At 42.5% G+C, this 72,089-nt stretch overlaps 1 long non-coding RNA gene across 1 annotated transcript; it reads left to right on the forward strand.

The window, feature by feature from the left end:
- The first annotated feature begins 16,340 nt into the window (after positions 1 to 16,340).
- On the forward strand, positions 16,341 to 57,181 carry LOC126058322 (uncharacterized). Its single transcript, XR_007513190.1, has 3 exons — positions 16,341 to 16,711; positions 19,942 to 20,272; positions 55,265 to 57,181. It is a non-coding gene; the product is annotated as an uncharacterized LOC126058322 (long non-coding RNA).
- Positions 57,182 to 72,089: the final 14,908 nt, after the last annotated feature.

The raw sequence follows: 72,089 nt of genomic DNA on the forward strand, positions 1-72,089 counted from the left end.
GGTCCATTCCCCCGATGCTCACACTAGAGCACCCCACCCACGTGGAAATCTCTGCAAGTGTTACTGAGTCCCTCACACATCCACAGTGAACAGCTTTCAGATTCTTATAAGAGGGAATTGTGTCCTAGCACCAGCTGCTCCCTGGAAACCCTATGGGGCAGTTCTACTCTGTCGTATAGGGTCTCTGAGTCAGAATTGACTCAGTGGCTACGGGTTTGGTTTTTTCTTTCAGGCGGGTGGTCGGAGTTTGATGTCAGCTCCATAATCATGTTATTAAAAATAATGACAGGGTAGCAGGTGAAAGCAACAAAACAAAACTGAAATGAAATGGCTTTTTTACATTTACTGGCCCCACGGAGTTCCTTCGAGGTGTTTACTTTTCACTAGATTCGGAGAAATCTTTGTGAAAGAGACACAGCTTGAGATAGCTCCAAAATTACATGTTTCCCTCCTTAATGTTAGGTTACATTAAGAGCTGGTTGGCTGGTTTATGATCTGCCTGCTTCACAAAAATAGAAGGCCCATGCAGGCAGGAACTTCTCTGTTGTGTTTGTCAGAGCATCCTGGTACCTGGCACCTAAGAAGTGCTAAAAAATGATTTGAGTGAATGTGGGTGGGTTTTTATAAAAAACACTGTGTTGCTGTCTTTATTTAGTTAAATAGTGAAAACGGATAAGGAAAATGGAGGCAATTACTTGTATAATTTAGAGTTACATAAGATGAGAATAGAACTTGAATAATGAAGAGATAAAAAAATAAGCTGTGTGGATGGAATGTACCCCCTTCCCTTTGCTTTGGAGGGAGACATTTTAAAATTGGATTGTTTTTTCCCTACTGATTTATAGGTTCTATATGTTAATTGAAAAGTTAGTCTTTTAGGAATCACGAATATTTCTATTGAGATACTATTCACCTGCCGTAACACTGCCTTTGAAAATATGCACAATACCGTGGCTTTTAGTATATGGGCAGACTTGGCACAACAGTCACCACTGTCTAGCTTCAGAATATTTTCAGTGCCCCGTAAATAAAGGCCCTTGTTAATAAAGGCGTATTAACAGTCATCCTCATTACTCCTTTCCTCCAAGCCGTAGCAACCACTAATCTACTTCTGTCTGTGTTGGTTTGTCTGTTCTGGACATTTCATGTAAATGGAATCATACACGATGCGGTCATTTGTGTTTGGCTTTTTTCATTTAGCGTAATATTCTCAAGGTTCGTCCATGTTGTGGCCTGTATCAGTACTTGGTGCCTTTTTGTGGCTGAGTAATATTCCAGTCTATGAATATACCACATCCTGTCTATCAGGTCATGACATTTGGGTTCTCTCCACATTTTGGCTGTTATGAATAACACTACTAGGAATCCTCTGTGTAAGTTTGTATGTGAACATGCTTTTGATTCTCCGGGGCACAGACCTAGGAGTGCAATTGCAGTGTTGTATGGTAATTCTCTGTTTAACTTTCTGCAGAATTGCCAAACCATTTTCCAAAACAATTGGATCATTTTACATTTCCACCAGCGGTATTCCAGCTTCTCCACATCGTCGCCGACACTTGTTGTCCATCCTGTTGAGTTTAGCCATCTTACTGCTTTTGAAATAATAGTGCACTTTAGTTTAGATTTGCATTTTCCTGATGACTAATGAGGTTACGCTTCTTTTCCTGTGCTTGTTGACAGTTTCTACATCTGATTTCGAGAAATCTCTATTCAAATCCTTAGCCTGCAAACTTTTTTTCAGCTTTTTGCCTGTATTTTTACTCTCTTCATGTACTTTTTGATATGCCAAAGATCTATAGATCTTAACAGTTTTAGCCTTCATATTTTGGGATTTTTAAAAAGTCTTTCTCTTTTATCAATAAAAAGAAAATAAAAACTTCTAAAATTTTTATGGTTGCATATTTTAATTTTAAATATTCGATCCATCTGGAATTTTGTTTTGTGTAAGGTATGAGAAAAAGGATGAAAACATTTTTACAGGTGGTCTGAGTGATTACCAAATTGCTACAAACACTCCTTTTCCCATGACCCATATCTTAACTGCATTTTCCCGTAGTCCGTACAGAGAAGCCTTTTTTCAAAGGGAGGCCACCATTCCCAGCCATTTCATTTTAAGGTTTGTTTTGCTGCAATTAAATCCCTTGTGTATCTTATCTACACACCTTTTCTATTAAGCTAATACAAATTTTGTGTGAATAGGACCTTGGCGAGTGTAAGATGGGCTTGAATTTCATAACTGGTTCCATGTGGTGCAGCCCAGCAGACAGACAGACAGAAGCAGGGGCTGCAGAGGCGACAGAAGGTATGAGAACGTGAGCCTCTAGAGATTTGCTGTGGAATTTCACATAAAGCTCTAGACTTTTGTGTGTAAACTTATCATCATATATGGGCATCACCTTGGAACAGACAGAGAATAATGCTTTAAAAGTTAGACATTCCTAAGGAAGGTGTTCATTCCTTAGCGGATGCTGAGAAGTGTATGTGTTTTGGTGAAGATATGTACCCATTTCTACTGGGTATGTATCTAGAAGTAGAATTGCTGGGTCCTAGGATACATGTATGTTCACAGCTTTTGTAGATACAGACAAAACATTTTTAAACTGGTTGTACCAAATTACACTTCCACTAGCGGTAGATTAGAGCTCCAGTTACTCCACGTTATACCCAATAGTTGGTATTTTCCATCTTTTCCATTTTAGCCAATCTGGCGTGTAGGGGATAATATCACATTGTGGCTTTTAATTAGAATTTCTCTGATAACCAGTGAAGGTTTGTCACTTTTCATATGTTTCTTGGCCATATAGAAATCTTTTATACAGTGTTCAAGTATTTGCTCATTTTTCTATCAAACTGTCTGCTTTCTTTTTCCTTTTTGGATTGTTCTTTATGTATTCCAGAACCAAGTCAGTAGTAGGATATATGTATTGCAAATAACTTCTGCTACCACATGAATTCACCCTTGTGGCTTGTCGTGAACTTTCAGATTCAAAAAGCCGTCTTTTACAAGAACAAGCAAATGTGTAGACATAAAAGTTTATTAGGGGTTACCAGGGGCAGGAGGGAGGAAATAAAGAGGTGTTCCTGCATATGGAGACTGAGTTCTGGTTAACAGTGGTGGAAAAGTCACATTGATGAAGGGCAGGGTTGCACAGCCAATTAATGGTAATTACTGTCAGTTGTTCAGTCACCAAAGGTTGTGTGGTATGTTTGCAACAACAAAAACAATGAGCAGCTGCTGAGGCAACATAATAGTGCTCAACGGATGAGGCGTATTCTTTTATTATACTTTTCTCTATCTTCTAATTTGTTTTTATAACATGTTTGCATGATGAAAGTGGATAACAGGGTCTATCCCACCATTACATCCTTCTAAGGTTTAAATGAGGGACTACATGCCATCAGCAGAGGCTTAGCCTTAGTTGCCACTCAAGAAATGCTTCCTTTCTCCCACTCTTCTGGCTCACTGTCTTCTGCCCTGGTTTATTTGCTCTTCTCTTTCGAGCTGGAAGCATGTGACCAGAGGCTTCCCGACACCATCATTCTGCTTTCCATACCAATGTTATTGTAGTTCTTGGATTCCTGGGCAGCCTCTCCGCAGGTTTAATTCTTTCACTTCTGTTCATTTATTGTTTAAATATATTCCTTTAATTTTGTCCTGCTTGTAGAAGTATATTCTAGTCATTGAAAATTTGGAGACTAGCCTAACACACATGGGAACACCATAAGTAAGAATAGACTCATGGCAATGGGTTTTACATGTGTGTCGCACATATTTATGTATATGCACATAAATATTATATCCTGCTCCTTTCACTCAATATTAGCCTTTTCCATGATAAAGTTTTGTTTATTTTACAGACAACATCAAATTGTTGTATTATATTCTGCTGTGTGCAAGGAGTATATAATTTTAGCAATTTGACTATACTTGAAATATTAAATGTGCATGTTTCTAGTAATCTTCAACCTATACATAAATCTTTTAACAAAGATCTTTGCTATTGAACCTTTTTATTGAATTGTTATTCAGCATTCTTTAACGCTAAGAGATAGTCTCAGGATCAACTCAGATCATATTTTCTCCCTCTTACACACGAAGGCCCTTAAGGTATTCAGAGATTGTTGTTGTTGTTGTTAGGTGCCATCGAGTCAGTTCTGACTCGTAGTGACCCTAGACACAACAGAACGAAACACTGCCTGATCCTGCGCCATCCTTACAATCATTGTTATGCTTGAGCTCACGGTTGCAGCCACTGTGTCAATCCACCTCATTGAGGGTCACCCTCTTTTCCGCTGACCCTGTACTCTGCCAAGCATGACGTCCGTCTCCAGGGACTGATCCCTCCTGACAACATATCCAAAGTATGTAAGACGCAGCCTCACCATCCTTGCCTCTAAGGAGCATTCTGGCCACACTTTTTCCAGAACAGATTTGTTCGTTCTTTTGGCAGTCCATGGTATATTCAATATTCCTCGCCAACACCACAATTCAAAGGCGTCAACTCTTCTTCCGTCTTCCTTATTCATTGTCCAGCTTTCACATGCATATGATGTGATTGAAAATAGCATGGCTTGGGCCAGGCGCACCTTAGTCTTCAGGGTGAGATCTTTGCTCTTCAACACTTTGAAGAGGTCCTTTGCAGCAGATTTATTTGCCCAATGCAATGTGTCTTTTGATTTCTTGACTGCTGCTTCCATGGCTGTTGATTGTGGATCCAAGTAAAATGAAATCCTTGACAACTTCAGTCTTTTCTCCATTTCTCATGATGTTGCACATTGGTCCAGTTGTGAGGATTTTTGTTGTCTTTATGTTGAGGTGTAATCCATACTGGAGGCTGTGGTCTTTGATCTTCATTAGTAAGTGCTTCAAGTCCTCTTCACTTTCAGCAAACAGGGTTTTGTCATCTGCATAATGAAGGTTGTTAATGAGCCTTCCTCCAATCCTGATGCCCCGTTCTTCATATAGTCCAGATTCTCGTATTATTTGTTCAGTATACAGATTAAATAGGTATGGTGAAAGAATACAACCCTGACGCACACCTTTCCTGACTTTAAACCAATCAGTATCCCCTTGTTCTGTCCGAACAACTGCCTCTTAATCTATGTAAAGGCACCTCATGAGCACAATTAAGTGTTCTGGAATTCCCATTCTTCCCAGTGTTATCCATAGTTTGTTATGATCCACACAGTCGAATGCCTTTGCATAGTCAATAAAACACAGGTAAACATCCTTCTGGTAGTCTCTGCTTTCAGCCAGGATCCATCTGACATCAGCAAGGATATCCCTGGTTCCACGTCCTCTTCTGAAACCGGCCTGAATTTCTGGCACTACCCTGTCGATATACTGCTGCAGCCGTTTTTGAAAGATCTACAGCAAAATTTTGCTTGCGTGTGATATTAATGATATTGTTCTATAATTTCCACATTCATTTGGATCACCTTTCTTGGGAATAGGCATAAATATGGATCTCTTCCAGTCAGTTGGCCAGGAAGCTGTCTTCCATATTTCCTGGCATAGACGAGTGAGCATCTCCAGTGCTGCATCTGTTTGCTGAAACATCTCTATTGATACTCCATCAATTCCTGGAGCCTTGTTTTTCGCCAATGCCTTCAGAGCAGGTTGGACTTCTTCCTTCAGTACCATTGGTTCCTGATCATAGGCCACCTCTTGAAATGGTTGAATATTGACCAATTCTTTTTGGTATAATGATTCTGTGTATTCCTTCCATCTTCTTTTGATGCTTCCTGTGTCGTTTAATATTTTCCCCATGGAATCCTTCACTTTCGCAACGCGAGGCTTGACTTTTTTCTTCAGTTCTTTTAGCTTCAGAAACACCGAGCGTGTTCTTCCCTTTTGGTTTTCCATCTCCAGCTCTTTGCACATGTCATTGTAATACTTTACTTTGTCTTCTTGAGAGGCCCATTGAAATCTTCAGTTCTTCTACTTCATCAATTCTTCCTTTTGCTTTAGCTGCTCGACGTTCGAGAGCAAGTTTCAGAGTCTCCTCTGACATCCATCTTGGTCTTTTCTTTCTTTCCTGTCTTTTCAGTGACCTCTTGCTTTCTTCATGGATGATGTCCTTGATGTCATTTGAAAACTTGTCTGGTCTTCGGTCACTAGTGTTCAATGTGTCAAATTTATTCCTGAGATGGTCTCTAAATTCAGGTGGGATATTTTTGCTCTCATGGACTTGCTCTGATTTTCTTCAATTTCAGCTTGAACTTCAATATGAGCAATCGATGCTCTGTTCCACAGTCGGCCCCTGGCCGTTTTGTGACTGATGATATTGAGCTTTTCCATCGTCTCTTTCCACAGATGTAGTCAATGTGATTTCTGTGTGTTCCATCTGGTGAGGTCCATGTGTATAAAACCGCTTATATTGGTGAAAGAAGGTATTTGCAAAGAAGAAGTCGTTGGTCTTGCAAAATTCTATCATTTGATCTCCGGCATTGTTTCTATCATCAAGGCCCTATTTTCCAACTACTGATCCTTCTTTGGTTCCAACTTTTGCATTCCAATAGCCAGTAATTATCAATGCATCTTGATAGCATGTTCAATCAATTTCGGACTGCAGCAGCTGAAAAAAGTCTTCTATTTGTTCATCTTTGGGCCCTGGTGGTTGGTATGTAAATTTGAATAATAGTCGTATTAACTGGTCTTCCTTGTAGGAGTATGGATATTATCCTATTATTGACAGCGTTGTATTTCACGATAGATCTTGAAATGTTCTTTTTGACGATGAATGCAACATCATTCCTCCTCGAGTTGTCATTCCCAGCATAGAAGACTATATGATTGTCTGATTCAAAATGGCCAATACCAACCCATTTCAGCTCACTAATGCCTAGGATATCGATGTTTGTGCATTCCATTTCATTTTTGATGATTTCCAATTTTCCGAGATTCATACTTCATACATTCCAGGTTCCGATTACTAATGGATGTTTGCAGCTGTTTCTTCTTATTTTGAGAAATGCCATATCAGCAGATGAAGGTCCCAAAAGCTTTACTCCATCCATGTCATTAAGGTTGACTCTACTTTGAAGAGGCAGCTCTTCCCCAGTCATCTTGTGAGTGCCTTCCAACCTGGGGGGGTCATCTTCCAGCCATATATCAGACAGTGTTCCGTTGCTGTTCATAAGGTTTTCACTGGCTAATGCTTTCCAGAAGTAGACTGCCAGGTCCTTCTTCCCAGGCTCTCTTAGTCTGGAAGCTCAGCTGAAACCTGTCCTCCATGGGTAACCCTGCTGGTATCTGAATACCAGTGGCATAGCTTCCAGCATCACAGCAACACACAAGCCCCCACAGTACGACAAACTGACAGACACGTGGGGGTAGCAAACTATGATTTCATTCATCATTTTCATTTTTTCATTCAATCAATATTTAGAGAGATTCCATGTGCCAGGAATAGTCTACATCATGTGGACACAGTGGTGAAAGGTACACATTATCCCTGCCATTGTGAAGGGGACACCCAGTGCGGGTGGGAGGGGGACTGGTAAAATGCAGCCCAGAGAAAGAACAGACCATGCTCCAGGAACCACACTGGACTTCAGAGAGCTTTGTTGGCTGCCGTTCATCTGTCCGGCTTCTAGATGTCAGAGTGCCCTCAGGCTCAGTGCTTAGTCCTCTCTCTCTGTTGTCACCCTCTCTCTAGGATGCCTCAGTGAGTCAGTGGCTGTCTGTCTGTATCTGAGGATGCGATGTTTACACTTCCATCCATTTCAACTCCTACTGGTTCGCGACTGCTATTCAAATGTCGGCCTAATTCTCTGTCCCGAGTTCTTCATCTGTAAAATGTGCCTTATAATGATACATTCCTCACATGGGTATCATGCAGAGCAAGTATCTTAAGAAAGGAGAAGCCCTCACAAGAGTCCTGGCACCAGTAGGTGTTAGCTGTCAATATTATTACCTGACATCTCTACGTAGATGTCTAACAGCTATTCCATGTTATCAACACCATGAAACAATTCTTGGTCCCAACCCCATTCCACCCTTATTGATGAATTTCTCAGGGCTTCAGTGATGGGAATGTGTGTGTTTTTCCACATAATGGACATGGCTAATAAAGGTTGGCCTGGTCCTTCATAATAAGTTGCTCCAAAGTTTATATGGGTGGACTCAGACAAGTGATAGCCAACTAATAGAGACGAAAAATAGAACTCTTAGCTGCTCATATTTGTACTCTCAGCCTAGAATATCTTGTGAGGGTACTATATGGACTGAATTGTGTAACCCCAAAGGTATGTTGAAATCCTAACTACTGTACCTATAAATGTGACCTGATTTGGAAATAGGGGATTTTTAAAATTATTTTAATGAGGCCATACCAGTGTAGGGTGGGTCCTAAACCTAATCCCTTCTGAGTTATAAAAAGAGCAGAATAGGCACAGACACAAACAGGGGAAGAGGGAGACAGACAAAGGGGAAGATAATCTACAAGGCCAGGAACACAAAGGTGGCTGGAAGCTGCTAGAAGCTGAAGTAGACATGAGCCATGCCCTGAATTCCTATTTCTAGCCTCCCGAACTGTGAGAAAATAAATATCTGTTCTTTAAAGCCAACCAATTCTGTTATTTTTTTCTCATGGCAGTACTAGATGACTAACACATACCCATGGTTATACATGAAGCCTGGTGTAAAATAGTGTTCTCCCCTCCTTGTCTAGCCCACCCAAATCCTGCTATTTCCCTATCAGTGTCCTCTGCTTTCACTAAGAGCTACAACAGAGTCGGCTTGATGCTGATGCATAGAAATGCAGTTTATTTTTTAGTTTATATTTACGATTGACTGGCATTAATTTCAATGGTTTGTAAATTTTTCTGTGGAGGCATTTCTGTAATCTATGAATAATAGCAGTTGCAGCTTTTCCTTCTTTTTGTTGTCGTTTTGTTCTAGCTTGGACCTCCAGTGTTAAATATTTAATATAAATAATGATAGAAAGCATCCTTATTTTTTTAATAATTTTTTTCTGCTTTAAGTGAAAGTTTTCAAATCAAGTCAGTCTCTCACACAAAAACCCATATACACCTTGCTACACACTCCCAATTACTCTCCCCCTAATGAGGCAGCCTGCTCTCTCCCTCCACTCTCTCTTTTCGTGTCTGTTTCACCAGCTTCTAACCCCCCTCCACCCTCTCATCTCTCTTCCAAGCAGGAGATGCCAACATAGTGTCAAGTGTCCACCTGACCCAAAAAGCTCACTCCTCACCAGCATCCCTCTCCAACCCATTGTCCAGTCCAATCCATATCTGAAGAGTTGGCTTCGGGAATGGTTCCTGTCCTGGGGCAATGGAAGGTCTGGGGGCCATGACCACCGGGATCCTTCCAGTCTCAGTAAGACCATTAAGTATGGTCTTATGAGAATTTGGGGTCTGCATCCCACTGTTCTCCTGCTCCCTCAGGGTTTCTGTGTTGTGTTCCCTGTCAGGGCAGTCATTGGTTGTAGCCAGGCACCATCTAGTTCGTCTGGTCTCAGGATGATGTAGTCGCTGATTCATGTGGCCCTTTCTGTCTCTTGGGCTCGTAATCACCTCATGTCCTTGGTGTTCTTCATTCTCCTTTGATCCAGGTGGGTTGAGTCCAATGGATGCATCTTAGATGGCTGCTTGCTAATGTTTAAGATGCAAGGGCTTCTCTCGGAGCTGTTTCTGTCCACAACGGGTGTGCAGCTCTGAGATTTGGGCTCATTTAATTTCAGCCTCTGGAATGTTCATACTTTATGTTCTGGTTCCGCCCTGCCCCCATCCACCTTCAACACTTTCCTTTGCAGAGTCCTGAGATAGTGTCCCATGCATTTGTCCAGATACTTGGTTGTCAGATACCAGCATAGCCACCGGGGGCAGTGCTGGTTGTGGTTGGAGGGGGGAGGGACTGTACACTGAAGGAGCTGCAAGACCTGGCTGCCTTGTGTGAGCAGGACGGGGGTGTGCTGAGGAGTGGGTGCTGAAGGTGCTGAGTCAAGGGGCGTTTAATATAAAGTTGGGTCAAGGAGAGTTTGTTGACAAGGATTTATTGCCGTAGCAAGGGTTCTGGAACTGGGTTTAATATGCTGTGGGATTGCTTTTGGAAGCTTAGAAAAGGCAATGGCCCACATTCTCTGAAATCGAAATGCCAGACCTGCTGTGTCAGATGTTGGAAGAGGGATTAAAAGCCTCCAATATGTGGGCATGTCTGAGTTAGTCTTCTCTAAGACCATTTCTTGGAGGTCCTGAAGGATACCCATTTTATCAAAAGAATAAGGAATGCGGAGATGAGGGGAGCACCAGCAACATGGAGCTTTCCAATATGTATACTTTGTAGGGTGTCCCTGGACGCCACAAACAGTTAAGTGCTCGACTGTTATCCAAAAGTTTGGCCGTTTGAACGTACTCAGAGAGTCCTTGGAAAACAGTCCTGGCCATCTGCTACTAAAGGATGAAAGCCTTAAAAACACTATTGAACAGTTTGTTCTACTATGCCCACATGGGGTGGTCATGAGTCAGAAATGACTTGATGACAACTAACAGCAACAATCGTCTATAGGCTCAGGTTGTTAGTGGGAGCTGGGCTGCCTAGTAGCAATGCAAATCATGGGATCCCAGCTCCACAGAGGCCAGGTGGAAGTACTTAACTGTCAGAAACAAGTTGTGTGTGATTACAATAATGGTCAGCAGGCCACAGTAGTAGTTATCTATTGGAGCATAATAGATTATCCCCAAACTTAGCAGGTGTGAGATAAATGGAAAATTAATATTCAACTCATTCTGATAAATTTGGAACTAGACAAAATTTTTGGTATCACTGAACATAGTTTTAAGGTGAAGGAATAAACTAGAAAATTTAAATAAGTATAATAAGAGGTTTTTCAAATAATGATGATATAATTGCACACCTGAATAAAAGACAAATACATCAAAATCAATGGTTTCTCTCCAGTATAGACATGAGGGTCTCAAATTGGTAAGGGTGAGAAGGGCAGACCGTTCTCTTGCCCCTACTACTTGACTGGATCAAACTGTGTTCAAAACTGTAAAATACTTAGGAAAACATTGTTTTGACCAGAGCAGCAAAGGACTTCTATGACGAAAACTAATGTACTAAATGATGTACATAATGTAAATAATGTACATAAAATGAAACCTGAATATATGCAAAAAATATGCCATATTTTCAAATGAGAAGTCTTGTCAATTAAATGGAGGTCCCTAAAACTAATATATAAGTGGAATGTATTTCCAGTCGGAATATTAAGATAGTTGTTTTTGAATTGTATACAGTAATCGTATGCTACAAATAGTACAGTAGATAGCAGAGGATGTTGCTGGTGTTAGGAGACTTGGAGTCCATTTCTGACTCATAGCGATCCCATTTCACTGCCCCATAGGGTTTTCTAGGCTGTGATCATTATGGGAGCAGAACAACAGGTCTTTCCCCTCAGTGCCCCCTGGTGGGTTCGACCTGCCAAACCTTCTTTGGATTAGCAGATGAGCACTTAATCACTGCAACACTGTGGCTGCCTTAAAAGGTACAGAGAAGAAAAACATGAAAAAGCAGGATACTGACAGGTGTCTACCTCTTAAGGTAACAGAACAAATTGATATTACATAGCATAGAAACTGACAATTCTACCAATGAAAGAAAATCTGCCAAGAAGTCACAATAACCATTGATACAAAGGCGGTATTTTGAGAAAATTATATTTATTTATTTAATGGTGCTGACTCAAGTGATCATTCTGGGGGACAAAGCTTGTAAAAATGTGATACACAAATGATATATTTGGAAAATCACGTGAAATGGAGATGACAAGGCTTAAGAACAATTTCCATTTTACACAGAAGGATAAAAGTTAAGCACTTGAAAAATGAGCAGTGAATTCAAACAGATCGTTCACAGCAAATCCACATGCCCAATAAACATAGTCCAAGTTGCTCAAAAACACTGGTAGTTAAGAAAATATCAAAGTCCCAGTGAAACTGGCACAATTTAAAAATCAACACCATCTGTGGCTGGCTGGGCTGTGGGGTGAAGGATACCCTGAGACATGGCTGGAGAGGTGCATTATGGCAGCCTACAGGGGAAAGACATGGCCATGGCTCTGTACTTTAAAAACATACTTTGAACTGGAAATCTCACTCTATGGAGTCTATTCCACAGAAACAGATCCTGTAGTACACAAAGGATAGTTATTATTAGTATTGACCAAACATTGACTGTACATTGATAGTTGAATGATAGATAACTTATGGTAAAGCTACATCATCAATAAATGAGTTGTTGTAGTTGAGTGGGAAAAATATCTGTGACGTGTTATTGAAGTATTACTGAAAAAATCAAGGTGCATGCAGAGAAGTGTACATAAAATGAGCACATCTGGGCTAAACAATATCAATTGTTTGAATATGCTTGGATACCTGTTTATGTTTATGAGTGTTTATAAGTCCGTGTGCTTGTTTAAGCAAGGATAAGAGAGACTACTTACCACATTGTTAACCTGAATTATCTTGGATTCACTTGCGGGAAAGAACAGGGGGAGGAGAGCTAGAACACGCAGGAAGAGTGGACTTAAAAAGCATGGATGATAATGTTTCCATTTTAGTAGTGTTATGTATGGATGAACAAATCTGTCTTAAAGGGAGAAAGCCAGAATATTCCTTAGAAGCAAGGATGGCTTTGGCCATGTTATCAAGAGGGAGGGACCAGTCCCTGGAAAAGGACATCATGCTTGGTAAAGCAGAGGTCCAGTGAAAAAGAGGAAGACCCTCAGTGAGATTGATACAGTGGCTGCAACAGTGTGCTCAAATAGAGCAAAGATTATTAGGATTGCCCGTGACCAGGTGGTGTTTTGTTCTGTGGTGCAAAGGGCCACTGTGAGTCAGAACTGACTTGATAGCTTCTGACAACAACATGTAGAAGTCCAGATAAAGTGTACTGAATTGATATCATCTATTTAAATTATTCATGTAAGTTAAAAGATCAAAAAATATAGTGGCAGTGCCATATCTAATGACTTAAAGAGAATCAAGGTAGAATATCAAGTGAAATAAGGGGCGAAAGCAATGTGGATAGAGTGTGACCAGGCTTCCATAAAAGTAAACACCCCAGCAGATGTACTTGTGTACCTGTGACTGTGTATATGTGTCCCTGCAGAGAAACGTAGGGAAGGATACACGTGTGTCTATTAACATTGGATACCCTGGGGGAGCAGGACCAAATTACATATGAGGGTGGGACCCTGACATAAATTTTTTTGTCATACAAATCTGTAATCTTGCAAATGTAATAAAAAACAATTTCAGAGCTTTGAAAATTCATAAACATCATAGATATATGTATATTTTAACGTGTTTTGTTAGATATTTAAAATAGGTGAAAATTCTCTAGAATGACAGACAAAAGATTTGAATCACTGGAAGGAGAGCACACTGCAGAAAGTAATAATCAGATCCAGTGGATTTCTTGTTCTTGGAGCCAGTGAGTTCTTCTGGTCTCTATAACTGGAAATGACCAAAAATAATTTTGGGAAGTCAGTAGAGTTACCCCTCAAACACGTCTTGCAAGCACACGTCTACAGCTAAATTCAGAAGGCTGGACACCATGTGCAATTCACTAGGTAACTCATGCGTCTCTAGAAGATTCTCTTTCCTGGATATGCTGCTTCCACCTCCTCCCTGCCTAGCCCCACTGGATAACCCACGTTTGTGCATTCTAGGCCCCATTCAGGTCTGAGCCTAGATCATAAATAGAGGACATCAACTGGGAAGGTAGCTTTTAAGAAGAAAGATGTTGATGAAAAGATTTCCGAAAGCAGTACCTCCCCAGCCAGCCTCTCCCCAACCTGGGAATGCCAACCCCTCCCACCCTGATACCTCTGAGAATCTCTGATTTTTTGTTTTGGATCCTTAGGAGACTGCAGATTTACCTGGTCTGAACACCTCGGTTCTTTTCTGCCTGTCACCCTCTGCCTCGCAGGAGCCGTCTCTGTCACTCTGAGGAATACACACAGGACAGACTGTGGATGGAGGTTCCCATCCTAGAAGCCCTTCCCTCCATTCCTCTGCCCCTGGGGGTTCCCTGTGATACTTGTGGTCTCATCTCCCAGAGAGATGGATACACCCCTGTCATGTCCAGGGCTTCCCCAGACTTGGGATTTGATGTCGCGACTGAGACTGGGGCTTTGTTGTCCACTGTTGAGTCTGGCCCTGAATCTGCCCCTTCCCACCATTACCTCTGATCACCTGTGTTCTCGCTCTTCTCCCTGGGTTTGAAGCCTGTCCTCTCTTTTGGTTCTTTCACCTCAGAGGGCCTTTTTCTTCCAGTTCTTTGACCTCGCGACAGGTCAGATTTGACCACAGGAAAACAAAAAAAAATTAGCAAGTTTGTTTGACATGTCAAGAACCTTGATTTAAAGGAGAAGAAAAAGTTCCAAAGCTCTACTCCTTACCCTAGGACATGCTCTACAGGAAATATCCTGCAAGCCCTGGATCAACTCTTATCCAGAAATGGTTAACACCCAGGGGGATTTTTCTACACCACCTCCCACTTACATTCCCCTAATGTGGCAAAATGGATGTATCCCAATTATAAACCCAAATTCACCCTAGGAGACCAGAAGACATTGGTGGGGTGAGTTCATTTTCCTTCCACCTGCCCTCCTCTCCTCCTACCAAGCCCTGCCTCTTTCTCTGCCTCTATACTGCTGGGAAGGGACCCAGAGTTGTTTGTTCAGGGCTTTATGTCCACTGCTCACCTGCAGGCATGTTTCCCAACAGCCTGCCATCTCTCTGATTCCTTCTCCTCCAAAGAACTCAGTGACACCCCCTTCACCATCACACCTCAGCAGGGCCCCCCCCCTTACCCTCCCAAGTCCCACTGAAATCCCATTTCCCTTTCCCTATTTATGCTGCGCTCATCCTTAGGGTCCCAAGATCTTACCATCCAGATGAGGCCTGTCCTGTCCTCTCCTGGGCCAGGGGAGCCTCTAAGGGGACCTGGTGTCTGCGGTCAGGTATCTGGGGCTTCTTCCATCCAGATCCCCCTTAGGGCTGGAGTTCTCTGTGCACTTGGGTTGGGAGGGTTGGGGTCACAGTGGAAGGAGGGTATGATCTTCCAGGGGAGCTGGGTTAAACAAACCTGAATGGAGGTCTCTCCTAAAGGGCCCACGTTTCCAGCCCAAAGGCCCTGCTCCTCCTAGTCCCGGGGTTCTAGCACGTCTTCAGGCGCTTTCCCCTCTGGCCTCGGTGGTGCGCCTGCGCCTTCTGCAGCCTGGTCTCCTGCCTCTGCAGCCTGTTCAGCTGGTGCCTCAGCCTCTTCAGTTCTTCTCTCTGCTTCTCCAGCTGTTCCTCCAGGCGCCTGCAGACTGCTCTCTTCTCCCTCACCTCCCTCTTCTTGGCGGCCATCAGGCAACGCCTGGCCAGCTGGTGGCAGCGTCTGGGCCTTCGCTGGACTGAGCGTGGCAGCCGCCTCTCCAGCAGCTCTTCAAAGAAGACCCGGCAGCTGAAGCCCTGGCTCACACCATGCTCCGCGTGGGCCACGAGGGCGTCACGGGACTCGAACACACGGCAGCAGGCCACGCAGCGGAAGCCGCACTCACGGGTCACCAGCCACTCCGGGGTGGTTGCGCGGGGTCTCTCCCCATGCTCCTCCCCTTGGTCAGTGGGCTTCTGGGTACAGGTCTGAGGCCCCTCCTGCCAGGGCTCCAGGTTGCTGACCAGGGACTCAGTGTTGGCCAGACTGGGGGCAGAGCCGATGGTGCTCTCCTCAGAGAGCTCGGCCTCAAAGACCTGGGGCATCTTGCCCACGGGGGCAAAGGAGGTTTTGGTCTGCCAGGCGACCGCCACCCCCTTGACCGTGCGCACCTTGGTGAAATATGCGCACCTGGCCCATCGCTTTCCTGGGGCAGCCCCGTAACTGGAGGAATGAGAGGTCTGCTCGGTGGAAGATAAAGGAGAAGAGTTCTCAGATTGTTTTGGAATCTTCCTGGGCCTGGAGCTTTGACTTTTTTCATGGGATGTTGTTGACTCTTGCGCATTTTCCTCTTGGATAGAGACCTCTGAGAATAGAGAGTTAATTTACTTGAGCTTTCAGGGCCCTTATTCTCACCTGTGACCCCAAAGCTTTGGTCATAGGGACCCCTGGAGGCCTTTCCATCACCACATCCTCTACCTCTGCAGACCCCATGGTTTCTTTCTTCTTCCCCAGAGACCCACCACCCTTTGGGGGCACTGCTGTGGGAGACAAAGTCTCCATTGTAAAGTGGCACTGTTTATGGTAGTTCGTTTTTTAAGAAGTTATTTTTCTTTAATTCCACATTTATTGAATTCCAATGAATTTGTTCCTTTGGAGCTTAGAAATGACCTCATTCCCATGAAGCTTCATAATAAATGTGTGACTTGATGTTTTGTATGCGGGTGATATTCTTAGTAAATTTGGAGGGTAAACACTCCAGAGCAACGGTCACCTCTTTTCATCCTCTTTTTACTGAAAGGCTTTTTATAGAGGAGTTATACGTAAAGAGAAGAATGTGTATATTTAGTTATGATTCTTACACGTATACCTCTTCCTTGCACCCTTCTTAACCCAGCCACAGTAGAAGATGAAAATTGTTTTTCTCGGAGTAGAAGCCCAGTCCTTAGTAGATGAAGTGAGGCAGAAAGAGATGGCCGTATCTGAGAACCTTGATGCGAGAACTTCAGATGGAGAACACACAGCCTCCTCTCCTGTGTATGTCTCAGTGGGTTGTCTATGTCAACCTAAAGGTCTGTGTATGTTTCTGAATCTGTGGGAAGGACTGCAGAGTTCAGGATGCAGAAAGAGATGGAGCTAGGTCGGGTGCGTTGGATGGAGGGAAAGCTCGAGAGAGAGACAAGATTCAGAGATGGAACATGCCAGCAGTTGGTTAGAAGGATACAGAGATCAAGGAGGGAGCAGAAAGCAGGGCTCAGCCACTGAAGGGCAGAATGGGGCAGCAACAAAGAAGACAAGGCGGGGGCACACTAGTCGGAGAAAGAATGGATAACTAAGAATGATAGCAGAAACTGAGGTTAGCTATAGTTGGAATTTTAAAATTCTTTCCTGCTAGACTTGGAAAACATCATGCTAAATGGAATAAGTTAGTATTTGCCCTAAGTATAGGGCAAATACTGTACGATCTGACTTATATGAAATAAGCAAATATATAGAAAGCAAAGATTATTGGTCGTTGCCAGTTGTGGGCAGGGGGAAGGGGAAGTTTTTCCACTGGGGCATTGAGGTTATGTTAATGGTTGTAGAAAAGTTTGGAGAAGGATATTGAGGATGGTTACATGACTTGAAGAACGTAATGAGTATCACTGACTCATACATTAGAAATTATTCAGTTATGTTTTATGTATATTTTCAACAGAATTAAAAAAAATTAAACTTTGCAATTACAGGAGAAAAAAAAATGATCTATACTATAGGTGTCTTTACGTAGAAGAATTGTTAAACCCTTAGGTAAAGATGGTCAGGAGACCTTGGAGGAGAAGAGAAATCCCTAGAGCTAGAGGGGCAGGGCCTTCCTGGACCTTCTTCTGCCTGAGTCCAGGCTGTGGACTGTGGCAGCTTACATTGACTGGGAACTCTGAATGAACGTGTCGTACTATGCTCCATCACACCACCCACTCCCAAAACCTCCTGATAAATTTGATATATTTTTTTAATTCACGTGATATATTAATTCAGTCTCATGAAAAAATTAAGCACAAATCTCTGTAACCACCCTTCTACCTGGTTCTATACCCACTGCCCCACTTGCCCACCTGCGTTCTTTCCGCTAACAAAGCAGGAGAGTTCACAAATCTGACTTGTCTGCTACTGTTATGGAAAGCCCCTCAGATGACAGTAGAATTCTATACTTCACTCACATAGTTATTCCTTCATTTATTTATTCACAGTATAATTTCTTACTGTTTACTAATTGACAGGAAGTTTTTTCAGGTGAAAGCCTCGGTGATCCCTTGTGGTCCTTGTTTCCGGGGTGAATCAAACCCCTTGCTGCCCAGCACCCATCGCACAGACTGAATTTTTCTCCCACCCTTACCTCGGGCCTTAGAGAAAGGCCTCTTCCTCATGTATTGCTGCTCCATTCTGGCTGGGCGAAGATGAACCAGGAAGGGCGGTCACTGGCAAGATGTTTCTCCTCCTCCCACGTAGAGATGATGTCCCAAACTCTCACAAGTTGGGGACCTTGATTTAGGCAGAACCGTTTGTAATTTGGTATCCAAAGTCTCTCTCCCACAGGAAACCCTCAGACCCACAACCTCTCCAAAGAGCAGTTAGGATCTGAGTGAGCACCAAGGTTTCCAGTAACCCTTGTGTGACATCATCACTGACATCGCTCAGTTCCAAGGGCCCAGTTTGAATCTAAACAGCGCACTAGGAAAAAATATGGCAACTGTTGTGGGAGAGGCTAGGAGGCTGGGAGGAGGGAAATTATATCTTAAAAATGAATTGCAATGTTCACTTAAATAAGTCAACATCCAAGAGGAAGGAAACTGTGAGTTGAGGGAATAGAAGAGTATAATGAGTCGCTATTTCTCGCAAACCTCTTCTCTGGCCCTGAATCAAATCTCTCCAGCCCTAGAAACACAATGTCCACTCTGAACATCTCTCAGGCCTCCTTTGCCACTTAGGCTTCACACAGGCTGTTCTCTCTGACTAGTAGACATTCTCTCCCTTCCTGTTGACTGGTTCCTCCTCCATGGTACCCAGTCTGTGCTCCTGCTTTATGTATTCAGAGCACCTAGTAATCCTCCATCATAGCACTGAGTCATAGGAGGTGTTCATTTTCCAATTTGTGTCTTCCAAATGGGTTGTAAATAACTTGGGGACAAAGATGGGATCTGCCTTGTTTTTGGCAGTCCCAGAAAGTGAGACAGAGCCCCACCCATAGGAGATACTCAATATATATCTATTGATTAAATAACAGAAGACTCTTCCAAAAGACTCACCCTTCGTAGCCATCTGTGCAGAATGGAGTTTTTGGTCTGTTGCCTGGAGGTACCATCACTCAGTGGTGGTGTCTAGGCCACTCTCTCTTGACCTCCTGACTCTCAACCCTGTGAAGCCTCTTGGCCTGTCCACATGCTTCTCCCTTGGAGCCACTAAAAAGGGTAGGATTACATCATCACAGAAAAGCACTGAGACTCCGGACGTCTATGGTAAACCTGCCTGGGAGGCTTAGGAGAGCCCTCGGGGAAAGGTCCACTGTCCTCTGCTTGATCTCCTTTTTTGTCCAGGGGGCAATTAGAAAAGGAAGAAGCAAATTGTTGAAACATTTTAAGGCAGGGTTTGGGAAGTTGTGCTTGGTAGGTAGAGGAGAGCCTGAGGATTTGAAGGAAAATGAAAGATGTCAACATGGGAGCAGAGGGCTCGTTTTGTGTGACTACAGATGGTAGAATGTGGGCAAGTGGTTGGAAATATATAAAAAAGAAAATCTCCTAACCATCCACCCGTATTTCAAAATTTAGGTCAAACATCACTTCCTGGTGGAAGCCTTTCCAACCCTACACCTGGTAGAATTTCCCACCCTGCTGCATACTCTATTGTATTTAAGAAATGCTTCTGCCACAACTAGGGACAAACTTGATTGTATTTACATGTTGTGATGGATAGCAAAAATGGCCACATGTTCTAATATGTATGTATCCATACATATTATATGACTTACAGCTCCCTTTCTCAAGAGCAAGATTCTTCCTCCAGTCCTTGAATTTGGACTGATCTATGATTGCTTTGGCCTTTGGGACAGTACAAAGACTAATAGAAGCAGAGACCGGATATAATTAGACACATAGTGGCTTGCTCTCTTACCAAAAACCAAACCCATCACTCTCAAGTATATTCTAACTCATAGTGACCCTGAAAGACAGAGTAGAACTGCCCCATAGGATTTCCAAGGCTGTAATCTTTTTTTTTTTTAATCTTTACAGGAGGAGGGTGCCATGTCTTTCTTCCACAGAGCAGCTGGTGGGTACGAACTGATTACCTTTCCTTCAGCAACTGAACCCTTAACCACTGCACCACCAGGGCTCCTCCTTGCCCTCTTGCTGCTCTTCAAACACTGAGAACCCATGGGAACAGCCCAGGCCACCCTAATAAATGACAAAAGACCATTAGAGAGAGAATCCAGCTGAGAAGATTTGAGGCCCTCTGCCCGCCAGCTGACATGGTGGCTGATTCCAGATACATGAGGGAGCCCAGCCGAGAGCGGCTGAGTCTGCCCCAGACCAGAAGAACCCCAAACTGCCAACCCGCAAAACTGTGAGCGAAGTAACTGCTTGTTCTTTTAAGGCACTTCATTTTTGGATCATTTGTTATAGAGCAATTGATAACTGGTTTGTTAACTGGGCTGTTTCTCTCTCGAGACTGCAAGGAATCTTTTCTTAATCCTTTCTGTATCAGCAGTATCTGGCAGAGGGTTATTCCTGTAGTCATTAAAAAAAAAAAAAATTTTTTTTTTTTAAAAAGTAGAAATTTCTTCATTTACATCATTTAAAAGTTTCTGTCATTATGTTTTAATTTTGTTTTATAAATAAGATATGGGTGGATTTGCAAGTCTAAGCTGAGTGTACATGTTTTTTCCTAAGGTATTAATCCCTTTTTCTTGCTATTACTCATACATTTAGACATAATTCCCGTATTATACTTCATATTCACTGTTCTTTTTTTTTATTCTGCCTTTCCTGTTTATTTTTTTATTGGAATGATAAAATTTCTCTTACTTTCTTTTTCCTTCTAGCTATTTGAAAGTTGTATTTTCAATTCCTATTCTTTCATAGTAAACATGAGATCTTTGAACATTTTAACATTTGGTATATTGTATGACGTTCATATCTCAGTTCTCCTCTCAAACAGTAATTTTTTGCTAGCTGCCATTGAGGTGACTCCGACTAATGGTGAACTTAGGTACCACAGAACTAAAGTTTGCCAGGTCCTGTGTCATCCTCACAAGTGCCAGCAATTTAGATTCCATCATTATCGCTAATGTGCCAGTCCATCTCACCAAGGGTCTCCTACAGCCTTGTTGGCCTTCTTCTTCACCAACCATGATATTCTCCTCTAGGACTGATTGATCCCTCCTGATGACATGTCCAAAGCAAGTGAATTGGACAGTATTCTCTTGTGATCTGTAAGGGTTTAATTGTCTAATTTTCAGAAGTAAATCTCCAGGTCTTTCTTCCTAGTGTGTCTTAGTCTTGAAGCTCCATTGAAACCTGTCCACCATGGATAACCCTGTTGGTATTTAAAATACTGGTGGCCTAGCTTCCAGCATCATAGCAACATCCAAACCACCACAGTACAGCAAACTAAGAGACAGGCAGTGAGCTGAACAGCATATTGTTGTTGTTAGGTGTCATCAGGTCAGTTCTAATTTATAGTGACCCTATATACAGCAGAACAAAACACTGGCCAGTCTTGTGCCATCCTCACACTTGTTATTATGCTAGAGCCCATTGTTGCAGCCACTGTGTCAATCCATCTCACTGAGGGTCTTCCTCTTTTTCACTTTCTACTTTACCAAGCATAATGTTCTTCTCCAGGGCCTGGTCTCCCCTGATAACATGTCCAAAGTGTGTGAGACAAACACTCACCATCTGTGCTTGTAAGGAATATTCTGGCTGTACTTCTTCCAAGACAGACTTGTCTATTCTCCTGGCAGTCTGTGGTATACTCAGTATTGTTCACCAACACCATAATTCAAAGGCAGCATTTCTTCTTCGGTTTCCCTTATTCATTGTTCAGCTTTCACATGCATATGAGGCGTTTGAAAATGTCATGGCTTGTGTCAGGCACACCTTAGCCTTCAGAGTGACATCTGTGCTTGTCACCACCTTAAAGAGTTCTTTTGCAGCAGATTTGCAATACATCATTTGATTCCTTGATTGCTGCTTCATGAGCGTGGACTGGGGAACTGAATAAAATGAGATCCTTGATAACTTCAATCTTTTCTCTGTTTATCATGATGTTGCTTATTGGTCCAGTTGTGAAAATTTTTGTTTTCTTTATGTTGAGGTGCAACCCATACTGAAGGTTGTAGTCTTTGATATTCACCGCTAAGTGCTTTAGGTCCTCTTCACTTTCACCAAGTTTGTGTTATCTGCATATCGTAGGTTGTTAATAAATCTTCCTCTAGACCTAATGCCACGTTCTTCTTCATAGAGTGCAGATTTTTGGATTATTTGCTCAGCATACAGATTGAATAAATGTGATGAAAGGATAGAACCCTGACACAAACTATTCCTGATTTTAAACCACATAGTACCCCTTGTTCTCTCTGAAAAACTGCCTTGTGGTCTATGTACAGGTTTCACATGAGCAAACTTAAGTGTTCTGGAATTTCCGTTCTTTGAAGTGTTACCCATAATTTGTTATGATTCACACAGTATAATGCCATTTCATAGTCAATAAAACGCATGGAAACATCTTTCTGGTATTCTGGTATTCTCTGCTTTCAGCCCAGATCCATCAGACATCAGCAATGATATTCTTCATTCCATATCCTCTTCTGAATCTGACTTGAATTTCTGTTGCAACTTCTTTTTAATGATCTTCAGCAAAATTTTACTGGGTTTTGATATTAATGATATTGTTTGATAGTTTCTGAATTTTGTTGAATCACTTTCTTTGGAATGTGCCCAAACATGGATCTCTTCCAATCGGATGGCTAAATTATTCGGCCAGTGCTGCATCTGTTTGTTGCAACATCTCAATTGGTACCTGTCAGTTCTTGGAGTCTTGTTTTTTGCCAATGCCTTCAGTGAAGCTTGGACTTCTTCCTTCAATACCATCAGTTGTTGATGACATGCTGCCTCCTGAAATGGTTGAACATCGACCCATGCTTTTGTGTGTGTGTGTCTGTGCAGTGACCCTGTGTATTCTTTCCATCTTATTTTGATGCTTCCTGTGTTGTTCAATATTTTGCCTGTACAGTCCTTCACTATTGCATGTCGAGGCTTGGATTTTTTCTTCAGTTCCTTTAGCTTGAGAGATGCCAAGCATGTTCTTCCCTTTTGTTTTTCTAACGCCAAGTCTTTGCACATGTCATTATCATACTTTGTCTTCTCAAGCCGCCCTTTGAAATCTTCTCTTCAGCTCTTCTACTTCATCATTTCTTTCATTACTTTACGTTCAAGAGGAAGTTTCAGAGTATCTCTGACATTCATATTGGTCTTTTCTTTCAGTATAAGGGCTGTATTTGAGGGTACCATCATTTTTATAACTTGCAAGTATCCTCTGTCAGGGCAGTTATTGACTGTAGCTGCACACCACCTAGTTCTTCTGGTTTCAGGCTGATGGAGTCCCTGGTTTATGTGGCCATTAAGGGAAGAACTGTTATTCAAGGAATTATACTTGGAGCAAAATTTGTACATTTATGTATAATTTAAAGCTTCTCCTTTAAAATTGCCTTTCCCTGAACAGAAAGCTCTCACCATGTCATTATGAGAAATACTCTTTCAGTGTGAGGCAGAAAGAGATGTCCATATTTGAGAGTCCGATGGTACAAATCTCAGTAGCCAAGACACAACCACATCAACTGAGTGTGTGGGTGGGTTGTATATGTCAACATAAGGGTCTGTATTTTTCTGAGTATGAAGGTAGGATTGGCGAGTTAAGAAAGAAAGAGATGGAAGCGTCTTGGGAGTGGAGTGCAAGTTCCGTGACAGAAGTTGCAGCAGGGTATCTCTCAAGAGGGTTTTAGAGGCCAGTTAGAAACCTAGGAAGCAAAAGGAAATAGGGCCAGTGGAGGGCAGCACTGGAGTAGTGGTGGGGGGCAGCAAAAATAATGGTAGTGGAGAGGGCAACAAAACTGCCCTGAAAAGGAGTGGCAAATTAAAGATCCTAGACAAAATTCAGGTTAAGAAAAGTAGGAATGTAAAAAAATTCTATCCTATAGCTGTCTTTGCTGTGAGGGTTTTTTAGGCCCTTCGAGAGACGTGGGGAGAAGACATAGGAGGAGAAGGGGAGTTCCTGAATCTAGGGGAGGAGTCTGCAAGCCATCTTCTGCCCTCAATGATGTGGGCTCTGGGCTCCTTCAACTTCTCACTCCCAGAACGTCCTGAGATATTTTCTTAATTCTTCACATAGTACATTAATATCATGTCATTAGAAAATATAATAAAGTACGCTTCTCTCTAACCACCCTTTGCCCCATCCTATACTCTCTGCCCTAGTTGTCCACTGGCTTCCTTCCTTTCCACCAGGTACAGATCTTAAACAGCAGAGTGCCTCGTCTGAATCTGTTCTGGAAAGCTCTCAAACTCCCAATGAATTCTGTAGCTTGATCCCTCACTTATTCCTACATTTCTTGTTGATATAAGAATTTGGTTAATTGTCCACCAAATGACAGGAAATGCTTTCTCAGGACGCTCCTCCTTATGACCTTATCCATTCCCAATTCCTTCATCTTGTCCTATCATGGCTGTCTTTTCTGGTGGAAACCAGACCCTTTGTTCCGTAACACACATCAATCTGGGACAATTTTTCCTCTCACCCTTATCTAGAGTCTTAGAGAAAGGCCTCTTCCTTCTGTATCACTGTTTCATCCTCTCTGGGTGAAGATGTCCAATCATAATGATGTTCTGAAGGATCTTTATCCCTTTTTCCAGTTCTTCATGATGCGTGACCGTTTGGTGACTGGGGGACCCCGGTTTAGTCCGGAATTTCCGTGATAGAGTAGTTCCAGGTGCTCTCCCACAGGATCTCAGATCGACATCCTCACCAAAAGAGATCAGCATGAATGGCATGGCTTCCATAACCCTGTGTGACATCATTCCTGACATTGTTCAGTTCCATGGGCCCGCTTTAAACAGAAACACAGCAAAAAGAAAAATATAAAACTGTTCAAGTAGGAGCTTGAATACTGCCAGTCCCAGACTGGGAAAAGGGGGCTTGGATATAAAAAAGGAATTGCAACTTTTCTCTGCACTCCATGTCGTTCCTATCCCTTGGTGGGGAGAGAGAGAGTACATGGAATCGTTACAGTGTGACCAGGAGTTGATTTCTCCAAAACTTCTCATTTGACTCTCTTGGAATCATGTCTCTCCAGCCCTGGTCATACAGTGTCCGCTCTGAACACCTATCAGGTCTCCTTAGCCTGTGAGGCTTCACACAGGCTCTTCCCTGTGACTAGAAGATTTTCTCTCCCATCCCATCTGATGGACTACTCTCTGGTGAAGCATGGTGGTTAAGAGAACTGACCCCATTGGAACAGATTGGGCTTGTGAGGTCACCATAAAATGCTAAGACTCAGGAATTTGTGGTCAGCCAGAATGGGAGGTTTAGGAGTTGACTTGGGGAAAGTCCATGACCTGTGCATCTTCCAGGCTCTGCTTTCACTCTGGAGCCCATATAGAAAAGGAGCTGGTAAATGGAGACAGCATTTGAGGAAGCAATTAAGAACATTGGGGTGGTGATGACTTCTCAGAGGAAAATAAAAGTTTCAACAGGGAAATGCTAGGGTGTACTCTTGTATGACTCCAAACTCATAGGGATGAGTGGTTGGAAAACAGTAGAACAAAAGATGATCTGCATCTGGTCATAAATGTACCAAATGCCTCAGTGGCTTCAGCCTGTCTCCTCAGACTTCTCTCTGGGGAAGACATGGGGCTTCCTGGACCCGGGCCTTTTGTCACCCCTTAACTATCCAATCATATTCCCAACTTGGTTCAGGCATCAATTCCTGGTTGTGCTCTTCCGTAAATATTCTCCTGGTAGATTTGTTCACTTCTTGCTCCCTAGTCCATTGTACCTGCAAAACCCTTTACCACAGCATAAAACACAATTGCATTTGCTTTTTGTGGTTGATGTAAGAAATGTCTACATATTTATCCGCTGTCTGTGCCCATGCCTTCTATGAGACTCTGGAGTACCTTTCATTAGCAGTAGGAGTCTTTCTCCATCCCTCAGTTGGGGCTGACATTATTGTTTTGGACATTGGGATGGTAGAAAACCTGATAAAATGAGAGAGTTGGAAGACTTTACATTGAGACTTCCCTTTTGTTGCTCTTAAACCCTGAGAACTCATGGGAACATCCTCAGGCCAGCCTGCTAGATGATGGAAGACCAATGGAGGGAGGATCTAGCGGTTTCACTGACTTGATGTTATGAACTGGCTCCCAGCTACCTGGAAGCAAATTGTAGACACATGAGGAAGCCGTGTTGTGAGCCACTGAGGCTGGCCCAGATCAGAAGAGCTCCAAACTGACAACTTGAAAAATTGTGAGCTGGTAAATTGTTGTTGTTTTAAGACACTACAATTTGGGGTCATTTGTTACAGAGCAATACGTGACTGATACAACTGTTAACTTGGCTGTTTCTCTCACCAGGCATTGAGGGAAATTCTCTGAGTCATTTCATCATCAAGAGCAACTGCCATAGGGTCTCACATATAGCTGTTATAGTGTAAATGTTTGCTGACTTCGTGGATGAATGAATAATATGAATTGTAAGTGAATCAGCACAAATTCATGTGTGCAAGAAAACTTGATATTTCTTTAAATAAACTGAATTCCAACTCAGAGCTCTCGGCTTACAAAATTGGGGTAAAATTTTAACCTTACTTCTTTGCAGGGGTATATTTGGTGTTGGTTTATTTTCTGGATACCCCGGGGTCTAAAGGAGGACCAAGGTTTGCAGATCTTTAACACACCCATCGCCTCAGCCTATGTGGGTGATCTCTCTAGAAGCATTGTCTCTGCTGCTTCCATTCTCAGATGGACCATGAGAACCGTGGCAGGGCTGGGAACACCATAACGTGGTTTGTCTACTTGTGTGCCTGCATTACCCTTTGAGGTGCTGCCACCTAGCCCAGGGCATTATCAAGAAGCAGGCCTCACCCCTTCCCAATGTGTAGGTCTCTGCTGTCTGACTCCCACTCTTCCCCTGGGTTCCAGTTCACTCAGTGTGATTACTCCAATGAGCTGAGACTCTTACAACAGACTGTTCAGAGTCTCGAAGTTTCAGGGCTTTAACTCTGTGAGTTTAATTACCTCTTTGAAATGAGGTAGGGAAGGTTGAAAAACATAGGAAGATTTTATTTTGAATTTAATGTTTCAATAAAATTTCTTGCCATGCATTTTCAAATGGTTCTGCCTAACAATTCCCTCTGTCCTCTTACAAGATGCAGGACGATGAGGAGGGAATGTTTGTTGTGTCATAATCTCCAGAAGGATGCAAAGGGCACATGGGGTCCATTCCCCCCGATGCTCACACTTGAGCACCACACCCACATGGAAATCTTTGCAAGTGTTACTGAGTCCCTCACACATCCACAGTGAACAACTTTCAGATTCTCATAAGCAGGAATTATTTGTGTCCATTATTTGTGTCCTAAGACAAGGAACTCCTTGGAGACCCTACTGTGTCCTACAGGGTCGCTGTGAGTCGGAATCGACTCCATGGCATCGGGTTTTGTTTTTGCTTTTTGGGGGAGTGGTTGATGTCAGCTGCAGGATAGTGTTTAAAAAAATGTCGACAGCGTAGCAGGTAAAACCAACCAAATGAAACTGAAATGAAATGTCTTTTTTCACACTTACTGACCTCACAGTTCCTTCAAAGTGTTTACTTTCCACTGGGTTCAGAGGCAAGAGGGAACTCTTCATGAGAGAGACACAGCTTGGGACACCTCCAAAATTATACGTCTCCCTCCTGATGTTAGGTAACATTACATACTGTTTGGCTGGTTTATCATCTGAGTGCTCCACAAAAATAGAAGGCCCATGCAGGCAGGACCTTGTCTACTGTGTTGGTCAGAGTATCCTAGTTCCTGGCACATAAGAAGCTTCCAAAAATGATATGTCTGATTGAATGAGTGGGTGAGTTTTTATAAAAGCCATGGAAGTGCTCTGTTTATGTAGTTACAATACTGAAAACTGACATAAGGAAATGGAGACTAGTTATGTGTGATTAGAAATGGAGACCAGTTTTGTATAATGAGAACAGAACTTGTTCATGAAGAGATAAAAAAATAAGATGTATTAATAGAATGTACCCCCTTCACTTTGGCTGGAAAGAGATATGGTAAAATTGGGTTGTTTTCGCCTACTGATTTATAGGTTCTGTATATTTAATTGAAATGTTAGCCTTTTGGAGTCACAAATATTTCTATTGAGATATAATTCACCGGCCATAACATTGCCTTTTATAATGTGCACAATTCTGTGGTTTCTAGTATATGGACAGAGTTGTGCAAAAATCACCACTGTCTAGCTTCAGGATATTTTCAGTACCCTGTAAATAAACGCCCTACATATTAGTAGTCATCTCATTACTCCTTTCCTCCAAGACGTAGCAACTGCTAATCTACTTTCTGTCTGTGTTGGTTTGTCTGTTCTGGGTATTTCATGTAAATGGAATCATGCACCATGCGGTCATTTCTGTTTGGCTTCTTTCACTTAGCATAACGTTCTCAAGGTTTGTCCATGTTGTGCCATGTATTAGTACCTGATGCCTTTTAATGGCTGAGTAATATTCCATTTTACGAGTATACCACAGTTTATCTGTCAATTCATGACTTTGGGATTCTCTCCACATTTTGGCTATTTATAAATAATTCTGCTATGAAAATTCTTTTGTAAGTTATTATGTGAACATGCTTCAGTTGTCCTGGATGTATACCTAGGAGTGGGATTGCTATGTTGCATGCTAACTCTATGTTTACCTTTCTGAGCAAGTACCTAACTGTTTTCCAAAGCGATTGGATCATGTTACATGTCCACCAGCAATGTATGAGGGTTCCAGTTTCTCCACATCCTCACCACTTGTGTTGTCCATCCTGTTGATTTGAGCCATCTCAGTGGTTTTGAAATAATAGTGAGTTTTGGTTTTGATTCTCATTTCCCTAATGACTAATGAGGTTGACCTTCTTTTCATGTGATTATTGACCATTTCTATACCTTCTTTGGAGAAACGTCTATTCAAATCCTTAGCCTACGAATTTTTCTTCAGATTTTTGCCTGTATTTTTGCTTTCTTCATATAGTTTTTCATATGCCAAACATCTATATCTGTATCTTACCAGTTTGAGCCTTCACAGCTTTGGGATTTTTAGATAATCTTTCTCTTTTACCAACAAAAAGCAAAACAAAATCTCTCATAGTTTCTTCTGAAATTTGTATGGTGCCATATTTTACTTTTAAATATGCAATCCTTTTGGAATTTTGTTTCCTGCAAGCTATGAGAAAAAGGATGAAAATATTTTTACAGGTGATCTAAATGATTACCAAATTGCTGCAAGCACTCCTTTTTGCCTTTTTGCATAAGCCATATCTTAACTGCATTTTCCATATTCCATGTAGAAAAGCATTTTTACAGAAGGAGGCCCACCATTCCCAGCCATTTCATTTTAAGGTTTTGCTTTGCTGCAATAGAAATCCCTTCTATACCTCCTCTACACACCTGTTCGCCAATAAAAATTTTGTGTGAGTAGGACTCCTGTGAATTTATAAGATGAAGTTGAATTTTATAACTGGTTCCATGTGGTGCAGCCCAGCAGGAGGACAGAGAGAAGGAGAAGCTCCAGAGGGAACAGAAGCTATAAGAACATGAGCCTCTAGAGATTTGCTGCTGCATTTCACAGAAAGCTCTAGACTTTTCTTTATAAGCTTATCATTATATATGGCCATCACCTTAGAACAGACGAGAATAGTGCTTTTTAAGTGAGGCATTCAGGACAGAACTGGAGAAAAATGTAGAACAAAATCCTAATTAAAAAAAAAACCCGAATTCTAGGTTGACAGAGACTGGAGAAACCCTGAGAATATGACCCCCAGACATCCTTTTAGCTCAATAATGAAGTCACTCCTGAGGTTCACCCTTAACCAAAGATTAGACAGGCCCATAAATCAAAATGAGACTCCTGGGGCATACCAGCCCAGGAACAAGGACTAGAAGGCAGGAGAGGACAGGAAAGCTGGTAATAGGGGACCCAAGGTCAAGAAGAGAGAGTGTTGACATGTCTTAGAGCTGGTAACCAATGTCTTAAAACAATATATGTCCTAACTGTTTAATGAGAAGCTACTTTGCTCTGTAAACCTTCATCTAAAGAACAATTAAAAACAAAAGTTAGGCATTCAGAAGGAGGGTGTTCATTCCTTAGCAGATGGTTAGACTTATGTGTTTCAGTGAACATATGTACCCATTTCTACTGGGTATGTATCTAGAAGTAGAATTGCTGGGTCATAGAATATATGGATGTTCACAGCTTTAGTAGATATGGCCAAAGCATTTTTAAAGTGGTTGTACCAAATTACACTTTCACTAGCAGTAGATTAGAATTCCAGTTGCTCCATGTTCTACCAAATAGTTGGTATTTCCATTTTTTTTTTTAATTTTAGCCATTCTGGTGTGTAGGGTTAGGATCACATTGTGAGTTTTTATTAGAATTCCTCTGATAACTGATGTAGTCCCTTTCCATATGTATGTTGGCCATACAGAAATCTTTTATAGAGCGTTCAAGTATTGTCTTTCTATTGAATTCTCTTTTTTTTTCTTTATGAATCATCCTTTGTATATTCTAGAACCAAGTTTGTAGTAGGATGTATGTATTGCAAATAACTTCTGCTTCCACATGAATTCTCCCTTGTAGCTTGTCATGAACTTTCAAATTAAAAAGCATGCCTTTTACAAAAACAGGCAAATGTATAGAGACGAAAGTTTATAGGGGTTCCCAGGGGCAGGAGGGAGGGAATAAAGAGGTGCTATTGCATATTTTTTTTTTTATTGCTTATGGAAACTGAGTTTCTGTTTACAGTGATGGAAAAATCACACAGATTAAGGGTAGGGTTGCACAGCCGATTAATGTAATTCCTGTCAATAGTGTGTACACCAGTACAACTCATTCACTTGGCAGAGGTTGTGTGTTATATTTACATCAACAACAAAAATGTGTAGCTGCTGAGGCAAAATGATAGTACTGAATTGATGAGATGTATTCTTTTATTATACTCTTCTCTATTTTCTCATTTGTTTTTATAAGAAGTTACTGTTAAAATCAAAGATAATAAAACGTTTGCATGATGAAAGTGGATAGCAATGTCTATTCCACTCATTGTGTCCCTCTGAAGTTTAAATGAGGAACTACATGCCACTAGCAGACGCCCAGCCTTATTTAGCACTCAGGAAATATTCATTTCTCCTACCCCTCTGGCTCACAGTTTTCTCCCCTTCTTTATTTGCTCTTTTCTGTTTCCAACTGGTTGCATGTGACCACCAGGCTTCCTGACTCCATCATTCTGCTTTCCATACCAATGTTATTGTAACCTTGGGATCTTGGGCAGTGGTGAAAGTTACTCACTGTCCCTGCCATTAGGAAGGGGACAAGCCAGTGCGGGTGGGAGGGGCAGTGGGGAAATTCGGCCTAGAGAAAGGACAGACCACCTTCCAGGAACCACACTGGCCTTCAGAGAGCTTTGTTGGCTGTGGTTCACCCGGCCAGCTTGTAGGTGTCAGGGTGCCCTACGGCTCGGTGTTTAGTCCTCTCTCTCTATTGACACCCTCTGTCTGGAATGCCTCAGTGTGTCCACAGCCATCGGTCTGTAGCTGAGGTCGTGAGATTTATACCTTCAGCCATTTTAACTCCTCCTGGATCCAGACTTATACTCAAATATCAGCTTAAATCTCTGTATCGGCCTCTTCATGTATAAAATGTGCATTATAATCTACATTCCTCATAGGGCTATCATACAGAACAAGTATCTTAGGAAAGGAGAAGCCCTTACAAGAATCCTGGCACCAGTGCATGTACTCAGGAAGTGTTAGCTGTTAGTATTATTACCTGACATCTCCATGTGGATATCTTAACAGCTATTCCATGTTATCAAGGCCACGAAACAATTCTGGTCCCAACTCCATTCCACACTTATAAATGAATTTCCCAAGGCTTCAGTGATGGGAGTCTGTGTGTTTTTCCACACAATGGACATGGTTACGAAAGGTTGGCCAGGGCCTTCATAATAAGCTGCTCCAAAGTTCATATGAGTGACCATTGAGACAAGTTACAACCAACTAATGCGAAAAAAAAAAATAGAACCACTCTCAACTGCTCATGCTAGTATTCTCAGTCCAGAATATCTGGTGAGGGCACTATTATGGACTGAATTGTATAACCCCAAAAGGCATGTTGAAATCCTAACCACCGTACCCGTAAATGTGACCTGATTTGGATATAGGGGATTTTAAAATTATATTAATGAGGCCATACCAGTGTAGGGTGGGTCCTAAACCTAGTCCCTTCTGAGTTATAAAAACAGCAGAATAGACACAGACACACTCAGTAGGAGAGGAAGACAGACAACGGAGCAGATGCATCTACAAGACCAGGAACACAAAGCGTGGCTGGAAGCTGCTAGAAGCTGGAGTAGACATGAGCCATGCCCTGAATTCAGACAGGTAGCCTCCTGAACTGTGAGAAAATAAATTTCTATTCTCTAAAGCCACCCGACTGTGTTATTTTTTTTTCCTACGGCAGCACTAGGTAACTAACACACATACCTGTGCTTATAAATCCAGCCCAGTGTAAAATAGTGCTCTCCCCTCCGTGGTCTAGCCCACCTGAATCCTGCTGTTTCCCTGTCAGTGTCCTCTGCTTTCACTGAGAGCTATGACAGAGTTGCCTTGATGCCGCTGCATAGAAATTCACTTTATTTTTTACTTTGTATTTATGATTAACTAATATTAATTCTAATATTTTCTATAGTTTTTAAATTTTTCTGTGGAGACATTCCTATAATCTATGAATAATAAGAGTTATACGTTTTTCTTTTTGTACTCCAGTGTTAAATATTTAATAGAAATAATGAGAGAAAGCATCCTTATTTTATTGCTAATGAATATTAAAGAGAATGTCCCATATTTCACCAGGAACTATCATGCTAGTTGTAGTTTTCCACATTCGGGAACTCCTTTTCTGTTCCGTGTTTGCTCAGAGTTCTTACGTCTCAGTGTGGTTGGATTTTATCACTGCCTTTTCACCGTCTCTTGAGGTGAACCTATGTCTTTTCTTCCTTAACCTACACATGTGGTGAATTGAATTATTAAACCTTTAATGTTCACTCAAGCTTGCATCCTTTAAATAAACCCCTTTGATCATGGCGTATTACATGCTTTATACCTTGCTGGATTTCTTTGCCAGCATTTTAGGTAGGTTTTTGCATCTCAATTGCTTAGTGTGCTTGTCCTGTAACTCCCCTTGTACCTTCCTTTTCTAATTTGGTATCAATATTAAAGTAGCCTTAGGGAACAAGTTGGAAGCATCTCATAGTTTTCTCTTCTTTATTGACTGTGTACAAGATGGAAATGATCTGTTTTTTGCGTGTTTGCTGGAACCTGCCTAAAAGTGATCTACCAAACCCAAAACCAGTTGGCCATTGAGTTGATTCCATCTTTGTAGGGAGATCTTGAACTACTGACCCATTTTGTATAGTGATTAAAGGCCTCTTCTGATGCTACTTTACTTAGACAAATTTCCACTGCATGTTTTTAGGCTTTTAGGATTTCATCTTTAAATATCATGTGGTTATCACTGTTTTCTACCTCATCCAGGTCAATTAATCCCAGATTTTCCATTTTCCTGAAGTGAGAGTGTGTATCTACTCCTGGTACCAATTCCCTAATCTAAGACTTATTTGCAAAGAAAGATACAACCCAGCCTCCTTGAGTCCATAATGTGAGGTTACAGTCTCATATTACGTGATTTTTTTTGTAGTTGTTTTTTTGTTTCATTATTTTTTTTTCTTTTACATGTTATGTAATTGTTCTTTTTCTTAAAATTTTTTTATTTACTTTTTTTTTTCTTTTTTCATTTCACACCTGTCTAGCAGTTTTAGGAAACCTGGTGGAGTAGTGGATAAAAGCTACAGCTGCTAACTAAAAGGTTGGCAGTTCAAGTCCACCGGGCGCTCCTTGGAAACCCTATAGGGCAGTTCTACTCTGTCCTTTATGGTCCCTATGAGTCGGAATGGATTAGACAACAACGAGTTATTAGTTCTAGTGGTTTTAAGGTTGTGCATTTCAGGTTCAGGTCTTTAATCTAGCTGAGAACCGACTTCGGGTTCAGTACAGTGAGGTGCCCAGTTGCATCTGTGCATCAAGAGAAGGCGCCTCAAGAACTAGGGGAGGGGGCGGCAGGGATGCTCAGAGAGGGGCACCCGGGGGAGGCGCGAGGTCCCAGACAGCCCTACCACAAGCTGGTGGGGAACAGGAAAGAGCTGGCTTCAGGAGCCTTTTGTGACAGTCCCAGCCCACCCAGCCCCACCTGGACCTCAGACCCACCAGGCTGGCAGGTCCCAACAGAACTAGGGGAAGCATAAGGCCATAGAGGGCGAGACCCAGGGTACACACTTGAGCCTGATCACAGCTCATATGATGGGATAGGAGGGCAGAGGAGGCATATGAGGACTTGGGTCCAGACAGTGGACACAGAAGGGTGGGAACTTGTGGTTAGCGTCAGGATCTGAACGTGGAGGCCTTCGAGATGCACTTCCAGGAGGAGAAGGCAAAGCTACAGAGGCCACACTGCCTGGCACCCACCCCGTCCCCCTCCCAGGGCCCCAGACTTGACTCACCGCCTGCGCTGCCCTAGGAGAGCTCCCCAAGTGTGGTGCTCTTAGTTTGAGGAGCAAGAGAGCCAGCCCTGGTCTAGGCTAGGGAATTTATTTCCTCTGCTTCTCATCATGGGTGTGAGCGGACTCTTGTTTGCACAGACTAAAGACGAATTATCAAAATGAGCTCAAGACTCCAGATTTGACTTAGATATCATAAATTAAAACAGAGAAATACTTTAGCCTACCTTGTTCCTGCCTGGAGCCCAAGTTGCATTAAAAAACAAAAACAAAAACCTGAACAAGATCCCAGAGGGAGTGAGTGATAGGAGCCTCCTTTTGCCACCCTCCTGTGGTCCCAAGCTTTCTCTTTTCCCACTTCACAAGACTGTATATACTGCTCTGAGATTTTTAGAATAAAGATGCCCAAGAATATCACTACTCCCACCCTGTGAGGATTTCCCCAGTGCTCGGTTAGACTAAGAGTGAGACTCCTCCAGAGGCTTCCGGGTCCTATGTACTAGACAGTCAACACACCGAGGTTCAGAGTCACTTCATTTTTCCTGCAATTGGGCATGACCCCAGGACATGTCTCTGAGAACGCTGACACTTCCAGAAGCCAATGACCCTCTCACTGAGTTTCTCTCTGTCTTGGTCTCAAAATCAGTCAGGACAGCTTGTCACCTCAGGAGTGTTTCTGTTCAAGGAAACCTAAGCAACACTATAGGTTTGTCCCTCACACCCCGCAAACCTGCCTCCTCTGAGTGGGGCGAGGAGCTACTGAAACAATGAAATCATTAAAACTAGCAGAAGCCACAGCCCATGGTACTGGGAGAAAACTGGGAGGGAGAGAGAGGTGGAGAGGTATAAAGACCCAGTTGTGAAGGCGACCAGCGACCAAGATGTCAGAAGCCGCAAAGCTGACAGAAGCTGAATGGCCTCAAACCTGCTGCTCCTGAGCCCATTTCTTCTTTCAATGGAAAAAGCCTTTCCCTGCTCTTATGCGACTGGGCTGGAAGGGCCTTTGACTTATAACATGAAGCAGCCTCCAGAGCCTGTTGGGGCAAGTGATGGTCAAGGAGGCTCTGCCCAATCCCACCCTGCCCTTCCCACTCGTCAGAGGACCAGAAATTTCAGTCTTCCAGCTCCTGAGCTGATCTAGTGACTTGTAACAGGATTTCACTGGACCTCGAAACTTTGAAAGATGGGAAATACTGCCTGGGTCCTGGTCTCATTACAGAACTTACATACAGGATAAGAAGAGGAGTTTGGGGCCTGACACTTGACATCTTAGCAAAGGTTTCTGTTTGTTTAGGAGGGAAGAGGTAAAAGAAGGCAGTGTCTACTATGCTCTTTTCCATTTTCCATAACGCCTTACCTGAGAGCGTCTTCGTGAAATCCTCACAAAGACGCTCTCAGGTAAGGAGTTATGGGAAATGCTTTGGTTTACTCTTAAACTTTGCCCTTGAGGCATTTTCTTCATGGAGGGCATGTAAAATGTTGTCCGTTCAAGGAAGCACTCTAATTCTTATGTAGACTTTCTACAGAATGACTATGTATGAAAACTAAACTTGGTACTTCAGCAAAGAGGTTACTTCTCAGGGAAGGCCCATGGGCAAGTTTATACCAAATTCTGTGGTGCTGCCATTATTCCAAGGAGCCCTGATGGTGCAAAGTTTAAGTGCTTGGCTGCTAACCGAAAGGTCAGTGGTTTGAACCCACCCAAAGGCTCAAAGGAGTAAAGATCTGGCAATCCTCTCCCATTAAGATTAAAACTCAGGAAACCCTGTTGGGACAGTATTGCCTTCACTCTGGGCAGCAGTGACTCACAAATCCACTCGATGGCACCTAGCAACAAGAACAACAGGCCATTGCTCCCAATGTGCCTGAAACGCCTCTCTGGGGAAGGCCGGCCTTCAGAGCCAGCTCATGGCCACATCGGAATTGAGACTCATTTTTTGTTACCACATCTTATTTTGGGTCCCAAAATTTAGTTTCCATTTTATTCACCAGACTTGACTACAGACATCTTTCAGATATTGTCAAAATTAATTCTATTCTCTAATAATGATTTTCCATCAAGTGTATATTCCCAAGCATTTCCAAGAGACTGGAAAAACTTTCCAAAGAGTCATGTCCAGCGCCATGTTGTGCAGTGACTACAGTATTAACACAGTATATTTACCCACAAAGTGCCCACATTTTCCGATTTCCTGAAATACGGCTGAAATTCCAAGTCTACCTCCTGAAGCACTTCCATTAGCGTCTCATTTGGGAGAAGTCTGGTGGCGATGAATTCTCTCAGTTTTCCTTCCCTAAGAATGGCACTGTTTTTTCTTTACTCCTGAAGGTAATGATTGGGTATAGAAATCTGGGGTAATGTTTCTGATCTTCAGTGTTGAAAAAATGTTTTTTCACAACCTTTCGGCCTCTGTGGTTTTCTGATAATGAAGAAAGAGTCAGTGAAATTATTTTTCCCATGTGAAATCTATTGTTTTCTCTCTAGCTTCTTCCTGGGTATTTTCTTGATCTTTGTTATTCTGCAGTTGATTATGATGTACTGTATTTTTGTGCAAATAATGCACACATTATAGATATTTTTTGCCAACTGAGCCTTCCCCTTCCCAGGTACTCTTATGAGAACGGTGCCTACTTTTATTTATTTTTTTTATATGTTGGTGTAAAAAACTAGCACAGCATGCTTGCAAATATGCCGGTTTGGGGGGAGGGGAGCGTTTGATTTGCAAAAAACACATAACACAATATTTGCATAAAAATATGATATTTTCACATAGAATTCTTTAGGATTAACCTGTTGGGGTTTGCTGACCTTCTGAATCTGTAAGTTTACGTCTTTCATCAAATTTGGAAAGTGTTCACCCAGTATTTCATCAAATATATTTTCCTACAGCACACATTTTCTCCACTTCTTCTGGAGTTCTAATAAATAAACAGACTTTTTCTCTAATTCTTGAGGCTCTGTTCATTTTTTTCCATATTTTTTCTCTCTTTTCAGAATAAATATTTTAAACTCATCTATTTTTTTTCTCTTGTCATCACCATTCTGCTGTTGAAACTATCAAATGAATTTATTTCTACCATGTAAAATTTTCCTTTGCAAATAGCACCTATTATCTTTCCATTTATTTAAAAAGTGTCCCTGTTATTTCTTGGAGAATGATTAGAATAGCATTTTAAAATCTGTATCTTATGATTTCGAGACTACAAGTCCGGCTTAATTTTATGAGAATTTTTTTCTTTTTTGTTTTTAGCAGTCTATTGACCCAGTTATGTTCAGGCTCCAAGTTCTGTCCCATCTTCTGTATTCTATGGTTCAAATGTTAGTTCAATTTTTGAAGGCTTTGCAGCTGTATTCAGATCTAATCTATGTGAGCGCCACTCAGTCTGGAACCTTGATGGCGTTCTAACCCATAGTGCGGCTCTTAAAGGATTTGATAATGCTTCTTAGGGTCAGGGCAATGCAGATGCATCTGTGGGGTGAACCAGGAGTTCATGGCAAGTCTGCAGAATCTCTTTCTTGCACAGTCTCCTCTCTTTATTTCTCTCTGCTGTCTGAGTTCTGAAGGAGTGCTTTCCTGGCCCACTGGCAGGAATGCAGGGGCTTCAATCTCTTCATTCTGTTGTGCACATAAGTGACTGGTTCTACCTATGGGGCCAAAGCACTGGATGGACAACCAGCCAAAAGGCTGGCAGTTTGAACCTGTCAAGAAGCACCTCAGAAGACAAGCCTGGCGATCTGGTTTTGAAAAGTCTCAGCCTTTGAGGTAGAGTTGACTAGGTTCCAGTTAACAGCAGAGAGAGAGAAAAAATATATTGGAGATTCCTCTACACTCGTTGGCCCTTCCATACTCTGGTCAGAGAGAAGGATTCTCCTCTGCCACAGTTTCACATGTCTGCCCACCTGCCCGTCTCTCTCCTTTACGGACCCTCTATCCCATTTATATGAGAGAGGGCTTCTCTTGGAGCTGTTTCTGTCCACAACAGATGTGCAGCTCTGGGATTTGGGCTCATTTAATTTCAACCTCTGGAATGTTCATACTCTATGTTCTGGTTTCCCACCCCCGCCCCATCCACCTTCAACAGTTTCCCTTGCAGAATCCTCAGATAGTGTCCCATGCATTTGTCCAGATACTTAGCTGTCAGATACCAGCATAGCCACCGGCGGAAGTGCTGGTTGTGGTTGAGGGGGAAGGGACTGTACACTGCAGGAGCTGCAAGACCTGGCTGCCTTGTGTGAGCAGGACGGGGGTGTCCTGAGGGACGAGTGCTGAAGGTGCTGAGTCAAGGGGAGTTTAATATAAAGTTGGGTCAAGGAGAGTTTGTTGACAAGGATTTATTACCGTAGCAAGGGTTCTGGAAATGGGTTTAATATGCTGTGCGGTTGCTTTTGGAAGGTTGGAAAAGGCAACGGCCCAAATTCTATGAAATCGAAATGCCGGACCTACTGTGTCGGGTGTTGGAAGAAGAAATAAAAGCCTCCAATATGTGGGCATGTCTGAGTTAGTCTTCTATAAGACCATTTCTTGGAGGTTCTGAAGGACACCCATTTCATCAAAAGAATAAGGAATGCGGAGATGAGGGGAGCACCAGCAACATGGAGCTTACCAATATGTATCCTTTGCAGGGGGTCCCTGGGTGCCACAAACAGTTAAGTGTTCTATACTAGCTGAAAGTTTGGTGGTTTGAACCTACCCAAAGGCACCTCAGAAGACAGTCCTGACGATCTGCTTTTAAAGGATCACATCCTTGAAAACCTTACTGAACACTTCTACTATGCCCACGTGGGGTGGTCATGAGTCAGTAATGACTTGATGACAGCTAACAAGAACAATTCTCTATAGGCTCAGGTTTTAGTGGGAGCTGGGCTGCCTAGTAGCAATGTAAATCATGGTATCCCAGCTGAACAGAGGCCAGGTGGAAGTACTTAACTGTCAGAAACAAGTTGTGTGTAGATTACCATAAAGGTCAGTAGCTCAGAGTATTAGTTATCTATTGGTGCATAACAAAATATCCCCAAACTTATCAGGTGTGAGATAAATGGAAAAATATTAAACCCATTCTGATAAATTTGGAACTAGACAAAAATTTTGGTATCACTCAACATAGTTTTTAGGTGAAGGAATAAACTAGAAAATTTAAATAACTAGTACAAGTATTAAGAGAGATATTTAAAGTAATGATGATATAATTACATACCTGCATAAAAGACAAATGCATCAAAATCAATGGTTTCTCTCCAATATAGAATAAGGGTCTAAAATTGGCAAGGGTGGGAAGGGCAGACCGTTCTCTTTCCCCTACTACTTGACTGTACCACACTTTATCCAAAAGTGTAAAATATTTAGCAAAACATTGTTTTAACCAGAGCAGCAAAGGACCTCTATGAGGGAAAACAATGTATTAAAGTACATAAAATGAAACCTGAATATATGCAAAAATATGCCATATTTTCAACTGGAATGTCTTGTGAACTAAATGGAGGTCCTTAAAACTAATATATAAGTGGAATGCATTTCTAGCCGGAATATTAAGATAGTTGGTTTTGAACTGTATACAGTAATCATATGCTACAAATAGTACAGTAGATAACAAAGAATATTCCTGTTGTCACGAGACTTGAAGGCGATTTTTGACTCAAAGCGATCCCATCTGACTGCCCCATAGGGTTTTCTAGGTTGTAATCATTACGGGAGCAGAACACCAGGTCTTTCTCCCTTGGAGCCACCTGGTGGGGTCGACCTGCCAAACTTTCTTTGGATTAGCAGTTGAGCACTTAATCGCTGCAAAACCAGGGCAGTTTTACCAAAGTAAAACATAAAAAAGCAGGATAGTAACAGGTGTCTACCTTGTTGGGTAACAGAACAAATTGATATGACATAGCATAGAAGCTGACAAGTAGACCAATGAAACAGAAAATCTGTTAAGAAGTCACAAGAACCATTGATACAAAGGTCGTATTTCAAGAAAATTATATTTATTTAATAAATGGTGCTGACTCAAGTGATCGTTCTGGGGGACAAAGCTTGCAAAAATGTGATACACAAATCATAGATTTAGAAAATCATGTGAAATGGAGATGACAAGGCTTAATAACAATTTCCATTTTACACAGAAGGATAAAAGTTAAGCACTTGAACAATGAGCAGTGAATTCAAACAGTTCATTCAGAGTAAATCCACATGCCCAATAAACATAGTCCAAGTTAAGAAAATATCAAACTGCCGGTGAAACTGGCACAATTTGAAAATCAGCACCACCTATGGCTGGCTGGGCTGTGGGGAGAAGGATGCCCTGAGACGTGGCTGGAGAGGTGCATTATGGCAGCCTCTAGGGGAAAGAAAAGGCCATGGCTCTGTACTTTTAACATTCTTTGAATTGGAAATCTCACTCTGTGGAGTCTATTCCACAGAAACAAATCCTGTAGTACACAAAGGATAGTTATTATTAATATGACCAAACTTTGACTGTCCATTGATGGTGGAATGATAGATAACTTATGGTAAAGCTACATCCTCAATAAAACTGGGAGTCCTTAGAATGAAAAAGAGTTGTAGTAGTTGAGTGGGAGAAATCTCTATGAAGTATTATGGAAGTATTACTGAAACAATCAAGGTGCAGAGAAGTGTATATAAAATGAGCACATCTGGGTTAAACAATATCAATTGTTTGAATATGCTTGAATACCTGTTTATGTGTGTGTATAAATGAGAAGAGAAGGATACATGCAAGTCTGTGCGTGCTTGTTTAAGCAAGGATAAGAGAGACTACTTACCACATTGTTAACCTGAATTACCTTGGATTCACTTGTGGGAAAGAACAGGAGGAGGAAAGTTAGAACATGCAGGAAGAGTGGACTTAAAAAGCATGAATGATAATGTTTCCATTTTAGTGGTGTTGTGTATGGACAAATAAATGTGTCTTGAGCAGAGAAAGCCAGAATATTCCTTAGAAGTAAGGATGGCTTTGGACATGTTATCAAGAGGGAGCAGTCCCTGGAAAAGGACATCATGCTTGGTAAAGCAGAGGTCCAGGGAAAGAGAGGAAGACCCTCAATGAGATTGATACAGTGGCTGCAACAGTGTGCTCAAATATAGCAACTATTATTAGGATTGCAATGACCGGGCCGAGTTTTGTTCTGCGGTGCCTAGGGTCACTGTGGGTCAGAACTGACTTGATAGCTTCTAACAACAACATGTATAAGTCCAGATAAAGTGTACTGAGTTGCTATCATCTATTTAAATTATTCATGTAAGTTAAACACCCAAAAATATAGTGTTAGTGCCATATCTAATGACTTACAGAGAATCAAGGTAGAATGTCAAGTGAAAGAAGGGGCGAGAGCAATGTGGGTAGAGTGAGACCAAGTTTCCATAAAAGCAAACACCCCAGCAGATGTACTTGTGTACCTGTGACTGTGTATTTGTGTCCCTGCAGAGAAATGTAGGGAAGGACACACGTGTGTCTATTAACATTGGATACCTTGTGGGAGTGGGAGCAAATTACATATGAGGGTGGGACCCTGATGGAACTTTTTTGTCATACAAATCTGTAATCTTGAAAATGTAATAAAAAACGATTTCAGAACTTTGGAAATTGATAAACATCATAGATACATGTATATTTTAACATGTTTCGTTAGATATTTTAAATAGGTGAAAATTTTCTGTAATGACAGACAAAAGATTTTAATCACTGGAAGGAGAGCACACCACAGACAGTAATAATCAGATCCAGTGCATTTCTTCTTGTTCTTGGAACCAGTGAGCTCTTCTGGTCTCTATAACTGGAAATGACCAAAAACAATTTTGGGAAGTCAGTAGAGTTACCCCTCAAACACGTTTGCAAGCACATGTCTACAGCTAAATGTAGAAGGCTGGACACCATGTGCGATTCACTAGGTAACTCATGATGCTCCAGAAAATTCTCTTTCCTGGATGTGCTGGTACCACCTCCTCCCTGCCTTGACCCACTGTATAACCCGCCTTTGTGCATTCGAGGCCCTTTTCAGGTCTGAGCCGAGAGCATAGAGGCCATCAACTGGGAAGGTAGCTTTTAAGAAGAAAGATGTTGATCAAAAGACTTCAGAAAGCAGTACCTCCCCAGCCAGCCTCTCCCCAGCCTGGGAATGCCAACCCCTCCCACTCTGATACCTCTGAGAATCTCTGATTTTTTGTTCTGGATCCTTAGGAGACTGCAGAATTTACCTGGCCTGAACACCATGGCTCTTCTCTGCCTGTGACCCTCTCCCTCACAGGAGCTGTCTCTGTCACTCTGAGGCAGACACACAGGACAGACTGTGGATGGAGGTGCCCATCCTAGAGGCCCTGCCCTCCTTTCCTCTGCCCTCTGTGGTCTCATCTCCCAGAGAGATGGATGCATCCCTGTCATGTCCAGGGCTTCCCCACACCTGGGATTTGATGTTGTGACTGAGACTTGGTCTTTTTTGTCCACTGTTGAGTCTGGGCCTGAATTTGCCTCTTCCATCCATACCTCTGGTCACCTGTGTTCTCGCTGTTCTCCCCAGGTTAAGAAGCCTCTCCTCTATTTTGCTTCTTTCATCTCAGACGGCCTTTTTCTTCCAGTTCTTTGACCTTGGGACAGGTCAGATTTGACCACAGGGGGGAAAAAATTAACAGGATTTATTGATGTGTCAAGAACTGGAATGTACAGCTTTATTTAAAGGAGAAGAAAAAGTTCCAAAGCTCTACCCCTTACCCGAGGACATGCTCTACAGGAAATATCCTGCAAGCCCTGGATCAACTCTTATCCAGAAATGGTTAACACCCAGGGGGATTTTTCTACACCACCTCCCAGTTACATTCCCCTAATGAGGCAACAACAATGCATCCTAATCAGAACCCCAAATTCACCCTAGGAGACCAGAAGACATGGCTGGGGTGAATTCATTTTCCTTCACCGGGCCCTCCTCTCCTCCTGCCAAGCCCTACCTCTTTCTCTGCCTGTATGCTGCTGGGAAGGGACCCAGAGTCCTTGGTTTAGGGCTTTATGCCCACTGCTCACCTGCAGGCAGGTTTCCTGACACCCTGCCATCTCTCTGGCCACGCAGCGGAAGCCGTGCTCACGGGTCACCAGCCACTCCAGGGTGGCTGCGTGGGGGCTCTCCCCATGCTCCTTCCCTTGGTCGGTGGGGTCCGGAGTACAGGTCTGGGGTCCCTTCTGCCAGGGCTCCAGGGTGCTGACCAGGGACTCAGTGTTGGCCAGACTGGGGGCAGAGCCGATGGTGCTCTCCTCAGAGAGCTCGGCCTTAAAGACCTGGGGCATCTTGCCCACGGGGTCAAAGGAGGTTTTGGTCTGCCAGGCGACCGCCACCCCCTTGACTGTGTGCACCTGGGTGAAATATGCGCACCTGACCCATCGCTTTCCTGGGGCAGCCCCGTAGCTGGAGGAGTGAGAGGTCTGCTTGGTGGAAGATGAAGGAAAAGAGCTCTCTGATGCTTTTGGAATCTTCCTGGGCCTGGAACTTGGGCTTTTTGTTTGGGATGTTGTTGACTCTTGCGCATTTTCCTCTTGGATAGACACCTCTGAGAATAGAGAGTAGATTTAGTAGAGCTTTCAGGGTCCTTATCCTCACCTGTGAGCCCAAATCTTTGGTCATAGGGACTCCTGGAGGCCTCTCCATCACCACATCCTCCACCTCTGCAGACCCCATGGTTTCTTTCTTCTTCCCCAGAGACCCACCACCCTTTGGGGGCACTGCTATGGAAGACAAAGTCTCTATTGTGGAGTGGCACTGTTTATGGTAGTTCATTTTTTAAGAAGTTATTTTTCTTTAATTCCACATTTATTGAATTCCAATGAGTTTGTTCCTTTGGAACTTAGAAATGACCTCATTCCCATGAAACTTCATAATAAATGTGTGACGTCATTGAAAGAAATTTTCTATGAGGGTTTTTTTCTTAGTAAATTTGGGGCGTAAGCACTCAAACAAGAGCAATGCTCACCTCTTTTCAACCTCTTTTCCTGAAAGGCTCTTTTTACGGAGAAGTTATACTTAAAGAGAAGAATGCGTATATTTAGTTAAGACTCTTACATGTATACCTCTTTCTTGTACCCTTCTTAACCAAGCTACAGTAGAGGATTAAAATTGCTTTTCTCGGAATAGAAGCCCTTGTCCTTATTAGAGGAACTCCTTCAGTGTGAGGCAGAAAGAGATGTCCGTATCTGAGAACCTGATGCCAGAAACCTCAGACAGACAGCACAGAACCACCTTAACTGGGTGTGTCTGGGTGGGTTGCCTATGTCAACCTAAAGGTCTGTGTATGTTTGTGAATATGTGGGAAGGACTGTAGACTTCAGGATCCAGAAAGAGATAGAGCTAGGTCGTGTGTGTTGGATGGAGGGAAAGCTCCAGAGACAAGATCCAGAGACGGAACCTGCCAGTAGCGTGTTAGAGGGATACAGAGACCAAGGAGGGAGCAGAAAGCAGGGCTCAGCCACTGAAAGGCAGAATGGGGCAGCAACAGAAAAGACAAAGAGGGTACACTAGTTGGAGAAAGGATGGAGAACTGGGAATGATAGCAGAAACTGAGGTTAGCTATAGTTGGAATTTGAAAATTCTTGCTAGGCTTTGAAAACATCATGCTGATTGAAGAAAGTCACAAAAGGACAACTACTGTATGATCTTACTTGTATGAAATAAGCAAATATATAGAAACCGAAGATTATTGGGGGTTGCCAGCTGTGACAGGGAGGCGGGAAGGGCAAGGTTTTCCTTTGGGGGCATTGAGGTTATGTTAATGGTTGTAGAATGTTTCGGAAAAGGATACTGAGAATGGTTACATAACTTGAAGAATGTAATGAGCAGCAATGACTCATACGCTAGAAATTTTTGAGTAACTGTGTTTTGTGTATATTTTCAACGCAATTAAAAAAGGTTAAGATTGAAAAAAAAAATCTATAGCTGTCTTTGCTTTGAAGAATTGTTAAGTCATTGTGAAAATATGGACAGGAGACCTTGGAGGAGAAGGGAAATCCCCAGAGCTAGAGGGCCAGAGCCTTCCTGGACCTTCTGCCTGAGACCAGGCTGAGGGCTGTGGCAGCTCACAGTGACTGGGAACTCTGGATGAACGTGTGTTACTATGCTCCATCACACCACCCACTCCCAAAACTTCCTGATACATTTTTTATATATTTTTAATTCACATGGTATATTCATTCAATCTCATTAAAAAATTAAGTGCAAGTCTCTGTAACCACACTTCTCCCTGGTCCTATACCCACGGCCCCAGTTGCCCATTTGCTTCCTTTCCACTAACAAAGCAGGAGGGTTCACAGATCTGACATGTCTACTCCTGTTCTGGAAAGCCCCTCAGATCATAGTTGAATTCTATAGTTCACTCAGGTATTTATTCCTTCATTTATTTATTCACATTACAAATTCTTATTGTCTACTAATTGACAGGAAGTTTTTTCAGGTCAAAGCCTCAGTGATCCCTTGTGGTCCTTGTTTCCATGGTGAATCAAACCCCTTGCTGCCCAGCACCCATCACACAGACTAAATTTCCTCCCACCCTTACCTCGGGCCTTAGAGAAAGGCCTCTTCCTCACGTATTGCTACTCCATCTGCCTGGGTGAAGATGAACCAGGAAGGATGGTCACCGGCAAGATATTTCTCCTCCTCCCATGTAGAGGTGATGTCCCAAACTCTCACAAGTTGGGGACATTGATTTAGGATGAACCATTTGTACTTTGGTATCCAAAGTCGCTCTCCCACAGGAGACCTCAGACTGACAAGCTCTCCGAAGAGCAGTTGGGATCTGAGTGAGCACCAAGGCGTCCAGTAACCCTCGTGTGACATCATCGCTGACATCGCTCAGTTCCGAGGGCCCACTTTGAACCCAAATGCAGCAACAAGAAAAAATATGCAACTGTTGTGGCAGGAGTTAGGAGGTTGAGAAGAGGGAAATTATATCTTAAAAATTAATTGAAATTTTTCCTCAAAGAGATTATCATTCCTGGGGAAGGGAACTGTGAGTTCAGGGAACAGCAGAGTGTGATGAGCTGTTTTTCTCCCAAACCCCTCCTCTGGCCTTGAATCACATCTCTCCAGCCATGGAGACACAATGTCCACTCTGAACATCTCTCAGGTCTCCTTTGCCACTTAGGCTTCACACAAGCTGTTCCCTCTGACTAGTGGACATTCTCTCCCTTCCTGTTGACTGGTTCTTCCCCCACGGTTCCCAGTCTGTGGTCCTGCTTTATGTATTCAGAGCGCCTAGTAATCCTCCATCATAGCACTGGGTCATAGGAGACGCTCATTTTCAAATTCGTGTCTTCCAAATGGGTTGTAAATAACTTGGGGACAAAGATGGGGTCTGCCTCGTATTTGGCAGTCCCAGAAAGTGGGACAGTGCCTAACACATAAGACATACTCAGTATACCTGTGTTGATTAAATGAACCAAGACTCCCCCAAATCACTCACCCTTCACAGGCATCCAGTGCAGAATGGGGTTTTTTGGTCTGTTGCCTGGAGGTACCATCACTCGGTGGTGGAGTCTAGGCCACTCTCTCTTGAACTCCTGACTCTAAGCCCCAGGAAGTATGACTGTGAAGCTTCTTGGCCTGTCCACATGCTTCTCCCTTGGAGCCACTAAAAAGGGTAGGATTACAGCATCACAGAAAAGCAGGGAGACTCAGGACGTCTATGGTCAACCTGCCTGGGAGGCTTAGGAGAGCCCTCGGGGAAAGGTCCACTGTCCTCTGCTTGATCTGGAAGTCTGCTTTTGTTTGGGGAAATTTAGAGAAGGAACAAGCAAACTGTTGACACATTTTAAGGCAGAGTTTGGGAAGTTGTGTTTGGTAGGCAGAGGATAGCCTCAGGATTTGAAGGAAAATGAAAGGTGTCAACAGGGTAGCAGAGAGGGCTTGTTTTGTTTGACTACAGAAGGTAGAACAGGGAGAAGTGGTTGGAAACATAAGAAAAAATCTTCTGTCCATCCACTCATATTTCCACATTTAGGTCAAGCATCCCTTCTTGGTGGAAGACTTTCCAGCCCTACACCTGGTAGAATTTACCACCTCTGCTCTGTACTCTATTGTGCTTAAGAAACTTCTCTGCCACAACTCAAAACAGACTTGATTACATTTACTTGCTGTGATGGTTGCAAAAATGGCCACATGTTCTCCTCTGTCTGTATCCATGCATTCTTATATGACTTTGCAGCTCCCTTTGTCAAGAGCAAGAGTCTTCCTCCAGTCCTTGAACTGGGACTGATCTATGATTGCTTTGGCCTTTGGGACAGTACCAAGACTAATAGAAGCGGAGACTTGCAATGGCCAGACACCGTGGCTTGCCCTCTTAGGAAAAACCAAACCTATCGCTCTTGAGCATATTCTAACTCATAGTGACCCTGAAGGACAGAGTAGAACTGCCCCATAGGGTTTCCAAGGCTGTAATCTTTACAGAAGGAGACTGCCACGTCTTTCTTCCACAGAGCGGCTGGTGGGTCCGAACTGAAGTCCTCTCCTTTAGCGACAGAGCCCTTAACCACTGCACCACCAGGGCTCCTCCTTGCCCTTTTGCTGCTCTTCAAACCCTGAGAACCCATAGGAACAGCCCAGGCCACCCTAATAAATGACAAAAACCATTAGAGAGAGAATCCCCCTGAGAAGATTTCAGACCCTCTGACCGCCAGCTGACATGGTGGCTGACTCCAGATACATGAGGGAGCCCAGCCGAGAGTGGCTGAGTCTGGCCCAGACCAGAAGAACCCCAAACTGCCAACCTGCAAAACTGTGAGCAAAGTAACTGGTTGTTATTTTAAGGCACTTTATTTTTGGGTCTTTCATTACACGTAATCAATAACTGATAGATTGGTTAACTGGGCTGTTTCTCTCACGAGACTGCAAGGAATCTTTCCTTAATCATTTCTGTAGCAGCAGTATCCGGCAGAGGGTTGTTCACGTAGCCATTAGACAGTAGAAATTTCTTCATTTACATAATTAAAAAATTTCTGTCATTATGTTTTAATTTTCTTTTATGAATAAGATATGGCTGGATTTGAAAGTCTAAGCTAAGCATACATGTATTTTTCTAAGGTATTAATCCTTTTTTCTTGCTATTACTGAAACATGTAGATGTAATTCCAATATTATAGTTCATATTCTCTGTTGATATTTTTTTATCATTCTACCTTTCCTGTTTCTTTTATTTTATTTATTACTTTCTTTTTCCTTCCAGTGATTTCAAAGTTGTGTTATCAATTCCCATTCTTTAATAGTAAACATGAGATCTTTTCACATGTTTATTTGGTATATTGTATCAAGTTCATATCTCAGTTCTTTCAAACAGTATGATTTTGCTAGTTGCCATCGAGTTGACGCTGACTAATGGTGAACTTAGGTTCAACAGAAGTAAACGTTGCCAGGTCCTGTGTCATCCTCACAACTGCCAGCAATTTAGATTCCATCATTATGGGTTATGTGCCAGTCCATGTCACCAAGGGTCTCCCACACCCTTGTTGGCCTTCTACTTCACCAAAGATGATATCCTCCTCTAGGACTGATTGATCCCTCCTGATGACATGTCCAAAGCAAGTGAGCTGGACAGTATTCTCTTATGATCTGTAAGGCTTTAACTGGCTAATTTTCAGAAGTAGATCTCCAGGCCTTTCTTCCTAGTTTGTCTTAGTCTGGAAGCTCCACCGAAACCTGTCCACCATGGATAACCTGGTGATTTTTAAAACACTGGTAGCCTAGCTTCCAGCATCATAGCAACATGCAAACCACCCCAGTACAGCAAACTGACAGACGGGCGGTGATACAAACAGGATGTTGTTGTTGTTACGTGTCATCAGGTCAGTTTCAGTTGAGAGCGACCCTACATACATGAGAACAAAATGCTGCCATGTCCTATGCCATCCTCACAATCGTTATTATGCTAGAGCCCAGTATTACAGCCACTGTGTCAATCCATCTCATTGAGGGTCTTCTTCTTTTTCACTTTCTACTTTCCAAGCATAATGTTCTTCTCCAGGGATCCGTCTCTCCTCATAACATGTCCAAAGTATATGAGACAAACACTTACCATCCGTGCTTCTAAGGAATATTCTGGCTGTACATCTGCCAAGACAGATTTGTTTGTTCTTCTGGCAGTCCATGGTATATTCAATATTGCTCACCAACACCATAATTCAAAGGCAGCAATTCTTCTTTGGTGTTCCTTATTCATTGTCCAGTTTTCACATGCATATGAGGCGATTGAAAATGTCATGGCTTGGGTCAGGCACACCTTAGCCTTCAAAGTGACACCTTTGCTGGTCAACACCTTCAAGAGTTCTTTTGCAGCAGATTTGCAATACATTATTTGGTTTCTTGATTGCTGCTTCCATAGGTTTTGACTGTGGAACCAAGTAAAATAAAATCCTTGATAACCTCAATCTTTTCTCTGTTTATCATGATGTTGCTTATTGGTCCAGTTGTGAAGATTTTTGTTTTTCTTATATTGAAGTGCAATCCCTACTGAAGGCTGTTGTCTTTGTACTTCATCAGTACCTGCTTCAAGTCCTCTTCACTTTCAGCAAGGTTGTGTTATCTGCGTATCATTGGTTGTTAATGAATCTTCCTCTAAACCAAATGCCGTGTTCTTGTTCATATACTGCAGTTTTTGGATTATTTGCTCAGCATACAGATTGAATAAATGTGATGAAAGGATACCACCCTGACACAAACTATTCCTGATTTTAAACCACATAGTATCCCCTTGTTCTGTCATAAAAACTGCCTCTTGGTCTATGTACAGGTTTCACATGAGCAAAATTAAGTGTTCTAGAATTTCCGTTCTTTGAAGTGTTACCCATAATTTGCTATGATTCACATAGTCTAATGCCTTTTCATATTCAATAAAATATAGGGAAACTTTTTTCTGGTATTCTCTGCTTTCAGCCAAGATCAGTCAGACATCAGTAATGATATTCCTCGTTCCATATCCTCTTCTGAATCCAACTTGAATTTCTGGCATTTTTCTGTCAATGTCCTTTTGCAACTTCTTTTTAATGATCTTCAGCAAAATTTTACTGGCTTTTGATATTAACAGTACTGTTCGATAGTTTCCGCATTTTGTTGAATCACATTCCTTGGAATGGGCACAAATATGTATCTCTTCCAGTGGGCTCGTGAAATTTCTCGGCATAGACAATTGAGCACCCCAAGCACTGCATCAGTTTGTTGAAACATCTCAACTGGTAATCTGTCAATTTTTGGAGTCTTGTTTTTTGCTAATGCCTTCAGTGAAGCTTGGACTTTTTCCTTCAGTACCATCAGTTCTTGATCATATGCTACCTCCTGAAATGGTTGAACATCGACCCACTTTTTTTCTACAATCACACTGTGTATTCTTTCCATCTTATTTTGATGCTCCCTGTGTTGTTCAATATTTTGCCAATACAATTCTTCACTATTGCAACTCGAGGCTTGAATTTTTTCTTCAGTTCTTTTAGCTTCAGAGATGCCACGCGTGTTCTTCCCTTTTATTTTTCTAACTCCAGGTCTTCGCACATGTCATTATCATACTTGGTCTTCTTTAGCTGCCCTTTGAAATCTTCTCCTCAGCTCTTCTACTTCGTCATTCCTTGCATTTGCTTTCACTACTTTACGTTCAAGAGCAAGTTTCAGAGTATCTCTGACATCCATTTTGTTTTTTTCTGTCAGTATAAGGGCTGTATTTGAGGGTACCATCATTTTTATAACTAGCAAGTGTTCTCGTCAGGGCAGTTATTGACTGTGGCTGGGCACCATCTAGTTCTTCTGGTCTCAGGCTGATGGAGTCTCTGGTTTGTGTGGCCCTTTAGGGAAGGCTTTTTATACAAGGACTTATACTTAAAGACAGAGCATAATTTGCATTTTTGTGTATAATTAAAAAAAAAAATTTTTTTTTTTTAAAGCTTCTCCTTAAACCCTTAACCAGTTCACAGCAGGATATTAAAATTGCCTTTCCCTGAACGGAAAGCTCTCCCCATGTCATTATGAGAAATACTCCTTCAGTCTGAGGCATAAAGAGGTGTCCATATTTGAGAGTCTGAAGGCACAAAACTCAGTAGCCAAGACACAATCACATCAACTGAGTGTGTGTGTGGGTTGCATTTGTCAACATAAGGGTCTGTATTTTTCTAAGTATGAGGGTAGGATTGGTGAGTTAAGGAAGAAAGAGATGGAAGCAGCTTGGGAGGGGACTGCAAGCTCAGTGACAGACAGAATATGTGGAGGGGGATCTCTCAAAAGGGTTTTAGAGGCCAGTCAGAAAACTAGGAAGCAGGAGGAAATAGGGCCAGTGGAGGCAGCACTGGAGTAGTGGTGGAGAGCAGTAAAGATAATGGTAGTGAGGAGGGCAAAAAAACTGGCCTGAAAAGAGTAGGCAATTTGAGACCCTAGACAAAATTCAGATTAAGCAGGAATGTAAAAAAATTCTATACCTATCTTTGCTGTGATGGTTTGTTAGACCCTTGGGGAGAGGTGGGGAGGAGACATAGGAGGAGAAGGGGAGTTCCTGGATCTAGGGGAGGAGTCTGCAAGCCCTCCTTCTGCCCTCAGTGAGGTGGGCCCTGGGGTTCTTCAACCTCCCACTCCCAGAACCTCCTGAGACTTTTTCTTAATTCTTCACATACTATATTAATATCATGTCATTAGAAAATATAGTAACTAAGTATGCTTCTCTCTAACCACCCTTTCCCCTATCCTACACTCTCTGCCCCACTGGCTTCCTTCCTTTCCACCAGGTACAGATCCTAAACAATAGAGTGCCTTGTCTGCACCCGGTTTGGAAAGCATTCGAACCCCCAATGAATTCCTTAGTTTGATCCCTCACTTATTCCTACATTTGTTGTTGATATAAGACTTTGGTTAATTACCTACCAGATGACAGAAAGTGCTTTCTCAGGACAATCCTCCTTATGACCTTATCATTCACCCCAAATCCTTCATCTTGTCCCATCGTGGCTCTCTTTTGTGGTGGAAACCAGAGCCTTTGTTTTCTAGCACAGATCAGTCGGGGACAATTTTTCCTCTCACCCTTATCTAGAGTCTTAAAGAAAGGCTTTTTCCTCATGTATCACCGTTTCATCCTGTCTGGATGAAGATGTCCCAACATGATGGTCTTCCGAAGGATCTTTATACTTTCTACCAGTTCTTGATGATGCATGACCTTTTGATGACTTGGGGACTCTGGTTTAGTCAGGAATTTCCATGATTCGGTAGCTCCAGGTGCTCTTCCACAGGACCTCAGATCGACACCCTCCCCAAAGAGCAGGTGAGATCTGCGTGAGCACCATGGCTTCCATAACCCTGTGTGACATCATTGCTGACATTGCTCAGTTCCATGGGACCACTTTAAAGTGAAATAGGGCAAAAGGAAAACATGGAACTGTTTAAATAGGGGCTTGAAACCTGCCAGGCCCAGACTGTGAAAACAGGGCTTGTATTAAAAATGAATTGTAACTTTTCCCTGTACCCCATGGGGTTACTATCCCTTGGTGGGGAGAGAGAGAGTACAGGGAATCGTTACAGCGTGGCAGGGAATTGCTTTTTCCAAAACTGCTCATTTCAGCCTGTTGGAATCATGTCTCTCCAGCTCTGGTCATACAATGTCCACTCTGAATGCCTCTCAGGTCTCCTTAGCCTCTGAGGCTTCACACAGGCTCTTCCCTGTGACTAGAAGATTTTCTCTCCACTCCCATCTCCTGGCCTATCCTCTGGTGAAGCATGGTTAAAAGACCTGACCCCATGAAACAGACTGGGCTTATGACCTCACCCACAAATGCTAAGACTCAGGACTTTTATGGTCAGCCAGAATGGGAGGTTTAGGAGTTGACTTGGGAAAAGTCCATGACCTCTGTATCTTCCATACTCTGCTTTCATTCTGGAAACTGTTTAGAAAAGGAACTAGCAAATAAAGAGATCATTTGAGGAAGAAATTAAGAAAGTTGGGGTGGTGATGGGGAAGAAGCTGACTTCTCAGAGTAAAATAAAAGTTTCAACAGGGAAATGCTAGGGGCTCATTTTCTGTGACTCCAATCTATAGAACAGGGAGGAGTGGTTGGAAAAAAAAAAAAAAGATAATTTGTACCTATTCACAAATGTAGCAATTCCCTCAGTGGCCTCAGCCTGTCCCCTCAGACTTCTCTCTGGAGAAGACATGGGGCTTCCTGGACCTGGGCCTTTTGTCACCCCTTAACTATCCAGTCATATTCCCAACTTGATTCAGGCATCACTTCCTGGTTGTGGTCTTCCCTAAATATTTTTCTGGTAGATTTGTTCACTTCTTGCTCCGTACTTCATTGTACCTGCAAAACCGATTACCACAGCATAAAACACAATTGCACTTACTTGTTGTGGTTGTTTAAAAAATGTCTACACATTTGTCCTCTCCCCATGCCCATGCCTTCTATGAGACTCTGGAGTGCCTTTCACTAGCAGTAGGAGTCTTTCTCCACCCCTTAGTTGGGGCCGACGTTATCATTGTTTTGGACATTGGGATAGTGGGAAACTTGATACAAGCAGAGAGTTGAAAGACTTTGCATTGAGACTTTCCCTTTTGTTGCTCTTAAACCCTGAGAACTCATGGAAGCGAACCTAGGCCAGCCTACTAGATGATGAGAGACCAATGGAGAGAGGATCCTGTGGCGTCACTGAATTGACTTTAGATGAACTGGCTCCCACCTGACCTGGAACCAAATAGTAGACACATGAGGAAGCCGTGCTGTGAGCCACTGTGCCTGGCCCAGGTCAGAAGAACCCCAAATGGACAACTTGAAAAATTGTGAGCTTAGTAAATCCTTGCTCTTTTAAGACACTATAATTTGGGGTCATTTGTTACACAGCAATACATGATTGATAACAACTGTTAACTTGGCTGTTTCTCTCAGCAGGCAATGAGGGCACTTCTCCGAGTCATTTCATCATCAGAGCAACTGCCATAGGATCTCACATGTAGCTGTTATATAGTAAATCTTTGTTGGCTCCATGGATGAATGAATAATATGAACTGTAACTGTGAATCTGCACAAATTCATGTGTGCAAGAAAACATATTTCTTTCAATTAACTCAGAGCTCTTGGCTTACAAAATTGCGATGAAATTTTAACACTTTTTTTTTTTTTTCAGGGCTTTTTTTTTTTTTTTTGGTGTTGGTTTATTTTTAGGGTGCCCCTCACCCAGATATGCAGTAATTCCTGGAGTCTAATGAAGGACCAAGGTTTGGAGAAGAGCTTTAACACACCCATTGCCCCAGCCTATGTGGGGGATCTCTCTAGAAGCATTGCTTCTGCGGCTTCCATTCCCAGCTGGAGCATGAGAACGTTGGCAGGACTGGGAACGCCATAAGGGGGTCTGTCTACTTACGTGCCTGCATTACCCTTTGAGGTGCTACCACCTACCCCAGGGCTTTATCAAGAAGCAGACCTCACCCCTTCCTAATGTCTAGGACTCTGCTGTCTGACTCTTCCCCTGGGTTCCAGTTCACTCAGTGTGATTAATCCAGTGAGCTGAGGCTTTTACCACAGACTCTTCAGAGTCTCCAGGTTTCAGGGATTCAACTCTGTGAGTCCAACTACCTCTTTGAAATAAGGTAGGGAAGGAAGGAAAATGCAGAAAGATTTTATGTTGAATTTAATGTTTCAATAAAATTTCTTGCCATGCGTTTTCAAAGGGTCCTGCCTGACAATTCCCTCTGTTCTCTTACAAGATGCAGGACGATGAGGAGGGAATGATTGTTGTGTCATAATCTGTGGAAGGATGCAAAGTGCACATGGGGTTCATTGCTCCTGATGCTCACACTATTGCACCCCACCTACTTGGAAATCACCGTAAGTGTTGCTGAGTCCTTCACACATCCACACTGAACAGCTTTCGGATTCTCATAAGCAGGAGTTATTTGTGTCCTAAGATGAGCCACTCCTTGGAAGCCCTACCCTGTCCTATAGGGTCGCTGTGAGTCGGAATCAACTGCATGGCAAGAGTGTTTTTTTTGGAGAGGGGTTGATATTAGCTGCAGAATAATGTTTAAAAAAATGCTGACAGCGTAGCAGGTGAAACCAACACAATGAAACTGAAATGAAATCTCTTTTTCACACTTATCGACCCCACAGTTCCTTCGAAGTGTGTACTTTTCACTGGGTTTAGAGGAAAGAGAGAACTCTTCACGAGAGAGACACAGCTCGGGACACCTCCAAAATTACACGCCTCCTCCCTGATGTTAGGTAACATTCCATGCTGTTTGGCTGGTTTATCATCTTACTGCTCCACACAAATAGAAGGCCCGTGCGGGCAGGAGCTTCTCTGCTGTGTTGCAAGAGTATCCTGGTTCCTAGCACCTAAGAAGCACTCAAAACTGATTTGAGTGAACGAATGAGTGGGTGGCTTTTTATAAAAACCATGGTACTGCTCTCTTTATGTAGTTACAATAGTGAAAACAGGGGTAAGGAAATGGAGACTAGTACTCGCATAACTTAAAGTTATATAAAATGAGAACAGAACTTCTATAATGAAGAGAGAGACAAAAATAAAGTGTACTAACTGAATGTACCCCCTTCACTTTGGTTGGAAAGAGACATGGTAAAGTTGGGTTGTTTTTCCCCTACTGATTTATAAGTTCTATATATTGAATTGAAAAGTTAGTCTTTTAGGAGTCACAAATATTTCTATTGAGAGATAATTCACCCGCCATAACATTGCCCTTTGAAATGTGCACAATTCTGTGGTTGTTAGTATATGGACAGAGTTGTGCAACAATCACCACTGTCTAGCTTCAGGATATTTTCAGTACCCTGTAAATAAACGCCCTACATATTAGTAGTCATCCTCATTATTCCTTTCGTCCAAGACGTAGCAACCACTAATCTACTTTCTGTCTGTGTTGGTTTGTCTGTTCTGGACATCTCATGTAAATGGAGTCATGCACCATGCGGTCATTTCTGTTTGGCTTCTTTCACTTAGTATAATGTTCTCAAAGTTCGTCCATATTGTTGCATGTATTTTAATGACTAATATTCCAGTCTACGAATATACCACAGCTTGTCTATCAGTTCATGACATTTGGATTCTCTCCATATTTTGGCTATTTATGAATAATGCTGCTATGAAAATTCTTTTGTAAGTTGTTATGTGAACATGCTTCAGCTCTCCTGGGTACATACCTAGGAGTGGAATTGCTATGCATGGTAACTCTATGTTTAACTTTCTGAGCAAGTACTTAACTGTTTTCCAAACTGATTGGATCGTGTCACATGTCCACCAGCAATGTATGAGGGTTCCAGTTTCTCCACATCCTCACCACATATGTTGTCCATCCTATTGATTTGAGCCATCTTAGTGGTTTTGAAATAATAGTGCGTTTTGGTTTTGATTCGCATTTCCCTAATGACTAATGAGGTTGAGCTTCTTTTCATGTGATTATTGACCATTTCTATATCTTCTTTGGAGAAATGTCTAGTCAAATCCTTAGCCTGCAATTTTTTTTTCAGCTTTTTGCCTGTATTTTTGCTTTCTTCATATAGTTTTTGCTATGCCAAAGATCTGTATCTATATCTTACCAGTTTTAGCCTTCACAGCTTTGGGATTTTTAGAAAATCTTTCTCTTTTACCAATAAAAAGCAAAACAAAATCTCTCATAGTTTCTTCTGAAATTTTTATGGTGGCATATTTTACTTTTAAATATGCGATCCTTTTGGAATTTTTTTTCCTGCAAGCTATGAGAAAAAGGATGAAAATATTTTTACAGGTGATCTAAATGATTACCAAATTGCTGCAAACATTCCTTTTTGCCTTTTTGCATAAGCCATATCTTAACTGCATTTTCCCATATTCCATATAGAAAAGCATTTTTACAGAAGGAGGCCCGCCATTCCCAGCCATTTCATTTTAAGGTTTTGCTTTGATGCAATAGAAATCCCTTCTATACCTTATCTATACACCTGTTCTCATAGCCAATAAAAATTTTGTGTGAGTAGGACTCCTGTGAATTTATAAGATGAAGTTGAATTTTATAACTGGTTCCATGTGGTGCAGCCCAGCAGAAGGACAGACAGAAGCAGTAGCTCCAGAGGGAACAGAAGCTATAAGCACATGAGCCTCTAGAGATTTGCTCTTGAATTTCAGAGAAAGCTCTAGACTTTTCTATATAAACATATTATATATGGCCATCACCTTAGAACAGACAGAGAATAATGCTTTGAATGTGAAGCATTCAGGACAGAACTGGAGAAAAATGTAGAACAATCTTCTAACTCACAAAAAAAACACCAGACTTACTGACTTGACAGGGATTGGAGAAACCCTGAGTGTATGGACCCCAGATATCCTTTGAGGTCAATAATGAAGTCGCTCATGAGGTTCACCCTTCAGCCAAAGACTAGACAGGCCCATAAAACGAAATGAGGCTCCAGCAGCATACTAGCCCAGGAACAAGGACTAGAAGGTAGAAGAGGACAGGAAAGCTGGTAATAGGGAACCTAAGTTGAAGAAGAGAGAGTGTCGACATGTCATGGGGTTGGTAACCGTTGTTATAAAACAATATATGTACTAGCTGTTTAGTAAGAAGCTAGTTTGTTCTGTAAACCTTCATCTAAAGAAAAATTTAAAAAGTTAGGCTTTCAGAATGAGAGTGTTCATTCCTTAGAAGTATGTGCTTTGTTGAACATATCTACCCATTTCTATTGGGTATGTATCTAGAAGTAGAATTGCTGGGTCGTAGGATACATGTGTGTTCACAGCTTTAGTAGATATGGCCAAAGCATTTTTAAAGTGGTTGTACCAAATTACACTTTCACTAGCAGTAAATTAGAGATCCCTTTGCTCCATGCTCTACCTAGTAGTTGGTATTTTCCATCTTTTTCATTTTAGCCATTCTGGTGTGTGGGGGATAGTATCACATTGTGACATTTTGTTAAGAGTTTCTCTGATAACTAATGAATGTATGTTGGCCATGTAGAAATCTTTTCAAGTATTTCCTCATCTATTGGACTTTTTTTTTGTTTTTGCTTTATAAACGGTTCTTTATATATTCTAGAACCAAGTCCATAGTAGGACATAGGTATTGCAAATAACTTCTGCTACCATACGAATTCACCCTTGTGGCTTGTCAAGAGCTTTCAGATTCAGAAACCTGCCTTTTATAAGAACAGGCAAATGTATAGTAATGAAAGTTTATTAGGGGTTAACAGGGGCAGGAGGGAGGAAATAAAGCAGTGTTATTGCATACAGAGCACGGAGTTTCAGTTTATGGTGATGGAAAAATCCCGTTGATAAGGGTAAGTTTGCACAGCTGATTAATGTAATTGCTGTCAATAGCTTGTACACCTGTACAACTTGTTCACTTGGCAAAGGTTGTGTGGAATATTTACAGCAGCAACAAAAATGAGCAGCTTCTGAGGCAACATTATAGTCTGCAATTGATGAGATGTATTCTTTTATTATACTTTTCTCAGTTTTCTGGTTTGTTAACATGTGACTGTTAAAATCAAAGATAATAAAGCGTTTGCATGATGAAAGTGGTAACAATGTCTATCCCACCCACTGTGTCCATCTGAAGCTTAAATGAGGAACTACATGCCACTAGCAGACGCCCAGCCTTACTTGGCACTCGGGAAATATTTCATTTCTCCCACTCCTCTGGCTCACGGTCTTCTCCCCTTGTTTATTTGCTCTTTTCTCTTTCCAGCTGGCTGCATGTGACCACCAGGCTTCCTGACTCCATCAGTCTGCTTTCCATACCAATGTTATTATAACCTTGGGATCTTGGGCAGTGGTGAAAGTTACTCACTGTCCCTGCCATTAGGAAGGGGACAAGCCAGTGCGGGTGGGAGGGGCAGTGGGGAAATTCGGCCTAGAGAAAGGACAGGCCACCTTCCAGGAATCGCAGTGGCCTTCAGAGAGCTTTGTTGGCTGTGGTTCACCCGGCCAGCTTGTAGGCGTCAGGGTGCCCTAGGGCTCGGTGCTTAGTTCTCTCTATTGACACCCTCTGTCTAGGATGACTCAGTGAGTCCACTGCTGTCTATCTGTAGCTACAGATGCCAGCTTTGTAGCTCTAGTCAAATTCCTCCTGGGTGCAGACTCGTATATTCAAATGTCAGCCTAACTCTCTGTATCGACCTCTTTTGTAAAATGGGCATTATAATGGCACATTCCTCATAGGACTATCATGCAGAGCAAAACTCTTAAGGAGAAGCTTTTACAAGAGCCCCTGACACCAGTGCATGTGCTCAGTAAGTGTTAGCTATTAGTATTATTACCTGACATCTCCACGTGGACGTCTGACAGCTATGCCATGTTATCAAGGCCATGAAGCAAGTCTTGGTCCCAAACCCATTCCACCCGTATCAATTTCTCAAGGCTACAGTGATGGGAGTCTGTGTGTTTTTCCACATAATGGACACGGTTAAAAAGGTTGACCAGGTCCTTCATAAAAAGTTGCTCCAAAGTTCATATGGGTGACCATTGATACAAGTTACAGTCAACTAATATAGAAAAAAAAACAGAACCACTCTCAGCAGCTCATGCTTGGACTCTCAGTCCAGAATATCTGGTGAGGGCACTATTATGGACTGAATTGTATAACCCCAAAAGGTATGTTGAAATCCTAACCACTGTACCTGTAAATGTGACCTAATTTAGAAATAGGGGATTTTTAAAATTATGTTAATAAGGCCATACCAGTGTAGGGTGGGTCCTAGACCTAGTCCCTTCTGAGTTATAAAAACAGCAGAATAGACACAGACAGGAGCAGATGCATCTACAAGGCCAGGAACACAAAGGGTGGCTGGAAGCTGCTAGAAGCTGAAGTAGACATGAGCCATGCCCTGAATTCAGACTTCGAGCCTCTCCTGAACTGTAAGAAAATAAATTTCTGTTCTTTAAAGCCACTCAGTTGTGTTATTTTTTTCTTATGGCGGCACTAGGTAACTAACACACATATCTGTGCTTATAAATCCAGCCTAGGGTAAAATAGTGCTCTCCCCTCCTTGTCTAGCCCACCTGGATCCTGCTGTTTCCCTATCAGTGTCCTCTGCTTTCACTAAGCTACAAAAGAGCCGGCTTGATGCTGATGCATAGAAATTCACTCTATTTTTTACTTTGTATTTATGATTAGTATTAATTCTAATGTTTTCTATGGCTTTTAAAAATTTCCTGTGAAGACATTCGTATAATCTATGAATAATAACAGTTATACTTTTTCTTGTCATTTCGTTCTAGCTTCGACCTCCATTGTTAAATATTTCATAGAAATAATAAGAGAAAGCATCCTTGTTTTATTGCTAATTAATTTTAAAGAGAATGTCCCACATTTCGCCATGAACTATCATGCTAGTTGTAGTTTTCCAAGTTTGGGAACTCCTTTTTTTGTTCCTAGTTTGCTCAGAGTTCTTATGTCTCAGTGTGATTGGATTTTATCACTACTTTTCGCCATCTCTTTATGTGAGCCTTGTCTTTTCTTCCTTAACCTACACATGTGGTGAATTAAGTTATTAAATGTTTAATGTTCACTCGATTGCATGCTGACAATAAACCCCCTTGATCGTGGCGTATTACATGGTTTACACTTGTCTGGAGTTCTTTGCCAGCATTTTATGTAGGGTTTTGCATCTCAATTACTTATACCTTTCTTTTCTAATTCGGTATCAATATTAAAGTAGCCTTAAGGATCAAGTTGGAGAGCATCTCATATTTTTCTCTTCTTTGGTGACTATGTACAAGATTAAGATGATCTGTTTTTTGCATGTTTGCTGGAACTTGCCTGAAAGTGGTCTCCCAAACCTGAAACCATTTGGCCATCGAGTTGATTCCTTCTTCTTAGGGAGATCTTGAACTACTGACCCATTTTGTATAGTGATTAAAGGCCATTTCTGGTGCCAATTTACTTAGAAAAATTTTCACTGCATGTTGTAGACTGCTAGGATGTCATCATTAAATATTACGTGGTTATCACTGTTTTCAGCCTCATCCAGGCCAATTAATCAATCCCAGACTTTCCATTTTCCGGAAGTCACGCTGCGTATCTACTCCTGGTACCAGTTCCCTTATCTAAGACTTATTTGCAAAGAAACATACAACCAAGCCTCCTTTGAGTCTATGATGTGAGAATACAGTCAGTCCCACATAATGTGACATCTTTGTAATTGTTCTTTTTAAGTGTTTCACATTTACTTTTTTTTTTTTCATTTCCCACCTATCTAGCAGTTTTAAAGTTGTGCATTTCAGGTTGAGGTCATTAGCTGGATTGACTCTGCGGGGCGGTGCGGTGCCCAGTTGCATCTGGGCATCAAGAAAAGGCGCCTCTAGAACTAGGAGGCCTGAGGCGGAGGGTGGGTGGTTGGGGGGTGGGGGCGGGGCAGGGCTGCACAGAGAGGGGCGCCCTGGGGGATGCGCGATGCCCAGGGCTGCCCCACCGCAAGCTCGCGGGCAGCAGGATGAAGCTGGCTTCAGGAGCCTTTTGCGACAGTCCCAGCCCACCCAGCCCTGCCCTGAACTCAGACCCGCCAGGCTCACAGGTCGCACCAGAATAGGGGAAGCCTGAGGCCACAGAGAGCGAGACCCAGTGCACGCACCTGAGCCTGATCACAGCGCTTATGCTGGGATAGGAGGGCAGAGGAGGCATATGGGGACTTGGGTCCAGAGGATGACCCAGGAAAGGTGGGAGAGTTGAGGTCACCCTCTAACTCTGGGTCCGCACGTGGAGGCCCGAGGTTGCACTTCTGGGAGGAGAAGGCAAAGCCCCAGAGGCCACACTGTAGGTACACACACTGCACCCCCTTTCTCCCTCAGAAGGGCTCCCCAGGGAGGTCACCCCTAGTTTGGGGTGCAGCAGAGCCGACCCCGGTCAGGACTAGGGACTTTATTTCCTGCACTTTCACCACTGGCTTATAGTAGACTCCTTTCTCCATAGACTAAAGAAGAAATCATCAAAATAAGCTCAAAACTCCAGATTTGAGTTAAGGATCATAAATACAACTTCATCGATAAATGCCTGTTTGGAGCCCAAGTTGCATTAAAAAAAAAAAAAATCCTGAACAAGACCCCAGAGGGAGTGATAGGAACCTCCCTCTTTTGCCACAGTCCCTCTGTGGCCCCAAGCTTTCTTATCTCCCACTTCCTAAGACTGTATCAACTGCTTTGAGAGTTTTAGAATAAAGATCCCCAGGAATATGGCTGCTCTCATTCAGTAAGGATTTCCCCAGTGCTGGATTAGACTAAATTCTGAGAATTCTCCAGAGGCTTCCGGGGCCTTCATACTGGACGGTCAACACACCAAGCTGCAGAGCTAATTCCTTTTTCCTGCAATTGGGCATGACCCCAGGGACATGACCCTGAGGGTGCTGACACTTCCTCAACCAATGACCCTCCCCCTGGGTTTCCCTCTGTCTGGGTCTCAGGATCAGTCAGGCCAACTTGTCCCCTCCAGAGAGTTTCTGTTGAAGGACACCTAAGCGGCACTATGGGTTTGTGCCCCCCACCCTGCAAACCTGCCTCCTCTGAGTGGGGTGAGGTGCTACTGAAACATTGAAACTAGCAGAAGCCACAGCCCATGGTGCTGGGAGAAAGCTGGGAGGGAGAGAGAAGTGGAGAGGCTATAAAGGCCCAGTTGTAAAGGTGAACTGGGGCCGGGATGCCCTGAAGCCAAAAAGCTGAATGGTCTCACACCTGCAGCTCCTGAGCCCATCTCTTCTTTCAATGGAGAAAGTCTTTCCCTGCTCTTACTCTGCTGGGCCGGAAGGGCCTTTGACTTTTAACATGAAGCAGCCTCCAGAGCCTCTTGGGGCAAGTGATTGTCAAGGAGGCTCTGCCCAGTGCCCCCCCCCACCCCTCCCACTTGTCAGAGCACCAGGAATTTCAGTCTTCCAGGTCCTGGGCTGATCTAGTGACTTATAACAGGATTCCACTGGAACTCAAAACTTTGGAAGATGGGAAATACTAAAAAAAAAAAAAAAAATTTTTTTTTTCTCTTCACACAGCTGAACACCTGGTTCCTGGTCTTACTATACAAGTTTCATAGAGGATGCGAAGAGGAGTTTGGGTTTAACACCTGACATCTTAGCAGTGGTTCCTGTTTGTTTGGGAGGGAAGTGGTAAAAAGAAGGCAGCATCTACTACTTCCTTTTCCATGAGTCTCAGAAAATCCTCCTGAAGACCCTCTCAGGTCCCAAGGACTGATGGGAAATCCCTTGGTTTATTCTTAAACTTTGCCCTTGAGGCATATTTTGTTGATGACCACATATAAAATATTGTCCTCTCAAGGATGCACTCTAATTCTTACCTAGACTTGATGCAGAATGAGTATATATGAAAACTAAAGTTGGTTCTTAAGCAAGGGATTATCTCTCAGAGAAGGTCCATGGGAAGGTTCATACCAACTTCTGTGGTACTGATATTGCTCCAAGGAGCCCTGGTGGTACAAAAGTTAAGTGCTCGGCTGCTAACCGAAATGTTAATTGTTTGAACCTACCCAGAGGCTCTAAGGAATAAAGATCTGGCAACTTGCTCCCGTTAAGATTACACACCAGTAAACCCTATGGGGACAATTCTCCTTTCACACCGGGCCACGGTGACTCAGAAATCCCCTCGATGGCACCTAGCAAAAACAACAGGAAGACATTGCTCCCGATGTGCTTGAAATGCCTCTCTGGGGAAGGCCTTCAGAGCTGGCTCATGGCCACATGGGAATTGAGACTCATTTTTTTGTTTCCATGACTTATTTTGGGTCCAAAAATTTATTTTCCAGTTTATTCACCAGACTTGAATACAGCCAGCTCTCAGATATTGTCAAAATTAATTCCTTTCTCTAATAATGATTTGCCACCAAGAGTGTATTCCCAAGCATTTCCAAGAGACTGGAAAATCTTTCCAAAGAGGCATGTCCAGTGCCATGTTGTGCAGTGACTACAGTGTTGACATAGTATATTTATCCACATAGTTCCCACGTTTTCTGCTTTCCTGAAATATGAATGAAATTCCAAGTCTACCACCTGAACCACTTTTCTCAGTGTTTCATTTAGCAGAAGTCTGGTGGTGATGAATTCTCTCAGTTTTCCATCCCCTGAGAATGGCATTACTTTTGCTTTACTCCCAAAGGTATGACTGGGTATAGAATTATATATCTATATAGATTAATATTTCCCTCTTTGTGTTGAAAAAATGTTTCACAATCTTTTGGCTTCCATGGCTTCTGATAATGACTATAGAGTATTTGAATTATTTTTCCCATTTGAAATGTGTTGTTTTCTGTCTAACTTCTTCCTGAGTATTTTCTTGGTCTTTGTTATTCTGCCATTGATTATGATATATCATATTTTTATGCAAATAATGCATGTTTTATATATATTTTTTCTTTTTTTGTCAACTGCATTTTCCCCCTCCCAGGTATTGTCATAAGCACAGTACGCCGTTTTCTTTTTTACATGTCACTGTAAAAGAATTCGTATAGTGTGCTTAAAATATTTTCATAATAATATGTTATTGCGGTATATAATTCCTTAAATTTAACTCATTGGGGTTTGCTGAGCTTCTTGAATCTGTAAGTTCATGTCTTTCACCAAATTTGGAAAGTGTTAGTATTTCTCCTAATACTTTTTTCTGCACCACACATTTTCTCCATGTCTTCTGGAGTTCCAATAAAGAAATAGGGTTTTGGTCTAGTTTTTGAGGCTCTGCTCATCTTTTTCTGTATTTTTTCTCTGTTTTCAGAATAAATATTTTCTATTGATCTACTTCCAACTCAGTTTTTTTCTCTGTCATCACCATTCTGCTTTTGAAACTATCAAATGAATTTTTCATTGCTAGCATTGCATTTTTAGCATGTAAAATTTTCATTTGCAAATAGCCACTATCTTTCCACGTATTTAAAAAATGTCCCTGTTATTTCTTGGAGCATGATTAGAATAGCATTTTAAAATACGTGTCTTAAGATTTCAAAACTGTAAGTCTTGCTTAAATGTTATGGAAAAACAAAATGTTAATTTTGTTTTTTTTAGCATTCAATTGACCCAGATATGTTCACGCTGCAAGTTCTGTCCTGTTTTTGTATTCTGTGGCTCACATCTTCGTTCAATTTTTGAAGCCTTTGCGGTGATACTCGGGTCTAATCTACATGAGTGCCACCCAGACTGGAATCTTGATGGTGTTGTAACCCCTAGTGAGGCTCTTAAAGGATTTGATAGTGCTTCTTAGGGTCAGGGCAAGGCATATGCATCTGGGGGGATGGGTGGTGAACCAGGAGTTCATAGCAAGTTTGAAGAATCTCTTTCTTGTGCCGCTTCCTCTCTCTATTTCTCTGATGCTCTCTGAGCTCTGAAGGAGTGCTTTCTTGGCCCACTGGTAGGAATCCTGTGGCTTTAATCTCCTCATTCTGTCATGCACATAAGCGACTGGTTCTGCCTATGGGGCCAAAATACTCCACAACCGGCCCAAAGGTTGGCAGCATGAGTCTGTCAAGAAGCATCTCAGAAGACTAGCCTGGTGATCTGCTTTCGAAAAGTCACACCCTTTGAGGCAGAACTGACTAAATGCCAACAGCAGACAGGGAGAGAGAAAACGTAATGGAGCTTCCTCCACACTCTTGGGCCCTTACATACTCTGGTCAGAGAGAAGGAATCTGTTCTTCCAGAGTTTTAAGTTTCTTCCCACCTGCCGGCTTGCCCACCTCTCTCCTTTATGGACCCTCTATCCCATTTGATATGAGAGAGGGCTTCTCTTGGAGCTGTTTCTGTGCACAGCTGGTATGCAGTTACATGATTTGGACTCATTTAATTTCAGCCTCTGGAATGTTTATACTTTATGTTCTGGTTTCCTACCACTGCCAACCACTTCCTTTGCAGAGTCCTGAGATAGCGGCCCATGCATTTGTCCAGATACTTAGTTGTCACATACCAGTATAGCCACTGGGGGAAGTGTTGGTTGTGGTAAGGGGGGGAGGGACTGTACACTGAAGGAGCTGCAAGATCTGGCTGCCTTGTGTGAGCAGTACGGGGGTGTGCTGAGGATGGGTGCTGAAGGTGCTGAGTCAAGGGGAGTTTAATATAAAGTTGGGTCAAGACAGTTTGTTGATATGGGGGAACTCTCTCCTAACAAGGATTTATCGCCATAGCAAGGGCTCTAGAAATGGGTCTCGTAAGCTGTGGCATTGTTCTTCGATGCTTGGAAAAGGCAATGGCCCACTATCTACGAAATAGAAATGCCAGACCTGCTGTGTCAGATGTGGGAAGATGAGGAGAAAGTCTCCAATATGTGGCCGTGGCAGAGTTAGTTTCTATAAGACCATTTCTTGGCGGTCCTGAAGGACACCCATTTCATCAAAATAATAAGGAATGCAGAGATGAAGGGAGCAGCAACAACACTGAACTTACTGATATCTGTCTTCTCTAGGGGGTCCCTGGGTGCCACAAACAGTTCAGTGCTCAACTACCAGCTGAAAGGTTGGCAGTTTGAACCCACCGAGGGGTGCCTCAGAAGACAGGCCTGGTGATCTCCTTCTAAAGGGTCACAGCCTTGGAAACCCTATTAAGCAGTTGTACGCTGCACACATGGGGTTGTCATCAGTTGGAAATGACTTGACAGCAACAAACGACAACAACAAACGACAACAATTCTCTATTGGCTGAGATTGTTCATGGGAGCTGGGCTACCTCATACCAATATAAGTAATGGGATCCCAGCCCAACAGAGGCCAGGTAGAAGTACTTAACTGTCAGAAACAAGTTGTGTGTGATTACAACAATGGTCAGCAGGTCAGAGTATTAGTTACCTATTGGGGCATAATAGATTATCCCCAAACTTAGCAGATGAGAGATAAATGGAAAAATATTCAATTCATGCTGATAAATTTGAAACTAGACAAAGATTTTGGTAAGACTCAACATACTTTTAAGGTGAAGGGTTAAACTAGAAAATTTAAATAACTGGTATAAGTATAAAAACAGATTTTCAAAATAATGATATAATTGCATACCCGAATAAAAGACAAATACATCAAAATCAAGGGTTTCTCTCCCATGTGGACATAAGAGACTAAAATTAGCAAGGGTGGGAAAGGCTGGTCGTTCTCTTTCGCCTATTACTTGACTGTAGCAAACTGTGTCCAAAACTCTAAAATATTTAGGGGAACATTGTTTTGACCGGAGCAGCGAAGGACATATATAAAGAAAACTAATGTATTAACGTAAATAAAACAAAACCTGAATATGTGCAAAAAAATATGCCATATTTCCAAGTGGGAAGCCTTGTTAATCAAATGGAGGTTCCCAAAACTAACACATAAATGGATTGCATTTCCAATTAGAATATTCGGGTAGTTGTTTTTTAATTGTATACATTAATCATAAGCTACAAGTAGTACAATAGATAACAAAGAATGTTGTTGCTGGAGCCTTGGACAAGATGTTTGACTCACAGCCGTCCCGTCTGACTGCCCAGTAGGCCTTTATAGGCCGTAATCTTTATGGGAGCGGACCGCCAGGCCTTTCTCCCTCAGAGCCACTGGGTGGGTGCGACCTGGCAGCCTTTCTTTCAATTAGCAGTCAAGCACTTAACCATTGCAACACCAGGGCTGCATTACCAAAGAATAGACAAGAAAAACCTGAAATAACAGGATAGTAACAGGTGTCTACCTCATCAAGTAACAGAACAAATCAATATTACATAGCATACAAACTGACAGGTAGACAACTGAAATAGAAAACCTACTAGGAAATCACAGTAACTATTCATATAAAAAAAAAAAAAAAGGTGGTGTGAAAATCATATTTATTTAATAAATGGTGCTGACTCAACTGATTGTTCTGGGGGACAAAGCTTGCAAAAATGTGATACACAAATCATAGATTTGGAAAATTATGTGAAATGTAGATGACCAGGATTAATAACAGTTTATATTTTACACAGAAGGATAAAAGTTAAGCACTTGAAAAATGAGCAGTGAATTCAAACAGATCGTTCACAGCAAATCCACATGCCCAGTAAACATAGTCCAAGTTGCTCAAAAACACTGGTAGATAAGAAAATATCAAAGTCCCAGTGAAACTGGCACAATTTAAAAATCAACACCATCTATAGCTGGCTGGGCTGTGGGGAGAAGGAAACCCTGAGACATGGCTGGAAAGGTGCTTTAGGACAGCCTATAGGGGAAAGACATGGCCATGGCTCTGTACTTTTAACATTCTTTGAACTGGAAATCTCACTCTGTGGAGTCTACTCCACATAAGCGAATCCTGTACTATACAAAGGATGTTTATTATTGATGCTGACAAAACATTGACTGTCCATTGGTGGTGAAATGATAGAGAATATATGGTAGAGCTACATCATCAATAACATAGGAAGTCATTAGCATGAAAAAGAGTTGTAGTAGTTAAGTAGAAGAAATCTCTGTGAAGTATTATGGAAGTTTACTGAAAAAATCAAGGTGCAGAAAAGTATATATAAAATGAGCACATTTGGGTAGAACAATAACAATTGAACATATTTGAATACCTGTTTACATGTATGTGTGTGTATAAATGAACAGATGATGGTACATGTATGTGTGCGTGTGCTTGTTTAAGCAAGGATAAGATAGACTACTTACCATATGGTCGAAGTGAATTACCTTGGATTCACTTGTGGGAAAGAACAGGGGGTGGAAAGCTAGAACATGCAGGAAGAGTGGACTGAAAAAGCATGGGTGATAACGTGTTTCCATTTCACTAGTGTTATGTATGAGACAAACAAATCTGTCTTGAAAGAAGCTGGAATGTTCCTTAGAAGCAAGGATGGCTTTAGACATGTTATCAGAAGGGACCAGTCCCTGGAGAAGGACACCATGCTTGGTAAAGCAGAGGTCCAGCGAATAAGAGGAAGACCCTCAATGAGATTGACTGACACAGTGGCTACAACAGTGGGTTCAAATATAGCCACCATTGTGAGGGTTGCCCAGGACCAGGCAGTGTTTTGTTGTGTTGTGCATAGGGTCGCTGTGAGTCAGAGCCAACTCGATAGCACCTAACAACATGTCTAAGTCTAGATAAAGTGTACTAAAATTGTTATCTATTTAATTTATGTGTGTAACTTAGAAGACATAAAAATATAGTTAATGCTATATCTAATGACTTACAGAGAGTCAAGATAGAATGTCAAGGGAAAGAAGGGGCAAGAGCAATGTGGGTAGAGTGTGACCAAGTTTCCATAAAAGCAAACACCCCATCAGATCTACTTGTGTACCTGTGACTGTGTATACATGTCACAGCAGAGAAACCTAGGGAAGGATACACGTGTCTATTAACTTTGGATACCTTGGGGGAGCAGGAGCAAAATATGAGGGTGGGACTCTGCATGTTAACTTTTTCATTATACAAATTTGTATTCTTAGACAGGTAATAAAAAAGAATTTCATAGCTTTGGAAATTAGTAAATGACATAGACATATATTTTTAAATAGGTGAAAATTCTCTATGACAGACAAAGGTTTTAATCACTGAAAGGAGAGCATACCACAGACAGTAATAATCACAATCAGTGGATTTCTTGCATGTTCTTGGAGCCAATGTGCTCTTCTGGTGTCTGTAACTAGAAATGACCAAAAATAATTTGGGGAAGTCAATCACCTCTTGCAAACACACGTCCACAGCTAAATGAAGGAGAATGGACACCATGTGCAATTCACTAGGTAACTCATGTGCCTCTAGAAGATTCTCTTTCCCGGATATGCTGCCACTACCTCCTCCCCACCTTGCCACACCGAATAACCCACCTTGTGCATTCTAGGCCCTTTTCAGGACTGAGCATAGATGACATCAACTGAGAAGATAGTTGATGAATAGAAGAGAGTTTGATGAAAAGATTTCAGAAAGCAGTACCTCCCCAACCAGCCTCTCCCCAACCTGGGAATGCCAGCCTCTCCCACTCTGATACCTCTGAGAATCTCTGATTTTCCTTTTGGATCCTTAGGAGACTGCTGAATTCACCTGTCCTGAAAGCCTTCACTGCCCTCTACCTCTGACGCTGTTCCATGCAGGAGCTGTCTCTGTCACTCTGAGAAATCCACACAGGACAGCCTGTGGTTGGAGGTGCTCATTCTGGAGGTCCTGCCCTCCCTTCCTGTGTCCCGAAGGCTTCCCTGTGACAGTAGAGGTCTCATCTTCCAGGGAGATGGCTACGCCCCTGTCATGTCCAGACATGGGACCTGAAGCTACGGCTGAGATTTGGGCTTTTCTGTCCACTACTTAGTCTGGGCCTGAATCTGCCCCTTCCCACCCTCACCTCTGATCACCTGTGTTCTTGCTGTTCTCTCTGGGTTTAGAAGCCTGCCCTCTGCTTCTTTCATCTGAGTCAACCTTTTTCTTCAGTTCTTTGACCTCAGGACATGTCAGGTTAGACCACAGAAAGAAGAAAAAATATTAGCAAGTTTCATTAACATGTGGAAAACCTGAAAGAATAGCTTGATTTATTGGAGAGGAAAAAGTTCCAAAGCTCTACTCCTTACTCCTTACTTTAGGACATGCTAAATACAGAAAATATCCTGCAAGCACTGGATCAACTCTTATCCAGAAATGGAAAACACCCAGGAGGATTTTGCTACACCAGCTCCCCCTTCCCCTCCCCTAATCCTAATCGTAAACCCAAATTCACCCTGTGAGGACAGAAGACATGACTGTGGTGAGCTCCTTTTCCTCCACCCCGCCCTCCTGTCCTCCTCCCAAGCCCTGCTTCTTTCTCTGCCTGCAGGCTGCTGGGAAGGGACCCAGAGGCCTTGGTTTAGGGCTTTATGTTCACTGCTCACCTGCGGGCAGGTTCCGCACAGTCTGCGGCTTCTCTGATTCCTTCTCCTGCAAAGAACTCAGTGACACCCCATGACCGTCACACCTCCCTTAGAGCTGTCCTTGCAGGGACCCCTCAGCCTCCCAAGTCCCACTGAAATGCCATTTCCCTTTCCCTACTTATGCTATGCTCATCCTCAGAGTTCTGAGACCTCATCATCCAGGTGAGGCCTGTCCTCTCCTCTTCTGGGCCAGTGGAGCCTCTGAGGGGACCTGGTGTCTGCGGTCAGCCATCTGGGGCTTCCTCCATCCAGATCCTCCTAGGGCTGGAGCTCTCTGTGCACTTGGGTTGGGAGGGTGGGGATCTTCCAGGGGAGCTGGGTTAAACGAAACTGAATGGAGGTCTCTCCTGAAGGGCCCACACTTCCAGCCCAAAGGCCCTGCTCCTCCTAGTCCGGGGGTGCTAGAGGGTCTTCTGGTGCTTCCCGCTCTGGCCTTGGTGCTGCACCTGCACCCTCTGTAGCCTGAACTTCTGCCTCTGCAGCCTCTCCAGCTGGTCCCTCAGCCTCTTTAGCTCCTCTCTCTGCTTCTCCAGCTGCTCCTCCAGGTGCCTGCAGACCACACTCTCCCTCACCTCCCTCTTCTTGGCGGCCATCAGGCAGCGTCTGCCCACCTGGTGGCAGCATTCGGGCCTACAGGGGGCTGAGGGTGGAATCTGGAAGGCATTATGCTGAGTGAAATTAGTCTGTCGCAAAACGACAAGTACTGTATGAGACCACTATTGTAAGAACTCAT

The sequence above is a fragment of the Elephas maximus genome, chromosome 14 (assembly GCF_024166365.1).
Source record: "Elephas maximus indicus isolate mEleMax1 chromosome 14, mEleMax1 primary haplotype, whole genome shotgun sequence".
Lineage (NCBI taxonomy): Eukaryota > Metazoa > Chordata > Mammalia > Proboscidea > Elephantidae > Elephas > Elephas maximus.